The 71317-nt window shown below is 41.5% G+C and overlaps 1 protein-coding gene across 4 annotated transcripts; it reads right to left on the bottom strand.

The window, feature by feature from the left end:
• Positions 1 to 13945: 13945 nt before the first annotated feature.
• Positions 13946 to 54966, bottom strand: Stil (STIL centriolar assembly protein). Of its 4 annotated transcripts, none has more exons than XM_036179437.1 (16): positions 54956 to 54966; positions 52784 to 52891; positions 48262 to 48374; positions 47781 to 47968; positions 46088 to 46335; positions 44194 to 44277; positions 42449 to 42535; positions 38403 to 38553; positions 36113 to 36222; positions 33745 to 33859; positions 30926 to 31846; positions 25632 to 25797; positions 22463 to 22691; positions 18965 to 19157; positions 16873 to 17123; positions 13946 to 14823 (listed from the first exon to the last, which is right to left on the bottom strand). In XM_036179437.1, exons 1-16 carry the CDS (start codon positions 54964 to 54966, stop codon positions 14046 to 14048), a joined length of 3753 nt encoding a protein of 1250 aa, XP_036035330.1. In that variant the 3' UTR covers positions 13946 to 14045. The 4 variants fall into 4 exon arrangements, with proteins under 4 accessions (XP_036035330.1, XP_036035329.1, XP_036035332.1 ...); XM_036179436.1 differs by having other exon boundaries at positions 18965 to 19154; XM_036179439.1 differs by lacking the exon at positions 30926 to 31846.
• Between the last annotated feature and the right edge of the window lie 16351 nt (positions 54967 to 71317).

The following is a 71317-nucleotide window of genomic DNA, read 5'->3' as shown; positions in this document are numbered from 1 at the left end:
GCTGAGCGTGCAGGCTGGGACCTGGCCGGTCCAGCCCCATTTCCCACCCCCGGCCTCTCGGGATTCCCGCTCCCCGCAAACAACCGCACCCGGTTCTCCGCCTTCCAGATGCTCCTTCAGCGGCTTGGCCGCTGCTTTAGCTTAAGACCACCGTGACTCTCGAACCATCACCTCCAACCTTCGCTCCTTCATTCTTTCTCCTGTGTCCTCGAAAGCAAATAGCCACTGTCTGTTTCTCTTATTCCCATACCCCACTCCCAGCTCCGCGATGATGGTCAGCGTTGGCCCCTGACCACTCTAAATTGGGGTTGCTCAAATCCAAGGGGGCTCTATGGGAAACAGAAAAGGTATCAATAGAGATATGAAAATGTCCCTTCCCTTCGGCTTGGTTTCAGGAAGAAAGCAGAACCCACGAAGGCCCTCCCCCTCAACCCCCCTCCGCCCTGTTGCTTAACACACACTTTAATCTTAGTACTGAAGCATTGTTTCGAACACTCTACTGATATTATTTAGTTTTCATTAAACATCCCTAAGGATAGGAGAAACATTGGAGGTTGAGGACTTGCCTATATCCTTTGCAAGACCAAGGATTCGATTCTGAGCGCAGCAAAAATAAAACAACCAAGCACACAAATTAGTGAACTCTAAGTTGGTTTGTTTTTTTTTTTTCTTTTGTTCTTTCAAGACAGGGTTTCTCTGTGTAGCTCTGGCTGTCCTAGACCTCACTCTGTAGATCAGGCTGGCCTCGGATTCAGAGATCCGCCCGGCTCTACCTCCACAGTGCTGGTGTTACGTGCGCCACCACCGCCCGGCTTTTATTTTTAAATTAGCATGCAATTAGATATCATTATGGCACCTTTGAACAAAGCGTGCTTTAGTAATACTCCTTCCCCTTTGTCTAGCTCACCCCCTAAACTGATGCTTTTATTATTTATTCCCAATTTACAAGTGAGAAAATTGAGTGGGGGGGGAGGGGGCAGGGCAGTACCAAAGTAACTCAATGTTACATTTCCAGTGAGTTACAGAAGCCTGATTGGAAGGAAGTTTGGCACTGAAGCGCATAGGCTCAGCTGGTTGTAGAAGCCCAAATGGGCTGAAGAGCATCTGGGCTTATCTTTTCATAGTAGTGGAAACTGGAGGCTGTAATCCTAGTACACAGGAGGTAAAGACAATGAGTCAGAAGTTTAAGTCCATTCAACAACTTATGGAATCGTAGGCCAACTTGGGCTACAAGAGACCCTGTCTCAAAAAATAAGAACGCTGGCTGTGGTGGTGCATATCTTTAACCCAGCAATTGAGATGCAGAGGCAGGTGGGTACCCATGAGTTCAAGGACAGCTTGTTGTACATATAGAGTTCCAGATCAGCCATAGCTACATAATGAGAACCAGCCTTGAGGAGAAGGCAGGGAACAAAGGAAAAGTGTAAGAGCAGTTAGGGAGGACCTAAGTGAAACAGTATCTTCTGGTTGTAATAGGACCCCTGCAGATGAATTCAGCTGTGGTTCCCTGCACAAGTTCAAGTCAGATTCTAGCATGGAGACGGAAGGAGAGCATGAGGCCCCACCCCTAACTGAAGAGCTATTGACAATTGATGACTTCTGGAGGAGGGGAATCATTTTTAAGGATGTGTTCCCTGGTGCATAGACCATCCTCTAGTAGATGGCCCCACACCCATGAGTTAATGGGTCTCTGGATTAACAAAAAATGTATGCGTATGAGTGAATGTCTGTGTACTGTGTCCAGAGACAAGAAAAGGGGGTTGGCTTCTCAGGAACAGGAGTTAAAAGTATTTGTGAGCCAACATGTAAGCACTGGAAATTAAATCCCGGTCCTCTGGAAGAGCAGACAGTGCTCTTAACCACTGAGCCAGCTCTCTTGACTCTCAGTGCAGTTAATAGGCTAACAACAACAAAGACACCAGGATGGGAGGAGGTAGGGGAGTTGGGGTGTGTGTGTGTGTGAATATGACCAAATTATATTTTATGAGATTCTCAAAGAATAAAGGACACATACACACCTTTAACCCCAGCACTCACAGAGGCTGGCATATCTCTGAGTTCTAGGCCAACCTAGTCTACATATGGAATCTCAGGATAGCCAAAACTACATAAAAAGACCTTGTCTCAAATAAACCTAAATAAAGCCAGGGGTAGCAAAGGCCTTAATCCCAGCACTCAGGAGGCAGAGGCAGGCAGATCTCTGTGAGTTCTACTGCCTGTTCTACAGAGAGGTCCCGGGATGCCAAAGCTACACAGAGAAACTCACCGTGTGTGTGTGTGTGTGTGTGTGTGTGTGTGTGTGTGTGTAACTAAATAATAATATTTTTAATTACATATATATCATGACAAAAATAATTTTAAAAGCAGGTGGTTGGGAGCTAATGTGACATCCATATGCATTTATCTGCCTGTCATATAGAAATTAATGACACTAAAGGAAATTAAGAGGCAGAGAGATGTGACTTAACCAAACTTATAGCTAGAGAAAAGCCAGCATCTAAGCTCTGTTGTCCACTTCCCAATCCATAGCCCCACTCAGCATACCAGACTGTGTTGACCTTCCAGTGGCTTTGAATGGAAAAGTCCCTAGTCTAGTCACAGACGGAAGACTCAGTCAAGGGCTGATCCTAGGTGTGGCCCCTGTTCTGTCCCTCCTAGACTTCAGGACCAATACACAAAAGGGAGTGTAGTTCAGTATACCTGTCCGTGCTGCCTGTTCTCGGGTCCTTTGGTGAAAGTCCAGCTGCTATGTATATACAGGCAACTCGCATGGGATCTTTTAGGAAAAGGGCCACCCGTGTCCTGAGAAAAATATTCATTCCTCCCTCACCCCTCCCCACAAAGCCCTTGCCTTTGACTGCTTGGTTTAGAAAGTGGTGGTGGCCGCAAGCCTTTAATCCCAGCACTCGGGAGGCAAGAGGCCTCTGTGAGTTTGAGGCCAGCCTGGAAAGGCGCAAAGCTACACAGAGAAACCCTGTCTCGAAAAAACAAAAACAAACGAACAAACAAATAAAAAAAGAGTAACCAGCATGTGGCTGAGATCGAACCCATTCTGCCTGTACTATAGGACAAGTCACTCAACAGCGCCTAACCTACTGGTTCTCAACCTATGGGTCGAAGGACCGAAGACCATCGGGAAACAGATATGTGCATTGCAATTCACAACAGTAGCAAAATTACAGTTATGAAGTAGCAAAGAACATAATTTTATGGTTGGGGTCACCGCAACATGAGGAACTGTTTTAAAGGGTCGCAGCATTAGGGAGGTTGAGAACCATTGTCCTAATTTCTGCACAACCGGACATCTATTCCTGTACTGCATGTGGGCTTAGATGGGCATGCTTCCCGGAGAAAGCCAGGCCTGGACCAATGGCTAAAACAGGAGAGAGTTCATGTAAGAAACGGAAAACCGGTACAGTATGGGCGGAGGAACTGAAGGTTTTGTTTTTACCATTGTGTTTGTTTAAGTAAGGGCTTGGTGTCCTATGTAAGATCAGATTTGCTTTTTTAGGAAACGCTTGGGTTGAAATGGCGGCGAGGGTTGTGGGGAGGCGGGGAAGTGAAGGCTAGTGTTTGGGGGCCAGTACAGAGACCAGAGGAGGAGTTGGAGCTTGTTCTAATCCTTCTTAGAGGAAGGGGGTGGAAGAGAGGGTGTGAGGGTGGATGTTTTGTTCGTAGTATATAGACTGAGTTTGGAAAAACTGGGGTGGAGAGTAAGGCAAAAATAGGAGAATCCAGGCAACCTTGGGGCAGTTTAGTTACTTCAGGAGAGGGGGCAGGGGCAGGGATGTCTAGAGGCCTAGGGACTTGGAAAGGTTATGTATTTTGTCTTGAACTCGATGACAGCTAGATCCTTTTGCAGGGTGTGAAACAGCCTTCTCCAGTACTTCCAAGGTCGGTTAAGGAAGGAGTAGGGTTGGATGGAAGGTACAGGGAACCGGGAGCGCGGGTGCAGCATCTGCCCATTCCTGGCTTCTAGCACGCGGGCCTCTGGCGTGGAGCTGCTCAGTAGCCTTGCCCCTCCAGGGCCCGGGACCCCCGACTGAGGCTGGGGGCTCGTGACGTGTGCAGGCTCCGCGTTCCCTGTTTCCGACGGTGGAAAAACGGAAATTGAGCTAAGCCGGGCGCCGCCCGAAATAGCATCTGGTGCCTGTCGGTCAGCGCTTTGTCCGAGCGCCCCTGAGCCAGTGACTCGGCAGTCAGGAAATGCCAGCCCTCAGCCTCGGTCGGGCAGGAAACTCAAAGCGCCTCGGTGGGGGTAGCGCGGGTGTGGGGAGGTACAGAAGCAGGGAGTGAGTCTGGAGTCTGGTCCCCCGGAGGCCAAAGTGTAGGTACAGAATTCTCTGATACCAGGGGTCTGGGTTGTCTGCACTCCAAAGCTTAGGGTTTGCAATGTTTACAGGTGTTTCTGCTACCCTATTGCTGGACCATCTCTGAGCTTCCACGCCTGGAGGGATTCGCTGTGCCAGCACTCTGATGGGCAGCTGGGTTTATCTCCAACAAATTTGTATTGTGGGTGATATGTGCCAGGCCTAAAGACTTCATGATATTAATTCTGTGAATTCTGACACAGCTCGAAGAGGTAGAGAGATCCAAGACTTCCATTTGGTAGATGGCACAGACAGTCTGAGCAACTTGCTGAGAATGCCCATCTGGTAAGTGGTGGAGGCAGAAATCCCCCCCAGGACAGTCTGGAGCCTCCAGGCAGAATGCTAGCAGGACTGTTGCACAGTATGCCCGAGCCCTCATTCCTGCTTTCTCATTGGTAGGCTGCATGAGTCTAGGCAAGACAGCCTCTTCCATTTTCCTTCTCTGTAGAGAGGAGGTGGTAACAGTCCAACTCTGACATTGGGTTTTCATAAGGATTATTGGTGAGGGTAAAAATGTCCACTTAAGCCGGGCAGTGGTGGCACACGCCTTTAATCCCAGCACTTGGGAGGCAAAGGCAGGCGGATCTCTGTGAGCCAGCCTGGTCTACAAAGAGAGTTTCAGGACAGCTTCCAAAGCCACAGAGAAACCCTGTCTCGAACCCCCCCCAAAAAAAAGTCCACTTAAAGAGATGTCATAACCAGCCCCCCTTCATTTCCATATAACTGTTTTCTATTTTTGTCTTTGTCCCTTACTGGAGAAGAACCCCTTCCGTGCCAGTTTGCAGCCCAGAAACCCACACGTGAAATCGTTTCCAATCTCATACTCAGTCTCACCATGGACACTTACAGGGATGGAAAGGGCTTTGTCTAATGTATAACTTTCAGAGGAGGGTTTGGTGTCACCTATGCTCAATAGAAAAGTTGGACTCTAGGATCCTCTGGAAGACAGGCCAGGAGTGTTTGAACCAGCCTCCAGGGTGATGTCTGCAGCACACAGCTTAAGAACCAGACCAATCTTCCACCATTTGTAACCAAGTCCAAAACAAAACGAATGAGTGGATGCAGAAGGCAGTGGACTCTCCAGGATTTCTAGCCCCCTAATCCCTGCCCAACCCATGCTTCTTCTAGAAGTATACATAGGACCAAAGGCATGTTCCCCCAGCTTGTGTACCCAATCTTGTCTGCCATCAATGGTTTTCCTTCTCAGGCCATTAGGAGGGATACCGAGCGCACAACCACCAACTCTCTGTAGCAAATGGTTGTTGATGATCACTAAGACAGTGCCCGGGTTCATGATACACATCAAGACAGTAGATATGGGGCTGGAGAGATGGCTCAGTGGTTAAGAGCACTGACTGAGCTTCCAGAGGACCCACGTTCAATTACCAGGACCAATATGGCAGCTCACAATTGTCTGTAATTCCAGTTCCAGGGGACCCGATACCATTGCAAAACAGCAATGCACATAAAATGAAATATATATATATATATATATATATATATATATATATATATATATATATATAATGTATGTATATAGTTTTTTCGAGACAGGGCTTCTCTGTGTAGCTTTGCGCCTTTTCCTGGAACTCACTTGGTAGTCCAGGCTGGCTTCGAACTCACAGAGATCTGCCTGGCTCTGCCTCCCGAGTGCTGGGATCAAAGGCGTGCGCCACCACTGCCCGGCAAAAATAAATAATTGTTAAAAAAGACAGTAGCTATGACTCCAGGCCCTGAGCATGCATGCACTGAACACCTACTGTGTGTACCTGTTTCTGCACATGTCTCCTGTCATCTGATTGTGCATAATGACCCTGTCATGCTGCTGGGGTGATGCGACTGTGGAGGTGAGAAAACAGTCTCGCCATTGGTCACTTAGCTGGTATGTTCTTAGGGCAGCATGGGCCTATTGTTCCCCCCACTCCTGTTGGCTATATGACATCTCTTCCTGTGTGAGAACTACTTTAAAATCTTCAGCTGAACGTTGCATGTGATTGTCATGTGCCCGAGTTTAAATTCCTTGTGAATTTAGAAGACAAAGTTTTCATGGAGAGACGAAAACTTACACCAGAGAAAAAGAAATTAAGGCTGCAAGGAGCTGCATGACACAACCATCAAAATGGCTAAAATGTGAAGGGATGACAACAACTGTTGGTAGGGATGGAGGCCAGCTGGGATTCTTTACTTTAAATACTACACTCTTTTTTAAAGTTTGCATGTTCTATGTGCATTGGTATCTCACCTTCATGGATGTCAGATCCCCTGGAATGGAGTTACAGACAGTTGTGAGCTGCCATGTGGGTGCTGGGAATTGAACCTGGGTCCTCTGAAGGAGCAGCCAGTGCTCTTAACTGCTGAGCCATCTCTCCAGCCCCTCAATTTGTTCTTGTACATTGAGGGAGTGCAAACATCACTCAGCCATCTTGCAGAAGACCTTGGTAGCCCCTTATGAACATATGGTTAATACGTACATACTTACTGAGAGAAGAAGTAAAGCACAGCCACACGAAAGCCTTATCCCACAGCTTTAATCCCAGTGCTTGGGAGGCAGAAGCAGGTGGATCTCTGTGAGTTCAAGGCTGGCTTGGCCTATATTGTGAGTTCCAGGACAGTCAGAGCTACATAGTGAGACCTTGTCTCAAAAAAAAAAAAAAAAAATCAAACCAAAACAAACAAAAACAAAAACAAAAAACAAAACAAACAAACAAACAAAAACCAAGTAGAAATATTTTAAAAGTGTATCAACAGGTGGGCACACAAATTGGTACAGGCATGAAACTGAATACTGCTAAGCAATAAAAACTTCAGACATATGTAAAAGCCTGGAACTCCCTTCCCCATGCATACCCAGTGAAAGAGGCCAGATGGTGTCTATAGTATCTGGCTAGATTTACATAAAACTCCAGAATGAGCAAAATGAATCTGTGATGGCAGAGTTCAGAAGGGTAAGAAGCAATGGTGCAGGGGTACAACTTCAAAGACACACAAAGGAACATTCCATCAAAGACCTGGTCTACATGATGACTGTGGTCATGACTATACACGTGTATGTGTTTGTCAACCCTCAGTCAACTGGATGCTGAAATGGTACACCTTAAAAGCACGTCTTAACACAGCTGTGGACAAACATACTTATGCCCTTCCTCAAGCTTACCTCGTCTGGAAAAACTTCCCTGTCACCCCCGTCTGTGCTGTCTGCTCCTCTCCCTCTTCCTGGTTGACCTGTCCCGGGGCCTTCCACCCAATGTCACTTGTGCCGCTCAGTCCTAGTGCACAAGAACAAGAGGGAAGCTCTGGAGATAAGAGAGGACCTGAACTGATGGTGTTTGGAAGAGTGGCGTGCACATCTGTAGGAAGCAGGGCCACTTCTTCCTCTGACCTTCAGTCCTCCTATCTGTACCAAGGATGCAGGTGGGGAACCCTGGGATCCATTTCTTTCATCTCTTATCTTGTTCACTCGGCTTTTCATCTCTCCAGTCTGTATCTGAGGCTCGGTCAAACTTGAAGCTGCCCCTCTTTCCTGTATAAAGCCCTGGTCTCTACATCTGTCTTTAATCTGTCATCCCTGCTCCTTTCCTCCACAGCCTCTGCTTGGGCTTTCAGTAAAAACTTCTGCAGAGGCACCCGAGAAAGCAGCATCCATATCCCCTCTTCACATTCCTCACAGACTGAGACAGTCATCAGCTGGATGGGGTGGGGAAGAAGACGAAATGAAAAGGTGTGTAGGAGGAATGGCAGGTTTTTTTGTTTTTTTTTTTTCCTTTTTCCCAAGTATCTTTAAGGAGACTCATAGGTGCCTGGCTCTGCTAGGCAGCTTTGGATCACCAGAAGTTGTGGCAGAAGACATCTATCTCCTCTACATAGCTCCGGGTACCTGGCCCTGAACCCATAACCCCTGGATATGACCTCCTAGCATAGTTAAGGGTGAATAAGTGATGATCACCAGGGCACCCTGAGCTAGAGATTCTTCTCAACTACTCTGTGCCTCAGTTTCTTCATCTCTAAAAACACTATGTACAGAGCTGCTGAAAAAACTGATACTTGTGTAAAAAACACCGCGTCTAGGGCATTTAAGGAACAGATCAGTGTTTTGTTTTTTTAAATGAGGCTTACTCTGTTCAGACCCTGTGTTTAGGTGTAGACACTTTCGTGGAGGAAACAGAAGCAGAGGCAAAGAGTAACCATGCAGCCGAATGTGTTCTGCTGGAGAGGGGCATTAAGAAGCACTGAGAACGCAGGAGAGGCTGTGAATCAGGCAGGGCTTTACACTGGGGCCCTTTGCTTTGACTATGTATTGAAGAAATCAATAGAGGATGGAGCCGCAGAGAGAAATAGAGAGGGTAAACACCCAGCAGGAACCTGGGCTTCACTTGGAGGAAGTGGAACTGTCTAGTTGTCTTGGCTCTAAAACCAGCCACAGAGCTATCTGAAAGGGCACCCTGTCTGGCCTGGAAAGACAGAGAAACGATCTTGGATAGTGGTCACACTAACCCTGAGTGGTGCCCCCACCTGGTGCAGTGGGGAAATGCAGGTTTCCATGGAGTCGCATAGACACTCCGCAGTCAGTCTTGTGCCTGTCTGAAATCTTAAGTCACTCATCAGGAGTGACTGACTCAACTGTGGCCCACTCCCAACATCAGCTAAGGCCTGATGCCACTTTATCAACGTAGGACATGAGCTTTAGGGAACTCATGCCTACCTCAGCCCTCTACCCTGAGGGAGGAAGATGTTTTTACTTGTGGCTCTTCTCTGGACAAGGGTCATACAACAGAGTGCTTATAGCCATGGGTACACATGCAAGATGGTTTAAGAGGACAAGAGAATCAGAGAAAGAGCTATGGAGTTTCAACAAAGGGAACAACAGCTCTCCCGTGCGAGGTCTCCAGGTCTCCTGTAGGTTGGAGAGGAGGACGCAAGGGGAGCAGATTAAACTGGATTTTGAAGGGTTCTCTAAAATGTGGTTTGGAAGCAATGGTAGTGATACAAGTCTGGAACTCTGTGTGTGTACTGCCTTTATTCCCTTTCTGGAAAGTCGGGCTTCAGTTGAGGGGCCTGGGTTTGACTGATTGCTAACTTGTTCAGACCCTGAGACAGATGAAGGCATGTGATCCAGACCAAGTCCCTGCTTTCCTCTGGCTGTATCCTCAGGGGGTACTTTTTAGGACCCCACAAACATAACTCCCATGAATGCCTGATGTCATCCTTCCCGTTGTTTTTGATAAGCACCCTTGTCCTGGCCCCAGACCTCCCATGAAGAGGCAGGACACAGCTCTCTACAATCCATCCTTTTCCTGGAGTTCAGCCTCTGGCCAGGAAATGGGAAAGCAGGATTTCCTCTGAGGATGTTCTCCCCTGACCCAGACGGCTCCGGTTAGGAGAGATGGGGGATGTGGGGGTGTCATCCAGGCCCCCACACTCGCAGGCACCTTTTAGGGGGGCTTTCTTTTACTTAGAGGGAAATGTGTAAGTCAGATGTAGAAACAACATAATGGCCTTCTTTCAGCTAGCATTACTCCACAATTTCTTTGTTGAGGGAAACAACTCATCTTTTTCTATTGTGAAGTATACTAAACAATTTTATTATCTATTTATTTATTTATTGGGACAGGGTCTGTCTAGTAGGTAGTTCTGGCTGTCCTGGAATTCCCTATGTAGACCAAGCTGATCTCAAACTTAGAGATCCACCTGCCTCTGCCTCCCAGGTGCTGCGGTTCAAGGTGTGCACTACCATGCCTGGCTCATGTTTTATCATTGTATCAACATTTCATGCACAGTGTGAGACACAGGGTTACCCTGTCATCTCCAAAATCGGGCATCTAAAACCTCTAAGTTACCTACCTAGTGTTGAGTTTGGGGCACAGGAACAAGAACCCAGTGACTGCAGCCTTTCCTACTGTTGGTTCCCTGTCCTAAATCCTTTCCTCCCCACACATTAACCAAAAATATTCTATTTCCCCCTTGTTTTTCTTATGGATACTGCAAGATTCCAGAAAAATGTCACTTTTCAAGAATACTCTGAAAACAGCTTCTCTACTGTGCTGGCATCTTCCTAGTTTTAGTATAAGTGCTTGCCTACCTGACTGCATCAGTCCCTCATCAGACTGAGCTCTGACAAGGCATGGTTGCCTTGTTCATCATTAAGTTCAACATCGTGATCAGTACCTAGCAGGATCCACGTACCTGTTGAGTACTGAGGGGAAAGGTGCTGGTGTAGAGGAACGGTAGAGAGGGTAGATGCCACTGGGTAGAGGCTGTGGATGGACACGAGGCTGCTAACTTTGGCTCAGTTTTAGCTGGTACATTTTATCTTTTGTGAAGAAGTGTTAAATATGCCTGCTGTAAGGCTTTTAATATAGGGGAAATACCCAGGAAAACACTTTGAAAGTAGAAAGCCTGCAAGTTCCAGGCAGTATCCTGAGACTGTGTAGATATAAAGGCCCCTCTATCTGGGAGACTGGTGAAGTCCTGCCCTTGTCAGCAACACCTGGAAAACAGGGATAGTTAGTGCACAGACTCTGCTAATCTGGGGCCCTTGCAACAGGCTCAGTGCTAGCTCAACACTGTGGAACCCTCGACCAAAGCTGGAGGTGCCTCCTTCAGGACACTCAGCCAAGGGAGGTTACTGCTCTTGGCTAAAGGGTAAGAAATCCTCTCAGAAGGAAAGTGGAGTGGGGCAGCTTGGACAGTGCAGTACTAGACAATAGTATTTGAATCCAGCTCTAGTCGGAAGCTAGCTCCTCCTGGATTTCTCTGGCCTCAGGGACACTTTCTTTCTCCATGGCTTCAGAACACCTAGATCTCTGGCAGTAACTCACATGGGTAAGTAAGATTATCTCATTCTTGAAGGTAACAACACAGAGCGCCAGGAAGCATCAAAGAACTACTCCGTGCTAAGCGCTCCATGCAGTGCCATGAGCACACAGCAAGTCCTAAAAAGACAAGCTATCAGCATGCCATGGTGGCACAGGCCTTTAATCCCAGCACTCAGCAAGTGGATCTCTGTGAGTTCAAGGCTAGCTGGTCTACAAAGCAAGTTCAGGACAGCTAGGGCTGTTACACAGAGAAAGCTCTGGAAAAACCAGGAAAAAGCAGTCACAGTGGCTTCTCATCGTCTGCTCTGTTTCTTTAGACTCTTCACAGCTTTGCCAGGAGGTGGTGGTGGTGGTGGTGCACGCCTTTAATCCTAGCCCTTGGGAAGAGAGGCAGGCAGAGCTCTGTGAGTTCAAGGCCAGCCTGATCTACAGAGTGAGTTCCAGGACAGCCAGGCCTACAGAAAAACCCTGTCTTGAAAAAACAAAAGGAATCTTTGCAGCTTTTACAAGACATATTTAACATGTCTACACCTTCTTACATGGGAATGAGCACTGCGTAGGCTGATAAAGACAAGTTAAAAGAACAATTTACAATCAACAAGCAGGCTCTTAAGAGGTTGAGGAAGGACATTTCGAGAGGGACAATGGGCCAATTGGCCAGAACTCAGACTAACTGGTTTATTTCCCAGAAGCCAGGTAATCTAAATTCCACCATTTTCTTATTCCAGTTGAAATAGCACCCATGATCTTATAGATAGTATGCCATGGGACTAGGAGATAGAAATTCTGAGAAACGCCACTCAATGGGCAAACATCTCCAGTCTTTTAATTCAGTTTCCCCTGTACTAATGCTTCTGCCAAATACGCCCAAGGGCAACTAACTTCCCTTGCTTGCTCACAGAAGCAAGCTTCTTACAGAACTTTCTAGTCTAGGCTTTATTGATGGTCCTTCTTAGCAAGCACTAAGTAGAAAGATGTTTTGTTGAATTAATCTGTGGTCTAAACTCAGTTTGAAAATGCTTAAACATCTTACCAGAAGCATTCAATCAGGAGGTGAGATTAAATTCTTCCTAACTCAGGCTGTTTGTACAGTCCTAACAAATAGCTTCTTGTTTGGCATAAAAAAGAGATTCACAGGAAGAGTTGTTGAGGCTGTCGGTTAGTCCGTTAACATTATCTTTTCTTTTTCTTTGTTCTTTTTTTCCCTTGAGACAAAGTCTCTCTTTGTAGCTCTGGCTGTCCTAAGGTTTGCTCTGTAGACCAGGCTGGCTTAGAACCTATAGAGAACCTGCCTTTGCCCCCCTGAATGCTGGGATTAAAGGCATGGGCCACCATACCTGGCTTAGAATTCTGTCTTCAAAGTGTAATACAAATGGCACCCACATTCACTTTTTGCGTGAAACTTGGAGGGCTCAATTTAAAGACAGCATGGACAATCCTACTACTTACTGAATGTAAGGAACATGGAGGGAAACAGCACTGTCACTTGTGTCTGTGACTTGAAACTGCGGCAATGAAAGAGGGAAAGGGATGCCAACCTGTCCCCGGCTCCCTGGTCCTGCTAACCAGCAGGAGTTCTCTGCTAGTACCACCTCAGGGATCCAGAGCTGGGTTAGAAAGACATTCAGAGAACAAGGCTGCTGCTTTGAGTTTATGAGCCAAACTTTAACACGAGACACCACATTATAACCTTAGCAGAGACCTGCATCTTTCAAGTGAATGCAGATAGTTTTATTTTATATTTAGAAATAACAATTTAAAACAACTTGAGGGGAGCGGAAGTAAAGAATTATTGACACACTCAACACTTGGACAGATCTCAGGACATTATTGGGAGAAAGGCAGTAAATTTCAAAAGGCATAATGCTAAATTTTAAAAAAGACATTTTAAAAGTACAGTTCTGTTTATGAAACATTTATTTAATGACAAAAAAACATTCTGCTGATGGTAAGAAGACCATGGACTATCAAGGGTAGGGATTGGAGGGAGGATATGTTTTAGGTTAATGGAAGCTATGTGATATAATTTCATGTCTCTATATACAAACAATGCAAATCAACAGTACACCTCACGGACTTTAGTATGAAGTTCAGTGCTAGAGCACTTGATATGAGGTTCTGGGTTCAAGCACCAGCACTGCCTCTTCCCACCAAATAACCAAAGACAATGAAAAGTTCTGTGGTTTACTCAGTATTGTGCCTAGTGTAATATCTTGGTTTTTAAACTTACTATGATCATGTAAGAAACTGTCTTTGGGAGATACTAGGTAAAGTGCATACCTGAGCCAGATGTGGAAGGCAGAAGGATTCTAAGTCTGAAGCCAGCCTAGGCTACACACTGAGACCCTGTCTCACAAAAACCTACCTAGCTGAGGATGTAGCTCAGAGACAGAGCCCATTAGTACATGAGAGGTCCTGGGGTACAGGGAGTACATTTGAACTTGATTTGCTGTAATACCTGATCTTAGGGTAGTTGTTTTACTTTTGCTTTAGGCTCAGTGACACAGAACAAACCCAGCCTTCCCACTGACCAGGCATTTCACAACTGGGTCACCTGCTGACCAATGTTACTATAATTAGCTGCAAACAGGAAACAGACGCTTACAGTTAGTAGAAATCCCAAAGGTCATGGCCAGGCAATGGTGGTGCAAACCTTTAATCTTATCTAGCACTTGGGGGGGTAGAGGCAGGCAGATCTCTGAGTTCGAGGCCAGCTTGGTCTACAGCGAGTTCCAGGACAGCCAGGACTACAGAGAGAAACCCTGTCTCAAAAACAAACCAAAAAAGAGATCCCAAAAGTCTGTCCTCCTTAAGTGCCGTCAGAACACACCTAGTTCTCACATCACAAAGGAGGAGTAAAGAGTTAAAATAGCTTAGGTAACTGTCTGAGACGCTTCACATCTAAGAAGGTGCCCACTGAATTCATGCTATTCATTTGCTTTAAAGTCTCAGGAGGCTGCAAGGTTCCAGGAAAAATCTCACTTTCATTTTCCTTCTCAGGATGTGGAGTAAACTCTGCTTTTCCAGTCCGGAGGTTCACTGCAGGATCTGGTTTAAGATTCCTTAAAGAAAAAGCAGGGTCTTCATTCACCTGCTCTGATGCTCTAGGCTGCACAGCTTCATTTGTGATATTTCTCAATACTAGCACATCTGTGCGCATGTCCTCGGAGTCACAGTTAGTTAGAGCTTTTTCACAGGTGTTCTGAGAAGGCGCTTTCTGATGACCGAGTCGCAAAGGTCTGCATGCAGGGTTTCTGTTCAACACATGGTCCATCTCACTGTCTGCATGGCTGGAGGACTCTTCATCCTCACTGTTGTCATTGCTTTCCAAGAGACCATATCTCTTCATATATTTTTTGGTTGCAAATGACATGTTGCTTGGTGAAACTAAGCTAAGCCCCACTGTGCTTCGGTCTGAATTAATATGTAGAAGGCCAAAAGATGAGTCACGGTTATTTTGGTTTGATCGAGAGAGAGACAGTTGTGACAGCTGATTTTCATTCAAGTATTTCAGAGCTATAGCATTTGCTTCCATGCTCAAATCCACACCAGTGGGACTTAAGCCGCTCATGCCAACATTAGCAAATGACATGTAGTTTAATCCAGAGACCACTGCTTCTGGGCTGATACATGCCAAAACACTGCAAGACACAAAAAGTAAGGCAGCTTTTAACCTTATTTTAAGTAGTAAGAGTTTCATTCTGTGAAAGTAACAAAGGTTTCAGTTTTAAGCTCACAAGGGCTTTTTAACTACTCCTCAGACTTAAGTCCTCATGGGCAGACACACATTCAGAGTATTCACTATAACCGGGAGGTAGTCTGTATTCAGACTGAATGCAGATTACTGGCTTGCCAGTTTCAATGTTTTACTGGTCATAGATGTCACAGGGTCTCTGTCTTCCAGTTCAGAAATAAATCTGTCAGGGTCTTTGAGATGGCTCCTTGGAAAGGCACTTGCTGCTGACCCTAATGACCCCATGGTGGAAGAAGAGAATGGACTCCAAGCTGTTCCCTGATCACTTACACACCAACACCCACACACCCACACACACAAACACGCAGAGAGAGAGAGAGAGAGAGAGAGAGAGAGAGAGAGAGAGAGAGAGAGAGCGAAACAAGCAAATAAATAAATAATGAGTATAACTATTTGGCAAGCAATAGTAAAACACCTATTATAACTTTAATTTGAACAAGTACTTGTAGAATGACATTTGCTTAATATTGGCTTAAATAGTACATAAGAGATTTGGCCTGAAAGTTCAGTGAGAGAGGATGAGGGTACAACAGAATATTATACAGCTATCAAAAACAAGTGAAAGGGGCTGGGAACATGGCTCCGAAGTTAAGAGCATTTGCTGCTCTTTCAAGGTCCCAGTTCAGTTCCCAGCCCCGACCCGAATAACCTTTTCAGAAGACTATGAAAGAAATGCTTGAAGCAGCCATGAGTGAGACAGACTGAAGAGTTTGAGGGGACAGGAACTTTGTATTTTATCTTATATTGCCTCATACTGTCTGTTTTTAAACTAGGAAATTTTGTTAGCTTTCTAACAACAAAAGCAATTATCAAAGAACTTACTAGCTTAATAATTTCCAGATTTTATCTTCGTTGTGGAATATTACTTTAGGCAAAGATGTGTTACATTTGTTTATGCTACATTTGTTTAACTATGTGAAGATGTGCTGCTGTTTAATCTTGCCTGCCTAAGGCACCTGATTGATCTAATAAAAAGCTGAACGGCAAACAGCTAGGCAGTAGAGGGACAGGTGGGGCTGGAAGGCAAAGAGAATAAGTAGAAGAGAAACCAGAGAGAACAAGGGAGAAAGAAAGGGAGATGCCCGGGGCCAGCCAGCCAGGCAGCCCCCAGCCAGCCAGACTTGGAGTAGGGCATACAGAATGAAAGAAAGGTAAAAGGTACAAGGCAAAATGTAGATGAAAAGAAACAGCTTAATTTAAGTTATAAGAGCTAGTGGGACAAGCATAAGATAAGGCCGAGCATTCATAACTAGTAAGTCTCCGTGTCATGATGGTTGGGGGCCCAAGAGAAAACCCGCTGCACATCCTCTTTTTAACAGGTGTATATATGCTGAGGTCATCTTTGGCATAGAGGAATCTAAACAGAAGGGATCTAATAGCTGGCTGCACACTGCCAAAAGGAATGCCCATGCTTTCTAACAGCAGTGATGTGTGACTGAACACGGGAACTGGTGCATCTCAACTACCTCCAGAGACACTTCCAGACACTGCCAAAAAAAACTCATTTCTCTTTTTCAGTGTTTTGTTGGCAACTTTTATCTAGGAAAGATACCAATAAAAGAATAAATCAATAGAGCAACCATCCTCTGGTGACTTTTTTATGTAGCTTCATCCCACTAGAAGACTGAAAATGTAAACATGATATTTGCTTCCATATACAGCAGGCTCTCAATTAATGACAAGCCAGGGGCCCTGAGGTGCAGACACACTCCTTCAGGAGTGCTGAAACACACCTACCATCTATTCATCCCCCCCCCCCCCCCCCCCCCCACACACAGGGTTTCTCTGCAGCTTTGGAGCCTGTCCTGGACTAGCTCTGTAGCCCAGGCTGGCCTCGAACTCACAGAGATCCACCTGCCTCTGCCTCCTGAGTACCGGGATTACAGGCGTGCGCCACCACCGCCCAGCACTATTCATCTTTTAAAACCAAAGTTACCTGGCATGATCCACTTTGTGTGCATTTTTCTTCACTTTAGTGGGAGAATCAATTTTCACTCCCAAGCTCCTTAGCTGTTTAATAGTTGCACTGAGTACACAGTCTTTGTCTACCAGTCCTGAATTGTGCTTTTTTTTCCTTATATGGTGAATATTTTGGGTTTTGGCGCATTCATGGTTGATAACTACTGCTTTGGTAGGTGGTTGATCAGTTTCTTGGGAGGAGTTATTTAGTAGGTGGTTCACTTTACCCTATGAAAAGAAAAAGAAGGCATTTAAAAATCACTGAAAATCTTAAGGTTTTGTTTTTGTTTTTGTTTTGTTTTTTAGATTTACTCATTGTTCATTTACGTGTATGTCTGTGTGCATGCGGGTGCCTTTGAAGGTGGAGTGTAAGTGGTTGTGAGCCACCTGACCTGGGTGCTGGGAATCAACCTCCAGTCCTCTTAGAGAGTAAGCTTTCTGAATGGCTGAGCTCCCTTTCTAGTCCTCAACCTTAAGATTTTAGGAGAATGCCACAAGGAAGGCTAAATATTATCTTGTCAAATTCTATAAAGTATTTAGTATACTTGCAATTATACAGCTTGCTTGCTTTCTCTGCTGACTTTTGTTTTTAAGACAAAATTTCAAGGCCTACCTTGAGCTCACAGAGACCCACCCCCTCTGCCCACTGAGTGCTGAGATTAGAGGAATGAGCTACCACAGCAGCTGGATTATGTTTACTTTTAAATAGGAGCCCATCCTAATGATTTCATCAGACCCTACAGGAAAGAGTTGTCACTTACAAAGCCAACAAGTGAAAAAGGGAATGAAGGATGAACATGAACCTATATGAAATTCTTATCTATCTATCTATCTATCTATCTATCTATCTATCTATCTATCTATCTATCTAAGACAACTATGTAACTCTGGCTGTCCTGGAACTCACTATATAGACCAAGCTGGCCTCAAACTCACAGAGATCCACCTGACTCTGCCTCCCAAGTGCTGGGATTAAAGGTGTGTGCCACCACATTTGGTTTGTATGAAATTCTTGAAGAATAAAATAAAAGTATTATTATTAACAGATAACAGGTCTAGGCATACACATCTATAATCTCAGCCCTCAGGAGGCTGAGATAGGAGTCACAAGTTCAAGAACAGCTTGCAGTACATTAGTAAAACCCTGTCCTCACCTCAAACCTTACAATAAAACAAAAAACAAAATTAAAAAAATTACTAATATATTTAAATCATGCATTTGCAAGTTGGCAATGTGCTTCTTCAGATTATAAAACAAACTTGGTTATTTTTGCAATTAGGCTCTTTTTCACATTTTATAAAACACTAATGACTTAAGGTACTCTGAATTCATGACATTTAGCAATATTTCACTTTCTGAGCATACAAGCTAGCACTAGTCTACTAGGAACTATCAGGCAAATAACAAATTCTATTTGCTGATGAATACACAGAACTCCACTCATGTATGTTTAACTAATCACCAGCTGCAAACAGGAAACAGGCATTCCAAATCTTCCCGTTGATGGGAGTGAACCTTAAGCACCCACTCACATTCTCCGCCAGCCAAGAAGAGCTGTTCTGTCCATGCTGGGCTTTACTGCCCTTCTCAGCCTGTCCTGTCTGTCCCTGGTGCCCCGTTCTCAAAGGCACAGACAAGCTCAGTCATTGCTAGATTATCTACTTAGCCTTGTCTCCTTTCTTAAACTAAGCTAAATCTTTATTAATTATCTGCCTACCTGAACTGAAATCAGTTAATAATATCATAAATATTCCACTATTTTCAAATTCCTCACAAACTCAAGTTGCTCATCTTTTCCCACTAGTTCTAACTATAGAATGAATTTGTCAGAATAGTAACATTTATATTTTTAAAAGAAATACTGTTTGTTCTGGCTAAGTATCTGATGACTAGAAAGCTTACATTTTAGGTTATGATAATTTATGAAAAGCTAAAAAATTATATATTGTTAAATAGTCGAAAGTGATTCTGTTTCAAGATCTCAATCAGTTTAAACCTAGGGAAAGTTTAACTAGCATTTGCTATATTAAATAACCACCTCACAAAAGATGAAATGGTCTATACTTACCAACAAGTCCTGGTAAATTTTCTGGTCATCTGCTGGCCAATTAGGCTCAACTTTTGGTCCCCCTGGTGATTCAATACTGTTACTGGCTCCCTCTGATGGCTCAGTCTGTAAGCACATGCTCACACTCTCAGCCAGCAAAGCATTTGGGAAGAATACAGGCACATCAGGTTCTTTTCTCTGTTCTGAAGAGCTGCTTGAAAGAACATGCAAGGTTAGCATTAGCTATCAAGACACTTTTAACAGATACTTGAAGTGTAGTAATTTTGGAAGAAAGTAGTAAGACCCTAGCAGCACTTGGTTTGTATATTCAACTTTTTTTTTTGTTTGTTTGTTTTGTTGTTTTTTGTTTTTGATTTTTGAAACAGGACTTCTCTGTGTAGCCCTGGATGTCCTGGAACTCTCTCTGTAGACCTGGCCTCAAACTTAAGAGATCTGCCTGCCTCTGCCTCCTGAGTGCTGGGATCAAAGGTGTGCGCCACCAACCACTCCTACCTCTGCCCGGCTGTACATTGAACTCTTTACAAGGTAAATAAATACCATCTTGACAGGCTGCTCATAAACCAGACTATAGTACTGTTTTATTAAGCTATCTGTTGTTAATTTATTAAGTTATCTGTTGTCCCATTTAAGACAACTTTCACTGAAGGCTAGAAAAAAGGTGATATCGTCTACATTTGACACAGCAAAATCTTTTAGGATATCTAAACATTTTAAATATATAATTTGCTCACTTCAAGTTTTAAAATAGAATTGATCTTTGCCAATTCAAGGTTCACAAGCCACAATTATTAATCACATTATTTAGTTGATGGCATTTCTTCTTTATGCTTTTATTTTTTCAACTTTATTTAGAGCACTTATCGCTTTCAAATAAAAAAAAAATAAAATGACTGGGAGAAGTAGCATTATAAGCTCATTTCTTGTTAGAACACTAACCTATGGCTCTTACAAAAAATAGAGGAAAGTGGCTAGATATGGTGGCACAGGACTGGAGTCTTTTAGTTGTTTATGTTTGTATGCCTGTGCAAGTTTATATGCACCATGTGCATGCAGGGGGCCAGTGAGGCCAAAGGAAGTCAGGCTCCCTGGAACTGGAATTCTAGGTTGTTTATTAGATGTCTCAGCTAGGAAAAGAACCAGGGTCCTCTGCAAGAAGAGTTAGTGCTCTTTACTGCTGAGCTACCAAATTATTTTTACATTATGTGTATATATGTGTGTTGGTATGTGCATGTGCGTGTGCGGGGGTGGGGGGGTGGGTGGGGGGGGTGGTCCGCAGCACCTGCAGAGGTCAGAGCCATTGGGTTCTCCTGGGGCTGGAGTTACAGGCTGTTGTGAACTGCCTGACCTGGGTGCTGGGAACCAAATTCAGATCCTCTAGAAAGCAGTAAGCATTCTTAACTGCTTAGCCATCTCTCCAACCCCACTGGCTGTAGTAGTCTTGCCACTTAGGAGGCAGAAACAGGAGAATCTTGAGTTCTAGGCTGGTAACAACCATCCCAAGATAAAAAATCAGAGTTGTTTCTGGCAGTGTTTGTCCATATTGCATCATGTGACTTCACTAAAGCCTTTGTTCTGAACACAGCACACACACACACTGCATTGTGCATGCTCATCACACCTTGAAACTTCAAGGGAAGCTGTTGAAAATGTTGTGACTCAGATTCAAGATTACTGTACACTATGAACTACAGTGTTTCTTTGTATACACAAAGTTTTCTGTTCTTATAGAAACATAATGGTTTAAACAAAAACTTTTAATACTTTCTTATTATCCTTCTTCAATGTGTAAGTATTAAATTAGTTTATTTTTGGATTGTATTGTGTTAGAAGGTTTGATTTTGAAATGACCCTAAATACTTGTCATTTTGTATTATATGTTTATGTGCAGTGGTGTTCTCAGCATTGACCATTAAAAATCAAAACACTTGGGCTGGAGAGATGGCTCAGCGGTTAAGAGCACTGGCTGCTCTTCCTAAGGTTCTGAGTTCAATTCCCAGCAACCACATGGTGGCTCACAACCATCTATAATGTGGTCTGGTGCCCTCTTCTGGCCTGCAAGCAAACATTGTATACATAATTAATAAATAAATCTTTAAAAAAAAATCAAAACACTCAACTCTTAAAAATGTTGAGGATAAGGCTGGGCATGGTGGTGCACACCTTTAATCCCAGTGGATCTCTGAGTTTGAGGCCAGTCTGGTCTATAAATTGAGTTCCAGGACAGCCAGGGCTACACAGAGAAAACCTGCCTCAAAAAACCAAACCAAACACCAAAGCCCAAAAACCATTGTCATCTAAAAGCTAGGCATGTTGGCTCACACTTGACACAAGTTGAAGGATGGTCTGGCTCATACTGTACTTTCAGGGGAGTCCAGGACCACATTGTTTTTATTCCGATACTCACATGAACATTTAATTGAATCTGTGATCAAAACAGTATTATAAAATAAGACATGTTTCTCTTAGTTTTTTAGAGGTACATATTCATTGTTTTAACTACTATATAATCAAATAATTTAAAATATCAGTATCACAAGGCTTTTAATCTGAAAAAAAAAAAAAAATCTACTGCTTGTCCCATGCTATTTTAAAGAACACTTGCTAAATTTTGCCAGTCAGATTTCCTGAGGATCTAAATTACTTTGGGATCATTAATAGAAAATTTCATAATGGAAAAACTTCAAATGTAAGTGTAAAGTGTTTAACAAAACACCATATACAATGTTTCAAAATTTACCATTTTGTCAATTTTGTTTTGTTTCTATATTTAGTCAGTTCATTTATTATTTTGAAGCAAACATATAAAATGGTATTTTAAAGTAAGTAGTTGTCTCTTTCAAATATAATTGCATGGTCCCTTGGAACTCTGAACTATCAGAATCTCGAAGGTGAGGTCTGAGCAAGAGAATGCTGAAGCTTTATTTAGATGTTGGGATTCATTCAGATTAATACATCCAACAGTTGACTTAGAGAATAGCTGAAGAAAGTGGAGAACTCTCCATTATACTGACACTTACTTTGTAAAGACATCAATGAAAATGTAGTAAGTATATCAATGTCTCAAAGAGGAAGAAAATGTACACATTGGTGACTGTAATAAATAATAGTGCATGCTATACTTCAGAATTACAGAGATTTTAAATGTTTTCACCACAAAAAGTATATGAGGTCATAATTTTGATAGCCAGATTTAATTATTCTGTACTATGTATATAAATGTAAAAATCACATTCTAAGCTGGGCAAAGGGCATGCACCTTTAATTCCAAGAGGCAGAGGAAGGTAGATCTTTGTGAGTTCAAGGCCAGTCTATATAAAGTGAGGTCCAGGACTGCCAAAACTACATAGAGCTCAATCTCAAACAAACAACCCCCCCCGAAAAAACAAAATAAAACACAGCCCCCAAATATAAAATACATTCAATCGTTAGCACAGCAAAGGAAGAAAACGTTTAAAAAAAAAAAAAAGGTAGGTGAAACAATGAATGGAAGGCTCTTACTTGGATTCAGGAAGTGGATGATTAAATTCTTCCACAGCAAGGGTGCTTTCTTCAAAACTGGGAATGTCAACTGCTTTTAATGAAGATGCGCTACCTGGAGGACTTGTCACTTCGTTATTAATATCAACAGAAAAATTCATGTCTTCACTGGAAATCTTAGTGACATCTTGCTTTAGCTGTGAGTCAGGCTCTTGGTCATCACCCGCTGCATTCCAAAACAAGCTAGCACCTAGAGGTTAAATGAGTTCAGACACTACAACAGTCAACTAGAGAAAGGACAGTGTAAAAGCTTGTAAAGACCATCTCCATCATCTTATCAAAATCACACTGTTTCAAATGACCTTAAGATAATACTACAAAGAGAAACAGATGAAAGGCAGAAAGAGAGGAAACCAGTAGTAAAGGAAAGGGGACATCCTGTGTCCTGCTTGCTCAAGAGCAGTCTCTGCTCCTCCAATTAAGGTACAGTGGCATGCCTGTAATTCAGCACTCAAGAAGCTGAGAGGATATGTATTGAGTTCAAGGCCAATCTGGGTTACATTAGTGGGAGTCTGTCTCAAAATAAAATGGAAATACCCCAGGAGAAAAAATATACATGCAAAAAAAAAAATCAAAGATCTGTAAATTCATAGGTCCTCTGGTTTTGATCTTTAAGTAGAGTGTTCTAGGAAACTGTCTACAAGGTACACACACTGTCAGGTGGGTATTTAAAAATTCAAGTGCTCTGGGGATAAGGAGACAGCTCAGTGTGTGAACTGCTTGCACAAGGACCTGAATTTGAATCCCTAGCACCCATTTAAATACCACCTGCTGGCCAGCAGCCTAGCTGAAACAGCAAGTTCCAGGTTTAAGAAAGACTCTGTCTCAAAAAATAAAGCAGAGATGCAAATGAGAAGGCAGACTGATGTCAACTTCTGGCATCTATTCATAACTACAAGGTTCAGCACACCTGAACACACATGTGCACACATGCATATAAAAGACATACACACTTAAAAAAAGTTGGAGATTTAGCTCAGTGGTAGAGCGCTTGCCTAGCAAGCGCAAGGCCCTGGGTTCGGTCCTCAGCTCTGGCCAAAAAAAAAAAAAAAAAAGAAGAGCCAGCAAAAGAGGCCTGTGAAGGTCCATCCATACACAGATGTATGGTAGGACCCAGGCGGTGATCAGTTCGTGACTCACATTGTTGAATCTGAGGCTTATGGTAGACTGATGAGTCTCTAGACACAAGAAAGAAAAAAAAAAAAAAAGACATACACACTTAAAAAAAAACCAAACAAAAATCCAATGCTTCTCTAATGTCATGAGCCATTTGTACATGCTTTCAGAGCCAATCTATGTCCTATTTATTTATACTTTCTGTTACAAAAACTCACTTTATTTTCACCACGTCTGTGAAGTCACCAGTTTGATATGCTAGTCAGACCTTTTCCATTACACATAAGATAAATCAATTGGGCTGGAAAGAAGGCTCACTGGTTAAGAGCAATTGTTCTTGCAGAAGACCTGGGATTGGCTCCCAACACTCATGGTTACTCACAACCATCCTTAACTCCAGTTCCACAGGATCTAACACCTCTTCTGACCTCTGCTAGCATCAAACATACAGCTGGTAGACACACATACATATATGCAGGTAAAAAATTCATACACATAAAGCTAAAAGAAAAACAGATTAACAAAAACAAGACACTCATCTGTACACTACCTCAAATAATCTCTTGTATCACAACCTATGTATATTTTCCACCCTGGGCAACACTGTTAATGCAATGGTTTGAAGAAGCAAAGAATATAAGTTGAAATGGTTTCTTTTCTTCCTTCCCTTTCCTATTTATTTATTTATTTATTTATTTATCTATCTATCTATCTATTATCTATCTATCTCTTCCTTCCTTCCTTCCTCCCTCCCTCCCTCCCTCCCTCCCTCCCTCTCTCTCTCTCTCTCTCTCTCTCTCTTTCTTTGGTGTTTTTCGGGACAGGGTTTCTCTGTGCAGTTTTGGTGCCTGTCCTGGGAGTTGAAATGGTTTCTTTTCTTCCTTTCCTATTTATTTATTTATTTGTTTGTTTATTTATTTGGTGTTTTTCGAGGCAGGGTTTCTCTGTGCAGTTTTGGTGCCTGTCCTGGGTCTCATTCTATAGACCAGGCTGGCCTCAAACTTATAGAGATGCACCTCCCTCTGCCTCCCAGTGCTGGGTTTAAAGGCGTGTACCACCACCGCCCAGCTTTTTTTTGTTCTTGTTTTTGAGACAAGGTATAGAGCCTAACCTGGCCACAAACTCAAGATGCTCCAGAGCACCGGGACTACAGACATGCACCACATGAAAAAAATTTCTATTTTGAATGATTTTATGATAATATATCAATAACATCAAGGTTTAACTTTGCTTTCACATATTTTTAGGAAAAAAATGAATTTTAAAAAGTTGCAACAGGTCCTGCCTACTCTATCTACCTTTAGAGAAAGTTAAGTATATATAAAATAAATACGCTTCTAAAAGTTTCTTAGTTCAAATGACTATTAATACTTTGCTTTAGAACTAGGTAGTAGTGGCGCACGCCTTTAATCCCAGCACTTGGGAGACAGAAGCAGGCAGCTCTCTGTGAGTTCAAGGCCAAAGTGGTCTACTGAGTGTTCCAGGATAGCTAGGGATAGGATACACAAAGAAATCCTGTCTTGAAAGAAACCAAAACCAAACCAACCAACCAATCAACCAAACACAACTACAATATAGTAAATATAGAATTTTATAAGACAGAAAAACACTATACTTCCCTTCACTTTGGTGTGTGTTCTGTATGAGGGTGTATATGTGTGCATGCTGGTGTGAACACACATGTACATATACATATGGATAGCAGAGGTCACTGTCAGGTGTCTTTCTCTACTACTCTCCACCCTATATTCTGAGAACTGAACGCACATCTCACTGGCTGGACAAGACTTGCTAGCCAGATTGTCTCAGTCTTCCCAGGACTAGGATTATATATAGATGCTTATTACTGCACCTGGCTTTTGACATGGGTGCTGCAGATCTGAACTTGGATCCTTAAGTTGTGTGGCAGGCACTGTACTAAACCAGCTCCTCACCTTCTCATCCATTCCTTGCTTTTAAAAGGCAAATGTGAGAAGCATTAAAAACTAATTTCTTACAGGTGAAATCAAGTTACCTGTGCTCACAGCAATGCTTACACTTTTTCTCATGTGCAAGCCAGGTGAAGGCTGTGCTTCCATGGAAACCAGCTCCACTTGTCTTGCTGCTTTCCCAGTGTCTTCCACAGTGCTTGTCTTAGGGGAGCCAGGATTTAGAGACTGTGCTTCCAATAAGCGCTGAATCTGTATCAATTAAAAACATGCATTAAACAGACAAAGGCAATCAACAAGACTGGTAGCGGAGTTTAGGAACAATCACAAATACTCTAGTTATTAGAGATGACTTTTAACTTGTGTTTTTCACAATACAATTAAAGCATACCATGAGACTTAGTGCAGATAGCCATTATCCTTAGTTACTAAGACCACTTTCATTAAGTATAAATCTAAGATTAGGATTGACACTTATGCAGAAAAGCCTGAACGGCTTCAAATCATACTTTTAATTCAAATACTTCAAATCAATGCCTTTTATTCCTCTTCACTTATAAATCAAATACCAATGGAGATGGAAGCATACCCTGAGCTTCATTTACCAAATATTGAGCATTTTACACAAGATTCTTTTTATAAAGGTTAGTCAAAATTGCTCATGTTTGGCCACATTGAAATAAAATAATAAACAACAGCTAACACTGCAAGACACTTGTACCACAAGTTATTTATTTTAGGTGTATGAGTGTTTTGTCTGCATGTATGTCTGAACACCTACATGCCTGGTGTCCATGGAGGCCAGAATAGAGCATTGGATTTCCTGAGGCTTGAGTTACAAGCAGTTAACATGGTTGTGAGCCACCATGTGGATACTGGGAACTGAACCTGGGTCCTTTAGAAGAATAGCCAGTGCTCTTAACCACTGAGCCACCTCTCCAGCCCTATGCCATAGATTTTATGTGTGACAATTCCATGAAGAGTATACTAATAAAATTCATTTTACAGGTTAGAAACTCGAAGCATTACAGTTACCTGTTGAGACTGTATGACAAGTAGCAACACTGAGGTCTCAACACTAAGAGCCTTCCCTCCCCCTTTCCAATCAGAGATGTAATTTATGTACATTAGAATTCACCAATTCTGAAGTTTATAGTTTAGTCACAAAATGTGAAACAATAGTCACTATTAATTTAAGATCATTTTTCCAATTATCAAAACCTCAGTATCATCCATGGCCATTCCTTACCACTCCTCTCTCCTGCCCTTTGTACCCACTAACACACCTAGCTCTGTGTTTGCTGATTCTGGATATTTCATGTAGACAGAACTAAGCCTTGTGTCTGGCTTCTTTCTCTTTAGAAGAAGCTTTTAACTGCAGCATTTATCAATGCTTTTGACTGTTGAATATTCTACTGTGGATATGCTCACTGAGTTGATCCATCTATCAAGCTCAAGGACAACCCGGCTGTTTATAATTTGGCCTATTGTGAATGATGATGCTATCTATGGACATTTATTCACAGGGTTTTTTGTTTTATTTTGATTTTTGTCCTGTTGTTTTAAGATGGGGTCTTGCTAAATAATCCCAGTGACCTAAGCCTCACTCTATTGCTCAGTCTGGTTCCAGCTTGATTCCTCTCTCCCTGCATCTCTTGGCTGTCCTATCACAGCAGTGTATGCACAGGATTTTAATTTTTCCTGAATATATATGGAGTAAGGGACATCCCCCTTTATTTGTTGTGTTGCTGATTATTTTTGTTATTTTTTTCCCTAAAAAATGGTATTATGTGGTGATAATTTTAGGATTCATGCAACAGTACTATTAAGATTAACTAGTCTATTTAATTTTAGTGAACTAATATAATTTCAATAAGGTTGCTTTTCCATGGCTACATAACCTATATTGGCTGGAAATTGAATTATAACCGAAGAAATCTGTCTGTTCAATTCATTTGCCCACTCCATTAAGTATCATGCCAAAAACTACTGTGAATACTAGAGGAGGAGCAAGTTTGGGTATCCTTTTGTAAACTGGGCAAGTGCCCCACCTCTGAGCTACAGCCCTAGCTACCCAAGGCTGGGTATCTCTGAACTTTTTAGATAAACATTTCCTTTGACTTCAGTTTACTTCTGGAGGGCCAGTGAGATGGCTCTGTGGGTTAAGGCACTTGCTGCCAAGCCCCAATACCTGAGTTTGTTCTCCGGACCCCACATGGTGAAGGAGAGAACTGGCTTCTGTAAACTCTGGACTTCCACATGCATACCATGGTCAACATGAACACACACACACACACACACACACACACACACACACACACACAAAGTAATAAAAATTTTTACGTTTACTTCTAGAGATCTACGGCACATTGATATTAGCATCTATGCAGCTGAAAATGTGAATGAAAGATGCAAGTAAGTGGGCTGGAAAGACAGTTCAGCTGTTAGTATACAACTGAAAGGTACAAAAATGTAAAAAAATACATAAAATTAAATGCACTGGGGAAAAAAACCAAAATAAAACCCTACAAGTACAGGGATGTCCACTGATTGCAAGAGAAGAAAATTCAAAGTATTGACAGAATAGAACAAAACAACCAGAAAGCTCATGTGTATATACTCTTAGAAAATGACCCAAAGCTGGCCGGTGGTGGCGCATGCCTTCAATCCCAGCACTCGGGAGGCAGAGGCAGGAAGATCTCTGTGAGTTCAAGGCCAGCCTGGGCTACAGACCGAGATCCAGGACAGGCTTCAAGGCTACACAGAGAAGCTCTGTCTCGAAAAGCAACAACAGCAGCAACAACAACAACAACAACAACAACAACAACAACGAAAATGACCCAATATAATAAAGTTCTAGTGGGAATGTCTGAAAAAATTACCTGGGGCTGGGGAAGCAGCTTAGCTAGAGAAGTGCTAGCCATGCAAACACAGGGACCTGAGCCTGGTCCCGAGCACAGAGAGCCAGGTGTGATGTGCGCCTGTGGTGAGAGCACTGGGAAGTGGGGACAGGTCGATCCCTCAGGCTCATGACCAGCTAAGTTCCAGGTCCCACTGAGAGACTGTCTCCAAAACAGTTTTAAACACACAACTGGGTTGTACCCTTTAAACAGGTAAATTGTGGTATATGTAAATTACACGTCAATAACATCAAGATTTGCCGTCTCATTATCCTGAGATAGCTCAAATCCTCTTCTAGAACTACCATCAGTAGTTCCACGATTCTTCTCTATGTGTCCTGTTCTTTCAGCGCATTTGTTGATATCTGTAGAGCCAATCCATTCAAATATTTATTTCTCTGAAATCGCTATCATCTACAAAATATTTCTTGTTCTTCTTCGTCAATAATAAGAATCATAGTAATAATTAATAATAATGATAAACATAAGGCAAACAGCTCCTGAGGAACAACACGTAAGGCTGACCCTAGGCCCTCGGATGCATGCACACACATGTGAACCCATGCCTCGAGTTCCTTAAAAAAAGGTAAAAAACTATGAGGAAAATATTGTGTGTTTACAGAAAAAAATTTCTATGTCATGTTTTATGTAATGCTACTCTAGATGAGAACTCACAGTCTATAAATACACATTATAAGCAGCTAATATTTTTAAATAGCGTAACAAATCTCTTTAGGTTGATTAGTCTTTTTTCAAACAAGACAGAAAATAAATAATTCTTTTCAATGTAAATAGTTAATTACTTAACTATATTAACATTTTTGGTTTAAGTATTTAATGATTTATTAAAATCCAAATCTATGTAAATCTCAAAGACCATACCTCTATTTAAAAACAGAAAAGCTGGGGCTGGAGAGATGGCTCCCAGCACCTGCATCAGGTGGCACGCAACCACCTCTAACTCTAGTTCCAGGGGACACAATGCCCTCTGCCGCCTCTGGCACAGGCATGCCTATGGTGCACATAAACTCATGCAGGTATACACACATACATTTACAAAGTCCTTTAAAAACGAAATAAAGTAGAACTTTCTCAGGTGTTCCTACCCATAGAATTTAAAGCAGAATACGAAAACCTTTGTCTTTTTTTGTAAAATGCAATTCTATTGAAGATTTTAAAAATGTTATTTATTTTTACTTTAACCACTGAGATATCTCTCCATCCACCCTCTTTTTTTTAAAAGATACTCAATTTTTTTTAAAGGTTTATTTATTATTATTATATATACAGCATGTATGACTACAGGCCAGAAGAGGGCACCAGATCTCATTACAGATGGCTGTGAGCCACCATGTAGTTGCTGGGAATTGAACTCAGGACCTCTGGAAGAGCAGTCGGTGCTCTTAACCTCTGAGCCATCTCTCCAGCCCCACCCTCTTTTTTTTTTTTTTTTTTTTTTTTTTAAAGCTAGAGTATTATAGAGCTTGGGATGGCCTCAAAAAACTTTAAAACAAAGATTTTCTAAATAACACATTACGTGGAGTAGTCACATATTTGTATAGTTATAGGGCCAAGAAAAAACACGAAGCCCACATTCCAAGTTATTCTCACTAGCATTGGTTCCAAAGAGAAGAACTGGTTTGGTGTATGTATGTGGAAGAAGGATGCTGATGAGGAATGAGGGAAAGGCAAACCCGGACTAAACTTTGAATAAGGCCACATTGAAAGATTGAGAACCCTGCAGTACAAGTCCTGAGGAAGGCAACACTGCAGAATGAAAGGAGCAGGACCAGTCACACAGACACAGAGGCAGCTACATACAGTGATGCACATCTGTAATCCCAGTCACACAGACACAGAGGCAGCTACATACAGTGATGCACATCTGTAATCCCAGTCACACAGACACAGAGACAGCTACATACAGTGATGCACATCTGTAATCCCAGTCACACAGACACAGAGACAGCTACATACAGTGATGCACATCTGTAATCCCAGTCTAGGCCCCATGAGACCATGTCTCAAAAACCAACACAAATAAAAATAAGCAGATACAGAGGTTCTTAACTGGTCTCTTATATAGTAACTGGTCTCAAGTACAGTAGCAATAAAGACTCACTGGCTAAGGTGAGTATACATAAAGACTGACAAACTAGAGACATGCCAGCCTTTGTATTCAGCTGTAGCAAAAGGCTTTAGACAATGGAAAGAAAATGCAATTATGTTATAGGTTAGGAGTCACAGACAGAAGGCTTGCTCTCTTGTCTTAGCCCTACTAACCAGCAAAATGGAGCAGGGTTAAATTATTCTCTCTAATCCTCACTTTATCTGTAAAACAAGAGGGACTAGAATCCAGCTTCTAAGGCCTTTCTGGTTCTAGTATTCTATAGTGCTATAAAGCGTAATCACTGTAGAGTTGCCAGATATTAAGGAAATGCATTAAGAATTTAATAGTATCAAGAAAGTTTCACCCAAACCTGTGCCTGAAGTAGTCTCAGCTGCCTGTCCTGCTCCGTGACAAAGCGATATGCATCAGGAGATAGTCCCATCATGCCATTGTCTGGCACCTTGCTGGGTGTGTGCATGCACATGGCACAAGTCTGTGGTACACATGAGTCCATATGTGAAGGTCCTGCTACAGGGGACGGCTCTGCATTGTTGTGGGGAGAATAGCCACCCATGCCTCCCTGGCTACTCGAAGAGTAGATGGCATTATGACACAGAGATGGACATCCACTTGAATGAAATAATGCATGTTTTGGAAGGGCTTCATTTCGGAGGTCTTGAATGGACCCTACTGTATTTCCCTGCCAAGAATGTATTGTATTACACTGAATATGGCCATGATGCTGACAGCAGTTGCAGATGTTTGTGGGATAGTAAGATGGGAGTGAAGGAGTAGGTACTTGAAGCTCCATTGGTCTTGCTGAATTATGAGGTGAAAAAACAAAATTGTGTGGCTGGGCTTGTGCAGCAAGTGAGGGCTGCCTAGAATTCACTGTGGAAGGTCTCATCGGACAGTCTTCCTTCTGCAAGCTCCCAGCAGAAACTGCTTCAAGTTTCTCAGATACAGCAGGAGAAGGTGCATTAAGAAATGGTTTAGCACTAGTGTTCCTGAAATGGGGCCATTCTTTCTTACAGGTAGGTGACCGCTTCCCTCTGTACTGTCTCAAAGCGGTGTCCTGGCTTAACTGATTAGGTGTTCCCTTCAGGGACGGCTCCCCAGCATCAGCCTCTGAGCTGTGCTTGTCATCACAAAGCTCAGGCTGCAACGGCTTCATCAACAAAGGATTCTCCATTGTCATCATTTCCAATGGGTCAGACTGATGATGTGAGTCTACGAAGTTGCTGTCTAACACAAGAGAAAGTTCAGGGACAGACGGCTGGATCTGAGAAATCTACAAATGGAAGCAAAGAGGAAATTCTTAGGAAACTTACTTGCTCTATTTTCCTTAGACAAGTATTTCCCAAGTAACGTCCAGTTATATATTAAGATTCGTTCATTATTTAGACTATCAATAAATATTTTCTGGGTACATGGCAGGAGGTACAAATACAACTGTAACACAGTAAATGAGGTTGCTGCCCTCAACTATAGGTAAATACTCGCCCAACTTATTTAGTTTTTGGAGACTAGGTGTTGTAGTTTGAAGGTATTTGGCCCCCAAAATCTCATAGGGTGTGTCACTATTAGGAGGTGTAACTTTGTTAGAGTAGGTGTGGCCTTGTTGGAGGAAGTGTGTCACTGTGGAGGCAGGCTTTGAGGCTATCACCCAGTATCAGTCAACTTCCTGTTCCCTGAAAGCCAAGATACAGCCAGCACAAAGTCAGCCTGCACGCCACCATGCTCCCTGCCATGATGATAATGGACTGAACCTCTGAAACTGCAAGTGAGCACCCCAACTAAATGTTTTCCTTTTAAGAGTTGCCATAGTCATGGTATCTCTTCACAGCAATAAAAACCCTGATTAAGACACATAGCCTTGGCTGTCCTCAAACTCACTGTGTAGACCAGGCTGGCCTCTAACTGAGAGATCCACCTGCCTCTGCCTCCCTCTGGGATTTAAGGCGTATGCCACCTCCCCCCCTCTATCCCAGGCTCCCTGATTTATTTAAAATGGAAATCCTTTTATTATGACATTGATTAACATTGCCTAGATTACAGAACAAAAAAATGGGAAAGTGTATTATACTATAGTTTCTTACCCTCACTCTGCCAAAAAATTTACCAGGTAGAATGCTTCAACAAGTGCAAATGCCCATGTTAATGTTCCTTTAAGAATTAACACTCTGCTGGTAGTGGCATATGCCAGTAATTCCAGCACTTGGGAGGCAAAGGCTGGGGGACCTCTCAGTTAGAGGCCAGCCTAGTCTACAGAGTGAGTTCCAGGATAGCCAAGGCTACACAGAGAAACCCTATCTTGAAAAACTAAACCAAAAAAACAAAAAAAAACACCACTCCAATAAATACTTCAGGATATTTTCCCACTAACATCACCCAGCTATTTCTTTTTACTTATATTAAATAAAAGAGATGGGGTGAACATAAAATCCATTGTACTATACTACACTCCATACTATAGTACTGTACTATACTATACTATACTCCAGTTCCAGGGGATCTGGCACCCTCACACAGAATATATACAGGCAAAACACCAGTGTACATTAAATAAATAAATCTTGAGAGCGAGAGAGAGAGAGAGAGAGAGAGAGAGAGAGAGAGAGACGCTCGGGAAGAAATTTAAAATACCCTACAGTGTCAGTGTGGACTTTTCAAGGGAGAGTCACCAACCATATTAATTTTTAAAAGTCTTTTGTTGGTTTTCCTTTCAATTAAGTCCAATTAAGGTAAACATTTCTAAAATTGCTCAGTAGTTGGTAGCAACTGGCAACTAACCTCTAATGCAAGCAGGATGTCTTCTGAGTACAGAACCAAAGCTAATGTCAGGCGCGGTGACGGAATACTGAGTCCATGTGAGTGCTGGAAGCACCAAATTGTGAAGGCAAGCCCAGGACTGGAGACCCAGTGTACTGTTTACTAGTTGTGTGGCCATGAGCAGCTAACCAACTGAAACCTCAGTTCCCTGTTCTTCTGTATACATTCCCACCTAGATGTGAACGTACGCATACACTCTTACTTCATTATATGCACCTGTGAGACATATACATCTATTCCTACATAGAGATATAATCTATAATAGCTAAATGATCCTTATCTAAGTATGAGGTGGTAATTAAGTGCTTTACTATATAAGATTTCTAGCTGAAGGTGAATTCATTTTTAGAGCACTACCTTCTCACTCACTGGGTGAGGACTGGGCATCGGTCTTGGAGAAAAATCTTCATCTTCAAAGTCAGCTTCAGGTTTATTTATTGATATTTTCCCAGAAGATACTTTTTGGGGAGATCTAAAGAGTAAAAGAAGAGACAAGAAAAACCTTCAGTAAACCAGGCTTTTTTCCTATTTGAAATGTGCTGATGTCATTTAGTAATATGCTGAATATGCTGATGTCATTTAGTAACTACTGAAACATATAATTTAGTACCTGGCAGCTACAGATGATTTTCTTAGGTCAGTTTAGTTTACTACTCAGGTTTAGTTAATAAACTGCTCCATTTACCCAATCACTCAAAGTTTAACCCTACTTTATGAAATGCTACAGTCCATCAATAGCAACTGAATGCCTACTGGTTGACCATACTGAACAATGTAGAAAGAAAGCTTAGACTTACTGGAAACATGTTATAGTGTGACAGATACGCACTCTGCAATGGATGGAATCTGAAATGTGCTCCATAGGCTCAGGTTCTGAAAACTCAAAACCTGACCCCAGCTTGTAACAGTCTTTTGAAGGTCATGGAACCTTCAGGAGGTAGGGCCTGGCTGCTGGAAGTAGGTCAGTTAGGGTAGATCTTTAAATGTTACATTTGCTCCTGATTCCATCCTTCTGTATGTGTCCTGGCCCCCACATGTGAAGAGACTACCATCACTCAAATCCCATCACTGCTGGGTGGAACAGCTTCTGTCACCATGCCTTCTCACCAAGAGCTGCAATCACTCTGAAACAGTGAGCCAAGCTAGCCTTTTCTTAGGATGTTCTGTCTGCTATTTTATCTGTTACAGCAATAACAGATATAACTAAGGCACATTCCAACAATACTCAATATACCATACTAAATACCTGTATACTAAAAATAAACCTTAAAAAATATATCTGTGGTTGGTATGTAAAATGAATAGAAAACTTCTTAATAATAAAAAATATATAGTGACAATTAAAAAAACATACTTAAAAAAAACTTACATCAACCTGTCAAAGATTAGATACAAATGGACACATCTCAGCAAACAGCAGCACAGATAGATGAGAATTCTGCTGCCTTTTATTACCAGTAATGATACACCATTAATCTCCTCTACATAAAATCTCAGAGGAAAGGAAATAAAAAGATAGTGAATTAATCATACTCTGAACAGAATAAAAGAACAAGTAGGGGCTTAAGGTGGACAGTAAGTTCAATTATGGAAGAAAATGGTACATAACTTTGCACACTTGATTTACTCTGTGGAATACTGGCTATTGCTACATTTCTTTCCTCTCTCTCTCTCTCTCTCTCTCTCTCTCTCTCTCTCTCTCTCTTGGTTTTTTGAGACAGGGTTTTACTGTGGAGCCCTGGCTGTCCTGGAACTTACTCTGTAGACCAGGCTGGCCTCAAACTCAGAGATCTGCCTGCCTAAATCTGATGTCCTCTGACCTCTGAAGGCACTGCATGCACATGGTGCACATAAATACATGCACACAAAACACTACACATACAATAAATAAATCTTTAAATTAAAAAAAAAAAGCTTAGGGAATGTAGCTCAATAGTAGACTAGCCTAGCATCCAAGAGGCCCAGGGTTTGACCTCTGGCACTGCATCATCACCATCATCATCATCATAATAATAAAAACCAAAACTATTGTAGCACTATTAACAACAGTCAAGATATGATGCAACCTAAATGTCCATCAACAGAATGAATAAAGAAAATTACTCAGCCACAAAGAGTGGAGTAATGACATTTTCAGGAAAATGGATAGAACAGAGCATAATTTAACTGAAATAAACCAGATTCAAAATGATTAATGTTATATGTGTGTGCCTGAAAACCAAGTGGGAACCACTTAAGGGGAAGAGGGAAGGGAGGAAGAAAGTGAAGTGTAAATACGAGCAAAGCACACTTTGTATTTGTGAAAATACCAGAGCAAATCTCACTATTTTGTATTCCTTCTAAACAAATGAATAAAAACCCCGAGAAACAGACAAGACAGCGCTAGGATGATTTAAAATAAAACAAACAACAAACAAAAAACCCCAGCATTCAAAGGCAGCTTTGAACTGTGTTTATCAAATAAGTTTACCAAAAATAATTGGAGGTCTTAAAAAAACACTATGCTTCTTTATTTTGGGGTGGGAGGGATGCAGGCCTCCACATGTAGAGGTCAGAGAACAACTCTGGGGTTGCTTCTCTCCTTCCACCTACACTTGGGATCCAGGGATCAAACTCAGGTCAACAGCAAGAGACTTTACCCAATGAGTAAATAATATTTTAATCACTCAATAAAAACTAATAAGGAGTAAAGAAGATATACATGGTACTAAAGATTATCTTTTACCTCTTAACGGAAAGATTCTTGGAAATCTTGCTGAAAAACTCTGCTTCTGCATCTTGACTTTCAGCACTCAGTTCGAAATGGATTAGACTTTTGTCAGAAGGTTCAATGTTCTGAAATGAAGTAGGCCATAGTTGAGATCTGACTTCCAATACCAAAGAATTCTATTTATCTGAACACTGATACTGGATCACACCAGAAGGAGCAGTTCTGACTTCTGTAACCTGCTTCTGTAGAATGCCTAGCTCCCTGCTTTGTATGTGAAAATGAACACCTGACTCCCGTATTAAGAAACTCATTCAGTAACCAGGGATTCAGTGAACATAACAATTATGTAAAAACATTAAAAAAAAAAAACAAACAACATACTCATGAAATGATACAATCCATAAATGAATTAAAAAAAAAAGTTGAGCTGAGTGGAAACTCACAGTTATTTGCAGCTATTCAGTACTCTAATGAAATAATGAATTTTTACTTTTATTACTTATCTTGAGACCTAGGATAAATGGTAATTAATAAAAAAAAAAAGTAGTGCTTAAAGCAGAAACAATGGTAGACACATGTAGTCCTAGGTACTCAAGGAGGTTGAGATAGGAGGATTATTTGAGCCAAGGACTTTGAAGCCAGCCTCGGCAAAAAGGAGGTGTCCTTTACTTTCTATTTAATTTATTTATTTGTTTGTTTGTTTAGTTAGTTTGTTAGTTTTCATTTTGTTTTGTTTTGTTTTGTTTTTAAGACAGGAACCCTCTACATAGTCCTGGCTACCCTAGAACTCACTATGTAGACCAGGCTGGCCTATAACTCATAGAGATCCTTCTGACTCTGCCTCCCAAGTGCTAGGATTAAAGGCATGTGTCACACACCTGGCTTATCCTTAAAATTTAGTTTACATATGACAGTTTCTGTGGTGGTATTATGTTCCCCACAATATTGTGCACCCTAATACACTTCTCTGGGGTCAGAGAACAGACAGCCACTAGATACAGAGCCACAAATGGTGGCTAGAAAATGGGAAGAGCTAGCCTGATCTCTGAGTTCAAGGCCACTTTAGAAACAGCTAAGTATGGTGACCCACGCCTTTAATCCCAGAAACCCAACCTTTAATCCCAGGGAGTGGGGGCAGAAAGAGAAAGGTATATAAGCCCCGAGGACCAGGAACTAAGTGAGTAAAGCATGTAGTTAGTTAAGCATTTGGTTGGTGAAGTGTTCAGGCTTTGGAGCAACACAGTTCAGCTCAGATTCATGTGGAGGAGGACTCAGAAGCTTTCAGCCTGAGCAAAAAGGATCACCTGAGGAACTAGCAAGGTGAGATAGTTGTGGCTTGTTCTGTGTCTCTGATCTTCCAGCATTCACCCCAATAACTGGCCTCAGGTTTGATTTTATTAATAAGAACTTTTAAGTTTCCAAGACCTACTTTCTTTGTAATGACCATCTAGATGCATCATTTATTTTCAGAAACAAGGTCTTAAAATGCAGGCCTGGCTCTTCTGGAACTCACTATGTAGACCAGGCTAGCTTCTGAACTCACAGATAACCACCTACTTCTGTCTACTGAGTACTGGGATCAAAAGCCTGTGACACCAGGCTTGGCTCCTAGATGCATTTTTATGTACTTCGCTAGATCTCCTAGGACTGGAGTTACAGATGGTTGAGTCACCATGGGGATGCTGGGAACTGAACCCAGGTCCTCTGGAAAAGCAGCCAGTGCTCTTAACCACTAAGTCACGTCTCCAGCTCCCATGAAAATCTTTTATATAATATTAATTATAGCCACATATCTTAAAAATAAGTGGTAACAAGGAAGACATTAACAAAAATTAATCCTCAACACTATAGAATAATACAATGTATAAGCTACTGACAAGATGACTAGAAAAACAGGAAATGATGGCTAATCTTCACTATCAACTTGACTAGACTTACATTCACCTACATGGTTGAGGCATGTCTACATATTATTGGTGAAGGTGTTTTGGGAGAGGGCTAACTGATGAAGACACACCCAGAATGTGGGTGGTACCATCCATGGGCTGAGCCCTGACTGAAGCAAGGGTGTAAAAAGACACAGTGGAGTGTCTGTATCCTGTTGCCCTGTTTCCAGGTTAGAAGAGAAGCTCTCTTCTACCAGTCCTACCTCCAGGATGGTCTGCTCTAGCACATGAGGACAACCTATCATAGCCCAAACTCTGAAACTGCCAGCCCTACCTAATCTCTCATTCCCTGCTTATCTCAGACACTTTGGTCAGAGTGATGAACAAAATAACACACACAGGCAAGTCTAAGCACTTACATTGAAAAGATGTAAAGTCTCCTTGTTGGTTAGTAACTGAAACTGAAGGCCAGGTGTCTCACTGTCACATGGAAGACACTCATAAAATTCAGGTTCCTTATGCGTCAAGGAATAAAGAACTACGATGAAATTTCCAGATTCTGAAAAAACCCTGAACAAAAAAAACGACACTGAATTAAAATTTAGTGCTAGTAAGATTATATTGCCCTGGGCGGTCGTGGCACATGCCTTTAATCCCAGCACTCAGGAGGCAGAGGCAGGCGGATCTCTGTGAGTTCAAGGCCAGCCTGGGCTACAGAGCAAGTTCCAGGACAGGCTTCAAAGCTACACAGAGAAACCCTGCCTTGAAAACAACAAAAAACAAAACAAAACAAAACAAAAAGATTATATGGAAAGATCTTCCAGGTAAGTTTTTCAATCTAGTCAATATACCATTTAAAGTATGCATGTTTACTTTGTTATTTTTTAAAATTTGTTTATTTCTACTTTTAAAATAATTTATTTAATTTTATGTTCAATGGTATGAAGGTCTCAGGTCCTCTAGAACTGGAGTTATAGACAGTTGTGAGCTACCATGTGGGTGCTGGGAACTGAACCCGGGTCCTCAGGAAGAACAGCCAGTGCTCCTAACTGCTAAGCCATCTCTCCAGCCTCCAAAGATTTATTTTTGTTTTATGTGTATAAGTGTTTGTGTGCATGTATGTATCCGTACAATGTGCGTGTCTGGTGCCCTTGGAGGCACAGAGCCAGTCTGTGAATCCTGGGAATCAAACCCGGGTCCCCTGCAAGTGCACTCAGTGCTCTTAACCCCGAGCCATCTCTCCAGTCCCCAAAGTTCTTAACTTCCAATTAGAATGTACTGAGTGCACTTGCAGGGGACCCGGATTTGATTCCCAGGACTCACATACTGGCTTAACCAATTAAGAAATACATTCTAGCCAGGCAGTGGTGGCGCATGCCTGTAATCCCAGCACTCGGGAGGCAGAGGCGGGCCTCTGTGAGTTCAAGGCCAGCCTGGTCTCCAAATCGAGTTCCAGGAAAGGCTTAAAGCTACACAGAGAAACCCTGTCTCGAAAAACCAAAGAAAGAAAGAAATACATTCTAGGGGCTGGAGAGATGGCTCAGAGGTTAAGAGCACCGACTGCTCTTCCAGAGGTCCTGAGTTCAATTCCCAGCAACCACATGGTGGCTCACAACCATCTGTAATGAGATCTGGCGCCCTCTTCTGTGTACATAATAAATTAATAAATCTTAAAAATATGGAAAATGAAAATTTCCATTTCAAAAATGAATACACACACACACACACACACACACACACACACACAGACTATGCACACAGTGGTATTATACACCTGTAGCTACGTGGAAGAGTCAAAAAGGATCACTTGAGTTCTGGAGTTCAATACCCACCTGAGCTTTTACTGGACATTCACTGTCTATAGAAACTTAAAACAAGGTGAGTAATTGACAGCCGGGTCATGGTGGTGCACACCTTTAATCCTAGCACTAGGGAGGCAGAGGCTAGATCTTGAGGCCAGCCTGGTCTACAGAGCTAGTCCAAGTTAGCCAGGACTACACAGAGAAACCCTGTCTTGAAAACCTGGAGGGGGAAAAAAAAAGGCGAGTAACTGATAAAGCTTAACTACACTAAACCACAGAAATGAACAACAATGAACATTCAGCACCCTGCGACTAAAGGGATGGATGGCTCAGCAGTTAAACTGCCCTCCCTCCTCTTCCAGAAGACCAGGTTCAATTCCCAGCATCCACATGGTGCCTCACAGCCATCTGTAACTCCAGTTCCATGGGACATGTCCTCTTTTAGCCTCCATGAACATCGGGAATACATGTGATGCATAGACATACATGTAGATGAAACACCCATACACATAAAATTAGTAATAATACAAATTTTTTAAAAGATTTATTTATTTATTATATATACAGCATGTATGCCTGCACACCAGAAGAGGGCGCCAGATCTCATTACAGATGGTTGTGAGCCACCATGTGGTTGCTGAAATTGAACTCAGGACCTCTGGAAGAGCAGACAGTGCTCCTAACCTCTGAGCCATCTCTCCAGCCCATAATACAAATTTTCAAAAGAAAAAAAACACTTAGCACCCTTCCTCTCTTTTTGTTTGTCTGTGACAAGAACTCACATAATGTAGGCTGGCTTGGAACTTGCTCTGTAAGTCCAGGTTGGCCTCAACAAACTTGTCTTCCTGCCTTAGCCTCCCAGTGCTAGGATTATAGGTAAGGTAGGCCTTATTATGTCTGGCTTGTTCACTTGGAAAGGTGAATAAATCTAAAGAGTATAACTATAAGAGCATCTAAAAATACAGGGATGCTTTTATTTTAGTAATACTCCCAGAATGGGAAAAGCCTAAGCAAGAAAGAAAAATGATAAATTAGACTTAAAATATCTTGGGTTGGAGCTAGAAAGATGGCTCAGTCATTAAGAGCACCTGCTGATCTTCTAGAGGACCTGGGGCTTGATTCCCAGCATCCACTTGGTAGTTCACAAGCTCTTGGAATTCCAGTTCTGCTATGGGATGTCTTTCTGTAAGCTGTGAGTGTGTGTTGCTCTGATTGGTTAATAAATAAAGCCGTTTGGCCTATGGCAGGGCAGGATGGAGCCAGGCAGGAAAATCCAAGGGAAATAATAAAGGAGAAAGGAAAGGAGAAGGAGAGGGAGGAGACGCCATCCCGCTGTCCAGGGAGCAGCATGTAATGACACACAGGTGAAGCCATGGAACACATGGTGACATATGGATTAATAGAAATGGGCTAAGTTTAGTTATAAGAGCTAGCTAGCAAGAAAATTGAGCCATAGGCTGTGGCCATGCCATTTGTTGTTGATACAAGCCTCTGTGTGTTTACTTGGGTCTGAGCTGCTGCAGGACTGAGCGGGACACAGGAAAACTTCCAGCTACACAGTTCCCAGACTACAGTGCTTTCTTCTGGCCTCTCTGGGCACCAAGTATGCAAATAGTACACAGATGTACATGCAGGCAAAACACACGTAGAACAAAATAAACAACACAACACAACTACATAATATATTTTTTTTCTTTAAAGCTTGGAGTATAGGTCAGAGATGTACAAAGCTTTGGCTTGGAGACCCAGCACCATCAGGAAATAGAATACAGTCTAGGAAAAATATTATAACTAAAATTAAATGAAGTAACAATCCTGGGGAAGAAAGTTTTGTTCTAAGTATGTGTTGTATGGGCAAAGAGAAATAGGGAAAGAGAAAAAGGAGGGAAGTGCATGGCCTTACAAATTAATACGAGAAAGATGCACAATCCAAGAGAAAATGGCCAAATATAGCACCCAGAAGAGGTCATAGATGCTGCAAAAGACCATGCTGCTTCTATTAGATTAGCAAAGATTATCAAAGGCATTTGTAACCCAAAACAGCAGCTCATGCCTGTAGTTCAAACACTCAGAGGCTAGGGTAGCAAGATTGCCCGAGTTCAAATTCAATCTGGGCTACACAGTGAGTTCAAGGCCATTTTGGCGAGAGATTAAGACCCTGTCTCAAAAGACTGAAGAAAAAGCAAACAAAGGCTTTCCACTCACCAGTTTTGAGCTCATATCCTTCTTCTCTGCCTTTCTGTCTAGCCACATACTAGCACCTTACTGTATGATCTTTCACTCAGAGCCTGTGCCACCCATGATAGCTGCTACACAGCTCACTTCTTAAAGATTCTTTTTCTTTTAAAGATCTATTTAATGATTATGTATACAGTGTTGTGTCTGCATGTTTGCCTGTATGCCAGAAGAAGACATCAGATCTTATTACAGATGGTTGTGAGCCACCATGTGGTTGCTGGGAATTGAACTCAGGACCTCTGGAAGAACAGTTAATGCTCTTAACCTCTGAGCCATCTCTCCAGTCCAAGGATTATTTTTCTTAAAGTATGCATTTATCAAGTATTGTAAGATATTAAAACAGTGTATGTATTATACAATTCACTATAATATAAACCAATACAATACAATCAAACTAAAATACTATAGAGTGAAATATCACTTGCCTTTCCTGAATAGAAGAACTGAACACGTATCTCAAGCAGCAAGCCCATACCTGAGGGCTATAGATATGTATAATTCCAGAGAGCCAACTAAAAGAAAAAGACAGAAAGTATATAATCAGCCAAGTATGGTGGCACATCTGTGGTTCCAACACCTGGAGGCTGAGACAAATTCTAGGGTAACATGGGCTATATAGGGAGATTTTACCTCAAAATAAAAGGAAAAACCCCTACAGTTAATAAGAAATCACATTGATAATTCAGAGGCAGATTACATCAATATCTATGGTAACATAAATATATCACATCTACATACAGAAAGATAAGTGCGTGCCTTTTGTTCTCTTTCACTTAGATACAGGAGAGAAAAATGGTTTGTAGAGATAAAAGTAGGATGTCCGAATAAATTAGCCCGGACTGGAAACGAGCTGAATTAGAGGAAACTAAAGTTTGTGGCTTGAAGCTAGAATTGTGAAAAGAATGCTGTACTATATACGTATAGGTAGCCCAAAATATAGAGAGGCTTCATAGGAAAATCCTGCAATTGCCAGACGGCGGTGGCACACACCTCTAGTCTCAGCACTCGGGAGGCAGAGTCAGGATCTGAGTTCAAGACCAACATGGTCTACAGAGCAAGTTCCAAGGAAAGTTAAAAATCCAGAGAAGGCCTGTCTTGAAAAACAAACAAATGCCACCATTACTTCTTTCTTTCTTTCTTTCTTTCTTTCTTTCTTTCTTTCTTTCTTTCTTTCTTTCTTCTTTCCTTCCTTCCTTCCTTCCTTCCTTCCTTCCTTCCTTCCTTCCTTCCTTCCTTCCTTCCTTCCTTCTTTCTTTTTTAAAGACAGGATTTCTCTGTGTAACCTTGGCTGTACTGGAACTCTATAGACCAGGCTGGCCTTGAATTCACAGAGATTCGCCTGCCTCTGTCCCCCAAGTGCTGGGATTAAAGGCATGTGCCACCATCACCCAGCCACAATTACTTCTTTTACACTGTGTTTATTTTTTTATAGTGCTCATTTCACAGATAAGTCATATACTTCATTATTGTCTATTTTTTCTACTTATAAATATCATAGCACTTCAGTTTGAGTATAAATTCCTTGAGAAGGGATTTTAAGCCCTAACACAGAACTAAACATGTTATACATATAGAAAGCATGTGATAGAAATACTGAGTTTCTGAATTATCATCTCAATGTCATTAACCACTAACTGTAAAGAAAAAGCGATCAACACTAAAGGGAACGTCTGTACAAGTGCATGTCAAGAGACTTTAATTCTATTACGTTGAGCCCTAGATTGGAGATACCATAAAGACAAAGGTAATGAGAGGGCTGGAGACCTTCAACTTCAAGCTCAATCCTTCAATAAGGATTCAGAAATACCGTATTTTAGCTGATTCTAATAGTAAAACACAGAAGCTTAAGAATCACCAGCTTTTGTGGCTTTATAAAATGAGCTAAGCCAGGCACGGTGGCATACTGCTTTAGGCCCAGAACTCTGGAAGCAGAGGCAGGAGGATCTTTATGAATTCCAGGACAGCCTGGGCTACATAGGAAGGTCCTGCCTCAAAAAGAAAAACAAACAAACACACACACACACACACACACACACACACACACACACACAAACACACACAAAAACAACAACAACAAAAGATGAGCTCAGTACTCATAATACATCTAATTTTCTTGATTATCTAGATACACACTAGGCTGAAAGAATTTTTTAAGTAGAATAATACTTACATTCCCACTAATGGTAGAGAATAAACTTTGGGATCAGATTCCAGCAAAAGTAACAATTTTCGTGTTTCATCCATGGTAATATATCTAAATAGAAGAAACTTACATAAGAATATTTTTAAGTATGTGCTTTTAACCCAAAAAAGGCAAACTGAGTCTTGAAACAGATTTTAGTAGATGCAAAGGAGACCACAGAGACAATATCATCTATTAAAAGTCTTTTATGATTACATACTTAAAATATTTTACTCCTCAACTTTACTTACATGCTACTTTTAAACAATGTTAACATTAAAGAGGAGAATTTCAGAACCAATTAAATTACTGGAAAAAGTGAATTTCCTGTTACTGGAAGTGTTCAAATATCCAGCAACTTGGTAAGACAAAAGTGACTTAGAGACAGCATTAAGGGCGGTATAATTAATCTTCCATACACACTCCTCCAACCTCCACCAAAGTATATAACAAAACCCCAAAACCGCTTTCTCTAAAAGGACATTTTAAAACCTTGGGCTGGATATGACACTAAGCGAGGGACTGATGAGAAGGATCAATGATTAAGAGCCGATTTTGCTCTCCCAGAGAGCCCAAGTTTGGTTCCCAGCACCCATGTTGGGCAGCTCCCAACCACCTGGAACTTCAGAGGATCCAACATCTCTGGCTTCTTCAAGCACCCCCACTGACTTGTACAAACCTATTCTTAGATACACATACATACACAATTAAAAAAACAAAACCAAAAATGAACAAACTAAAACCAAATATCCCCATGTCTTGCTTACTACCAGAACAGCAAGGGATCACAGACAGATAAGACAATCTATTCTGTGTGAGCAAATGGGCATGGGCACAAATAAATCATTTGTTGGTTAATTTTAAAAGAAAAAAAAAAAAATCTCATGTCCCAGTTAAGGAACACTTTATTATTCCAAAAGATATAAATGCTTCAATCAAATAGTTTTTGGTCATGTGGCTTTTGATCTTTTGTAATATAATAAATACATTCCTTCTTTGCCATTTCAAGCAGCAGGCATCACTCTGGTCAGAGTATGAAATTCAAACTGGGGCTTCCTTGCTACCCCAATGAAAAAGTCCTTTTTTGCTTCTCTTTCTGCTGGAGTACGGCATACCATGGCAAATGTTTTTGGCTCAGAGACCTAACAGGAACTAGGGTGGAGTCGGTGGGATATGAAGCCTAAAGTGTAATGCTTACAGCCCCTTCTGCTGAAACTTTCAAGATGGGTACTTCCACTGTTAAACCCTGCTCAGTAGATGTAAAGTAAGTGACAATCCAGGGAAGCAGTCTGCGGAGGATCAGAAAGCACGAATCTGACCTGAGAAACTCAGGGAAGGTGAGCCGGAGATGAGCCTGCTCCTGCTACCTAAAGGAACTCCACCCTTAAGCAGTTGACCATGTGGTGAGCAAGAGCATTGTGAATCTTTAATTGGGGTCACTATGTAGCCCCGGTTATTTCTGGAGCTCACTATGTAGAACAGGTTGGCCTCAAACTCATAAAACTCTGCCTGCCACTGCCTGCTAAGTGCTGATATTAAAGGTGTCTGACATCATGCCCTGAAGTCTGTTTTAATATAATTTTCTACCACAAACTTTTTTGCAGCATGAAGCACAACTTTGCAACAAAAATTAATAGGCTGTGTTATACTGCAACAGCTGAGTGTATGCTTAGCATGTGCAAGACCATGGGTTCAATCCCCAGCAACAAATATTTAGAATTTTAAAATTTAAAATATTAGTAATTTTATCTCCCCATTACTGATCAAATGGCCAGATAGACATGAAAATGACTATACAGTATTTGGTACTATGAGGGTATCCTGAAAAATATATTAATTCAACCAATATTTATGAGCTTAGACTAATGGATCTTTTACTTACCCGTGTTTATAGGTTCCTTGAACTTGAGAAATATTCAGATTACTACTTAAGTTTCTTGCCAGAGCTGTAGGAATAATGGGAATAGGCTTCACAGGTACACATTTGAAAGAATTTGCTAGAGTTATTGCTGCCCAGTGCAAGTCAAAATCTACGCCATCCAAACTCTCCCTGGGAGTGATTTGAGCTCGTAGGGAAAGCAGCTTTCCACAATCCAAGAACTCTTTGCTACACACATGGCACTGTAAAGCCTGAGGAACCAATATTATATAATTATAACTTTGAAATGCACCCATAGCTTTAAAGTTAATTTAACATTGTTAAAGACACTTCTATAATATCTTACAATGACAACATTAAATTAGTTCTAATTCACAATATTTCAGTTCTTATTTGTTTCACATGATCAAAAGATTATGTGAATAATTTAATCAACAGTCCTAAGCTCCATCATAAGTTTCCAACATGGATGTCCTAGCAGTTCTTCAAAATCTTTTTCATTTTTTTGTTTTTGAGACAGGGTTTCTCTGTGTAGCCCTGGCTGTCCTGGAACTCATTCTGTAGATCAGGCTGTCCTCAAGCACAGAGATCTGGCTACCTCTGCCTCTCAAGTGCTGGGATGAAAGGCATGTGTCAACACTGCCCAGCTACTCTTCAAATTCTTGCTGGGCAATTATCATCCCTAATGAGTTTTACTATACTGGAGTTGGGTGGTGGTAGAGCATGTAAATCAATTATGACTAAGCCTTAGAGAATCTCAATCATTCCTTTTTGGTTCCTTTCTCATTATCTAAATTGTTGGGGTAACTCTTCTTCCAGATTTACCCATATCTACTGTGCCTTTTCTATTCTTAGTGAAACCACTGTGTGCATGTGAGATATATGTGTATTATGTATGCATACGCACATACACACACACATACACACACACACACACACACACACACACACACACACACACACACACACATACACACACACACACACACACACATCCCTAATACACAACCAATCTAGTGGACCATTCTCTCTGACTTCAGTCAGTCTGCTTGATCAGATTTGACAGAATTGTTTCTTTTCAGAAATCTCTAAAAACTAAACACACAAAAGAAATTTCTTTATCTAATAAAGCTCTCTGTAATCTGACTAAACTAATATTCCAGTCTAATAGCCCTTAGCAAAAGTTTATATACTACTAGCAACCTTGAACACTTCCTGAACTTTCCTGTCTTGGTCACACCGATTCTTCTGGAATATTACCCATATCCCCGACCTATAATCTCTGGCCTCAGAAACGACATCACCTTGGATTTTTACGACCACAATAATCCAATTACAGATTATTACAAATAATTCTCAAATACAGGCTTACTAAAATACTACAAACTATACACAGTATGACCAATTTATTTATTTATTTATTTGTTTGTTTGTTTGTTTATTTATTTTTGGTTTTTCGAGACAGGGTTTCTCTGTGTAGTTTTGGTGCCTGTCCTGGAACTTACTCTGTAGCCCAGGCTGGTCTCGAACTCACAGAGATCTGCCTACCTCTGCCTCCCTAGTGCTGGGATCAAAGGCGTGTGCCAACACTGCCCGGCGCACACCGTATGACTTTTGTATGTAATTAAAAATGTCATTTGCATTTCAGACACAAGACTCAGATGATCTGAGTTGGATCTGACCAAAGACTCCTCACCTTTAAAGTTGAACTGAAATCATCTGCATTATGAACTATCATATCTCTTGAACCAAGTCCTTGAATATTAACTTTGCAGGGGATCAAAAAATCTCCAGGAAGAGAAGCAGAAGGAGTTCTTTCTAAGCATTCGGATACTTCTCGACCAGGATCAAAGCGATCCACTGTCAATGTCACACCTTCTTCATCTGCAGAACAAAAATATCAACTATTATGTAACATGCTAATTAAAAACATAAAAACACCACACAAAACTACTTTATAGCAAAGTATTTTGATCATAATGGTAGTATACTAAAATCTTACATTAGAAAATGACTTGTTTATAAAGATGACTACACCATGAATTCTGTAATGGGTAGTTTTACTCATATTCATATCCATGGTGTAGAGCAAAGAAATTAGCAAAAGCATAGACAGTGGCTGGCTGAAACAAATGTACACTCAACAACAGCCATGCAACATTTTCACAACATACTACCTTCATCCACTGTGAGAGAACCAAGTAAGAAGCACGGCACATTTCTCCTATTCTGCTTAGCATGACGGTAAGCAAGTCGGATGGCCTTTTCAGTTACCACAAGCTTTGGCTTTCTGAAAAACAAGAAAGTCTTTTATGAATGTGGTATCCTGATGTCCTAAAAAGAAAGGCCTTCTATAGAAGGACTAAGATATAACACAGAATTTAAAAAATGGACACAAAGATTACTATCAGGATATCCCTAGTTATTGCAAAGTAACTCCATAAAAGACAAGGCCACCTGGAAACCATACTGGCCATAAGCTGACAAGAAAGGTACAAATATCCTCCAGAGTCTGGCCTAACCTGGACCAGAGCACAAACAAACTAGGAGGCCAACATGATCCTGTAAATAAAGTTTGATAGAAATAGTCACATGCACTTGTTTACATATCACTTATGTCCAATAACAGCATTCCTGAATACAAAACATAAATAAATATATTTAAAATAAAAGATCTGGTCATGGTGGCATGCACTCAATCTCAGAGTTCAGGAGGCACAGGCAGATCTCTGTGAGTTTGAGGCCAACCTGGTCTACATAGTGAGTTCAGGCCAGCTAGAGGTATATAGTGAATCCCCAGTTTTAAAAAGAGGTGGGGTGGGATAATGGCTCAGCAGTTAAGAGCTCATACTGCTCTTCCAGAGGTCCTGCATTCAATCCCAGCACAGTCAGGTGGCTAACAATCACCTGTAATTCCAGATCTAGGGGATCTGGATTCTTTTGGCAACTGCACCAACATGATTAAAAATAAACACTAACATGATTAAAAATAAAATAAATCTCCAGGCGGTAATGATGCACACCTTTGATCACAGCACTAGGGAGATAGGCAGGCAGAGGCAGGCAGATCTCTGAATTCCAGGCTAGCCTGGTCTAAAGAGGGAGTTCTAGGACAGATAGGGCTACACAGAAAAACTCTATCTCAAACAAACAAATTCTAGAGTTTAGTTTACTTTCTCCCTCTCACTTTTCAATTTTTTTGAGACAGGGTATCTACACCCCCGGCTGGCCTCAAACTCCCTGTGTAGCCAAGCGTGACCTTACATTTCTGGTCCTGCCTCCACCTCCTGAGATTAAGGCACGAACCAGCGGGGGGGTTATGTGGTGCTACAGAATGACCACAGAGCTTGATGTAGCAAGGAAAGCACCCTACCAATGAGCAACACCCCAACCAAGGTTAGACCTGCTTGAAAAAGAATCATTCAGAACTTACAGGAATAGCAGATTAAATCGATTAAAAATTCAATAGATTACATACATAATCAACTGGAAATGAGCATACATTATTATGTTTATTATCTAATAAACTATACATATACATCATAAACATTCTTTCATCTATCTGGTATATCTATTTCCGTATTTAAAAAAGCAACCTAAATGGATGGTATAACTCAATGGTGGAACACTTGCTTAGCCTGTGCAGACTCTGGGTTGGATACTCAAGATGCCAAGAAAAACAAAACAAAAAAAACCCTGAATATGTAAGCACAGCTAAGGAGAAAAATCAGGAGAACTAAAAAACAAATTATTCGAAATACATTAGCACAGAAAGCTGACAAAAGAAAGGTTAAGAAATGTGGGAAGCTGGGCCGGGCGGTGGTGGCACATGCCTCTAATCCCAGCACTGAGGGACAGAGGCAAGTGAATCTCTGTGATTTCAAGGCCAGAGTGAGTGGTCTACAGAGTGAGTTCCAAGATATCCAGAGCTACACAGAGAAATCCTGTCTTGAAAAGACAAAAAGAAACAGAAATAGGGGAAAATGAACAAGCATAACATACTTGAACTTCTACAGGTCTTTTTTCATGTATGTGTGGGAGTGTCTATGTGTATGTGAGCCATGTGTGCCTGGTACCCATGGCTGCCGGAATAAGGTGACAGATGCCCCGTTACTGAAGTTACAGATGGCTATGAATTGCTGATATGGGTACTAGGGATCAAACAGGGTCCTCTGTAAGATCAGCAAGTACTCTTCATCACTGAGCTATCTTCCTAGCCCCAAGACTCTCCTTAAATTTTTTATTACACTTACTTAGTTGTGGAGTTGGAGAAGGGGTGGTCCTGCACATCTAACATAATGTGTGAGGAGGGGAAAAAAGACAGTTTGCAGGAACTGGCTCTCTCCCATCACCATGCAGGTCCAAGGGATCTAGATTAGGTCATCAGGCTTGGTGGCAAAAGCCCTCATACTGAGCCATCCCACGGATCAAAACCCTTCTTTTCTTGACAATGGTAGCATTCTTCTCTGCAAACTACTTTAGAATTTGAATATTTTGACTTGTATATCTTCTTCCATTCTCTATATAATCCATCACCAAATGCCATAAAATGTTTTCAAAATACATTGTGTTAGCCAGGTATGGTGATATGTGCCTGTCCCAGCATTTGGTAGACAGACAGGAGACTCATAAGTTCAAAGCCATCCTACCTACATAGAAAATTTGAGGGCAACCTGGGCTGCACAAGACCCTGTCTCAGAAAACAAACAATAACAATAACAACAAACCCAATAAAACCTTTGTTTTGTTCTTTCTTCTGATCTGAATACTTCTGATTATTCTTATTACACATAATAAACATTATTTAGTAAATAATTTATAATCCAGGTCCTATGCCAACTATTTTACAAAGCCTTTCTCATTTAATCCTTTAAAAAGTCTATGAGGCCAAGAATGGTGGTGTACATTGTAATACTATCATTCAAGAAACCAAGGCAAGAGGATCAGAAAGTTTAAATAAAGTCAGCTTGGACTACACAGTAAGTTCAACTCTAGCTTAATAGTAAGACCCTGTCTCATAAAAACAAACAAAAAGACCAGGATGGCAGCACATACCCAGGCACAGCAGACCTCTGTGACTTTAATTAACAATTAAGGCCAGCCTGGTCTACATAGTAAGTTCCAGGCCACCCGGAGCTATGTAGAAAGATCTTGTCTGGAAAAACTTTAAAAGTACCAGGAAAAGACCATGTGTTGAGCCTATAGTGAAGTGTTTACTTAGCATGCTTAAGTGTATGAAACACTCCAGAGGCTACATATGATCCTCCCATGGTACTTTTAAATTTATTTTATAATTAAACTGATCTTTGACTACTTTATTGAAGTAGTTTAATAATAATTGGGTAGGATCAACCCTGTCTTGGAAAACAAAAAAAGAAAAGAAAAAAAAAAAGAATTGCTAGGATCAGGAATTGAGGGTCTAGACAACCTGATTCCAGTTAAGAGTACCTTGAATCACCAAGGCAAAAATCTAAGTTGGTGGAAGTGGCACACAACTTTAATCCCAGCACTCTGGAGGCAGAGGCCAGCCTGGTCTATATATTGAGCTCCAGGACAGCCAGGATGCAGAGAAACCCTGTCCCAAAAAAACAAAATAAAACAAATCCATGATTACTGACAAGTACCTACAAACAGACTGACTTGGCTCTCTACACTATAACCTAGCCTCTGTAGAACACTTCTTTGCAAGTAAGTCCTTAGACACAACAGCACAAATGATTGCCATTACTTTAATCTAAACTTCCTTCAAAAGGTCCTATAGAGAACTACATTATAGGCCTTCTAACTTGATCAATTCCCTCTCAGCTCTATCTTCTTAGGGTTCCACACAGACACCATGCCGAAGTACAAGAGACATTCCTACAATATTCAGAACCTCAGATTTGCAAAATATTTTAACTATGAAACTGGGGTTATTTCCCAAAAGCATATGGAAGATTAAAATAAACAAACAGATGAAATTTTTATCTGATAGACACTTTTAGTGAAAAAGTAAAGGAAAATGAATACAGCTCGAGAGTAGCTTACCTGAAATACTAGAGACCACAAGTACTTCAGGTTTGAGACTATTTGCACAAAATCTTAGAGATGGAACTCAAATCTAAATATGAAATTCATTTATGTTTATAAATTACCTATAGTCTGAAGGTAATTTTTATATAACTGTATTTTGTATGTGGGTAAGATGTAGAATGTAGCTCTTTATACTATCTTGTTGACAGTCAACAAGTTTCAGATTTTGAGGGCAGGTGCCTTTGCCTGCTCAGTCATCTTATCAGTGCGAGCTTCAGATTTTAGAGTCTGGGAAAATGGCTCCTACCAGGCAAGCACAAGGACCTGAGTTTGAATCTTCAATATCCATATAAAAGATGGGAACAGTGGCACCATCTGTATCACCCCAGAGTTTGGTGGAGTGGGGTTGGGGGGAAGCTGGCCAGCAGTCTGGCTGAAAAGACAAGCTCCAGATTCAGGGAGATCCTGTTTCAAGAGATAAAGTAGAGAGCAATAGGGGAGACAATAGACACTAACCTCTGGCTTTCACAAGTGGACATACATACACACACAAATCAAAAGGAAAAAAAAAATGGACTTTGGGGTTTAGGCAGCCCAGCTTGTAATTAGTAATAACAATTAAGTCTGTCTTACATATTCTTTTATGATTCATGTTTATACTGGTTTGATTTCAAAAGAGAAACCTACCTGTAGTAACTGAGATGCAAGCAGATGACATCTCCAATTGGCATCGGGTTCCAAAGTGCCAATTTTGATGGGGGGAAGTGGAAAGGTACCATCTTGCTTGAAGAAAACCTTTAAAAAAATTATAGTATGAGGAAAAGCAAACAGTATAAATTTTATAAGAAATAGTTAATTCTCTTTGTCAGGCATTCCAAGTCCTTAGCAGGCCAAGACTAGGAATTCTAGGCCTGCCTAAAATAGTTGAGGGGAGCCATAGGAAGGACTTGAATAAGACAAGCTAAGGCACCATAAAGAAAGGGTCATGTCAGCTGAAATCTTAACTATAACACTAACTACATGACAATAGATCAATACCTCTTTGTTGTACTTTATAAATTAAAAAATACTGCATGGGGCCAGGCATGGTGGCACACACCTTTAGTCCTAGCACTTGGGAGGCAGAAGCAAGCAGGTCTCTGAGTTTGAGGCCAACCAACCTTGTCTACATAGTGAGTTCCAGGAAAGTCATGGCTATGAGGGAGACTTTGTCTATAGGTAAATAGATAGGTAGGTAGGTAGGTAGATAGATAGATAGACAGACAGGCAGAAAGAAAGAAAATAGTGCAGTAGTATGATATAACAGAAGGCTCAAGATTAAAGTAAAAGAAATATGATCACCTCCCTGATCATGTTTCCTATTGTCTTTATCAAGAACATCTGGCACAAAGGAAGCAGCAGAGAATATAAAAGCTCCCCATGGGCATAACTGCAGTTTAGAAGAGAAACAAAATCCATATGGCAGCATTAATTGTTCCTCTCTAGGGGCAATAAAATAGTCCAGAGAACTAAATCACCCAAGCCAGTTTGCCAGGTCCTCCATGGAATAACAGACTAAGAAAAGCAGGGACAGGTGGCCAGCTCCTCCTTCCTACTCTTGAGGAAACATGGAGAAACTTGGGATGACCAATGTGAGATGACTGCTGGCAAGGACTCAGTGCTTAGAAAAAGGGGGCCCCATCACTTTTCCATTCCTCTAGGATGGAAGTAAGTAATCTTCTAATTTACAACCTTAGTTTAGGTAATTTCTCATCAATGAAACATCTGTCATTAAGTGAGAGAGAAAAGGGAGCTACAAAATACCTACTATGTGCCTGTTCCTTTAGTTCAATAAGCATATTTAATACCTTCCCAGTAATCGATTAGAAAGCGATCACCAGCCAGGCAGTGGTGGCACATGCCTTTAATCCTAGCACTTGGGGGGCAGAGGCAGGTGAATCTCTGTGAGTTTGAGGCCAGCCTGGTCTACAGAGCGAGTCCCAGGACAGGCTCCAAAGCTACACAGAGAAACCCTGTCGGGGTTGGGGATTTAGCTCAGTGGTAGAGTGCTTGCCTAGCAAGCACAAGGCCCTGGGTTTGGTCCTCAGCTCCGGCAAAATAAATAAATTAAAAAAAAATGAGAAACCCTTTCTCAAAAAAAACAAAAAAACAAAAAAACAACAACAACAAAAAAAGAAAGTGATCACCATCCTCATCTTATAGCAAATGAACTAGGTCAAGGAACCCACCTAATTAAATGTGGAGCCAGATATTCCTGATTCCAAAGACTGTTTTTTCTCTTCCAGTATGCTGTCTCAAGTTAATATGGGTAGCTGCAATAAAACACTGTGTGAAAAAATATTTTGAAGCCAGGCATAGTAGCAGGTGCTTGAGGTACCAAAGCTTGAAAGGCTGAGGAGAGAGTTTTTAAATGAGTCCCATATTTCAAGATCAGCCTCAGCAACACAGCAAGACACCCCATCTCAAATAACTAAACAGCCAGGCACAGTGGAACATGCATATAATCCTAGCATATGGGAGGATGAGGGAGAAGAATTGGGTGAGTGTGAGGCCAGCAGGGCTACATAACAAGACCTTGACTCAAAAAAATAAAATAAAATAAAATAGGACCTGGGAGAGATAGCTTAGGGATTAAGAGTAGTTGCTCCTCTAGCAGAGGACCCAGATTTATCCTAGGCACATGCATGGCAGCTCAAAATCATCTGTAGCTCCAATTCCAAGGGATCAGATACTTTCTTCTGGTCTCCTTGGGCACCAGGAATATATATGGTGTAAATACATACATACAAGAAAAACACTCATACACATAAGTAAAAAGAAATATTTAAATATATAATCAATAAAATAAAGTTTCTGTACCTGGTATTCATCTGGGACTTTTTCTAGAGGAACTACAGGCTCTGTATTTGATGAGTGATTTATTCAATTTCTGGTCCTCAGTACCCTATAGAAATAAAAGAATATTGTTAAACATAGAAGAAGAAATATTACTTAACCACATAACAAAATTAAGCAGCTTATTTGAAAAGTAACTGCAGATTAGTAAAATTAAATACTGTAAACCTCGGGATGCAGCGTATTTGCCTACAAGTGCAAGGTCCTATGTTCAATGTCCAATATACAGAAAAATAAAAAAGTTAAAAGTAATAGGTTTTGATTACTTTAATACTTAAGTCATTCAACTCATAAACTAACTTCAATATTGAATTTAGTATACCTATTCATTAAAGGATGCACATATTTTGCCCCAAAATATTTTTTTTTTCTTTTTTTAAGACAAGGTCTCATGGCATAGGACTTTAATCCCAGTGTTCGGGAGGCAGAAATAGATGGTTCTCTGTGAGTCTGAGACCCGCTTGGTCTACATAATGAGTTCCAGGACAGTCAACGTTATGTCAAAAGACCCTGCTCAAAAACAAAATAGTAAATGCTGACCTATAGAGAAAGGACTATGTGGTCTGTATTTTGTATCATTAGTAATGAATAAAATTAGATACACAGATTTGAAACTCAAGAGAGGTGGCGACTAAAGGTTTGCTGTGTGGATGAGTGAGCACAAAATATTAGTGAGAATACCCAGCAAATGTGTATTTGTATTCAATCCATGAACACAGATTATTTCACAAGTCAGTTTGTGGAGACAAAGAATTTCCTGTTTATTGCCACAAGAGTAGTTTGTTGGTGAGTTCATTATAGTTGTTTATAAAATTTCTTCATAGATGTTCCTGTTTGATATTTGCGTGTGGTTTTCTGAGGATTATGAGGCTTGCCTCTCAAGTTCTGGGACACAGGTATACACCACCAAGCTAGGCAGTCTTAAGTTTTAAATTTTTGTGCACTGTTTCAGTGTTAGCAAAAGATATTGTCTGAGGCAGCTGAGGCAGCTGAGGCAGCTGAGGCAGCTGAGCACTAGTGTACAAGGCTAGTGACCTGAGTTCAGGTCCCAGAATGCACATGGAAACAAAGAACAGATTCTGGGAAATTGTACTCTGACCCCCACACATGCTCAGTGGGACACAGATTCCTGCGTTCATTCACATACACATCACACATACACATCACACACACACACACACACACACACACACACACACACACAGCACAATAACAGTAATAATATAAGAGATTAAAATCTAGGGCCAATAAGATGGCTCAGGGGATAGAGGGGCTTACTGCCAAAACAACTAGCAACCTGAGTTTGATTCCTAGGACCTACAGTGGATGGAGAGAACCAACTCCTGAAAATCATCCTCAGATCTACACACACACACACACACACACACACACACACACACACACACAAACCACACAGAGAAAAATTTAAACTCTAACAGAATGTTTAAAAGGAATTATCTGACTCAAGATAATTTCTAAGGGATTACTAACACAGGTGTAAGTCACTTAGAAGAGACCTTTTCCATAATGTCCAAGACTGAAAATATTTGCACGAACAAAAATCTGCAGTATATGACTTTTAAAGATCAAACTAAAAGTCCCCCATAGAAATATCCAACCTTCTTGAAATATAGGCTTAAAAAAAAAAAAAAAAGGCTTTCTTTAGCATTTGTTGTCATGGTAACAGTAATCACACTGGTAACTACCTCCACAAAGTATATAAAGAGCCACTTTCCTTCACTAACAGGAGTGTTTTAAATGCCTTGTTTGTCTCTTCTTTCATGCATTAAGCCTTTCTCATTTGAAAACAATCAAATGAGATTTGATAAACTAGTTTACCCTGACAGTATTACGTAAAACTAATGACCGAAACTGTACAAAACGTATACCTAGTAAAAATACTCTCCCCAGGTAATGTTATCATCGCGTAGCAAACGGGAACCATTAAGTCAACCTCACTTCTCCTCTTACCCATAAAAAGTTCCTTCCATCCTCCCACCGTAGCTGACCACATTGGCCTCCTCCAGTGCAGACACAAATGTGTCTATGAACAAGTTTTTCTCCTGCTTAGAAAGTCAATGGCTTTTCTTCATATACAGAATGTTAAGTCTCTCGTGGTGACATCACTGACTCTGTGTCCTGACACGGTATTTCACACCTCGCTTTTGACATAGGTCTACTCCCTGTAGACCACCGACTATAAACACTAACTGGTCCCAACCCAGTCTGGGCCAGATCGCGTAAAGAACGCAAGGGCGAGGATCAGAGTTTCAGTCCCCAAGAAAATTTTACAGTAAAAGCAATCTGAGGCGCGTCACAAACGTAAACCTCTTTTGCGTTCTTTAGCAGACAGCAGGCAAGGTTCTGAGGTCTGCTTTCTTTCTCCCCTGGCTGCTCTGTCGTCACCCGTCCCAGCGCGCTAACTCGGACCCTCCTAGGCCGCTTGTTGCTCACCGCGCTTCCCGGGCCCGGAGGGCGCCTCGGGGAACCAGGAGCACGAAGATCCACGGTCGCTTCGTCACGGCCGCCGCCAAGCTGGGATTTGTTTGTTGGGCACCCAAAGGCCGGCTCCAAGAAGCGACCCAGATGACTACGGCCCCGCCTCTGGGACGTTGGGGTCGCGGGAACCCAGGCGGCAAACTCCGGCTAGAGGAAACTGAAGGGCGCGCCACGCCTGCTGATTGGCCAGAAGCCCGGCCAGTCCCGCGACGGGGGCGGTACTAATAGCGTCACGCAACGTCTCCGCGATGCACTGTTGTGACAGCCAATCGGATCCCGGTCTTGGATTAGTTTGCCCAATCCCAAGGTTCTTTGGAGAACCCAGGGCATCACGAAACCTCCGGATCACAACTCCGAGGTTTTAAACCTTCCTTTCATCAACGGTTAAGTTCCGGGATGGTTTGGCCAAACGCATGCGCAATTTAAAAAAAAAAAAAAAAAAAAAATATCCCAGCTGACTAGCCAGAAGTGCTCACTGCACTTATTGCGCTCTAAGGTCTAGGGCTCTCTCCGCCGAGCTTAGTGGTTCTCTCCTGTAATCCTTGCACTCTACGAAGCAAGTGCTGAGACAGGAAGATGCTGTGAGTTCCAGACAAGCTGGGGTTGTTTAGAGACCCTGTCTCAAAAAGACTAGAGTCGGGTGTAGTAGTGCACCGCCGTAATCTTGGCCTTCAAGAGGAGGGAGGCAGAAGGATCTGCAGTTCAAGGCATCTGCTTACCGAGCAAATCCAGGAACAACCTGGTTTACATGAGACCCTGTCTCAGGATTAAAAAAAAAAGTTTTCAACCCCTTTACTTTAATGGACAGAGATAAAGAAGGTTGCTTGTTCCTAAGTAGGATCTTACCAATTTGGGGAAATTCTTTTTCATTTAACAAGAAAACCTCTTTCATTTATACTTATTTCCAGTGCTAATAATATTGGGGACAGTTGTGGTGTGTGATTTGTGTGCGTGTACCTTTGCATTCGCACGTGGAAACCAGAGGTGTCCATGTTAGGTATCTTTAAGAGGTGATCAGGCATTGTACTAAAAAACCTTAAAAATCAAAAAGACTAAAAGTACATCTATAATGTTAGGGGAAGGTAGCAAACGTGTACTTAACGATTAGTTCATGTAACATTAAACTTTAGATTTGTGTATTTTTAAAAAGGCAGGTGGGGGATGGGGATTTAGCTCTGGTAGAGTGCCTGGGTTCGATCTTCAGCTCCAAAAAAAAAAAAAAAAAAAAAAGGCAGGTGAAAACTAATCTAAATGCATTGAAGACTGTAGGTAATAATGTATCAATACTGGATTAACTGAAACAAATGTACATACTAATATAGGATGCTAAAAATAAGGGAAAGTGGGTGGGAGGCGCTGTTCCCTCATTTTTTTTTTTTTTTTTCTGTGAATCTGAGGCTGTTCTGGGAGGCAGACTGGCTAGGTTGCAGCTTAGTGGTAGAGCACCTGCTCAACATATGCAGGGTCTTTTGTTGAGGCACTAGCACCACACAATAAGTAAATACTTTAAAAAGTAAAATCTGGGGCTGCAGAGATAGCTCAGTGGTTAAGAGCACTTGCTGCTCTTGCAGAGGACCTGAGCTTGGCTGGGTGGATCACGGTTGCCTTTAGCTCCAGGGGACCCAATACCCTCTTCTGGTCTCCTTGGGCACCCCCACCCCTGGCTGCCACAAACACACATAAACACACATAATAAATCTTTAAAAAAGAAAAGCCCGGCGGTGGTGGCGCACGCCTTTAATCCCAGCACTCAGGAGGCAGAGGCAGGTGGATCGAGGCCAGCCTGGTCTACAGAGCTTCTTCTAGACAAGGCCACATAAAGAAATCCTGTCTCGAAAACACAAAAACCAAAATGAAAAGGGGGGGGGGCAACAAAGGAAGAGCTGAAGCATATATTATCTTTTTGAACAACTAAAACAGCATGACATATCAAATGTCAGCAAGTTATGAATTAAACATTTTATTGACACTGGATTTCTAAGAAGAATGTGTATTTAATGCTATGTATAAATAATTGTTTTTGAGACAGGGTCCCATATAGCCCAAGTTGAACTTGAACTCACTATGTAGTCAAGGATGACCCAGCCTCCTGCCTCTACCTCTCAAGTGTCGGGATTATAGGCATGGGCCCCCATGCCTGGTTTATGCCATTCTGCGGCACAATGTACATACTATTGTGTATGTTATGTAAGCATTCTCAGCTGCTGAGCTACATCCCCAGCCTCACTGCACAAATAATTTGACCAAGATAAAGAATGATCTTCCTTGGCAAACAAGAAGACTGCCCTGAAGACAGCCTGGCTGTTCATTTTTATTTACTTATTTTTCTTTGAAGCACTGGGGATGGACCTCAGAACCCTTTACATGTTTAAGTAAGTGCTCTGTGACTGAGCTATGTCCTCAGCCCTTTTTGCTTTTTTCTTTTGAGACAAGGTCTTGGTAAATTACTTAGGCTGGCCAGGAACTTGCAATCTCCACCCAGTCTCCTGAGTAGCTGGGGTTATAGGCATATCCATTATGCCCAACAGGCCCACTTCTTTTAGGTTCTTTACAGCCACTCTGTTTTTTGTTTGTTTGTTTGTTTGTTTGTTTTTTGTTTTTTTGGGGGGGGGTGTTGTTTGTTTGCTTTTGGTTTTTCGAGACAGGGTTTCTCTGTGTAGTTTTGGTGCCTGTCCTGGATCTTGCTCTGTAGACCAGGCTGGCCTTGAACTCACAGAGATCTGCCTGCCGAGTGCTGGGATTAAAAGTGTGCACCACCACTGCCCAGCTCTTTACAGCCACTCTGAACAACACTTCACAGAGAGCTTTTCTCCAGCATGACCTCACCAGAGAAACTGCACCAGCCCTGGAAGACACCATGTAAGACAAACCTCAGGGAATATCAGAGGACCTGGCTCACCTATGTCAGTCATATGGGGAGGCGTTTCCCCTATGGTGCAGCAGAAAGTTTATATTTGGTGCAAAATGAGGCCTGTGATTGGTAGAACTTGAAATACTGCTGTTACTGGTACAAATACAATTCTTCATTTGCATGTCACATCTGCACCCTCCTCCTTGCTATATAACCAGGCTATTCCCTCACTTTTTGAATCAGCTGGGAAGGCACTCTTCTGTGCTGCCCCCTTGTGTTGCAACATGAAGCCCTATAAAAGGCTTCTGAAAAATGAAAATTTTAATGGCTTTATTTTAGAAGTGGACTGACTTGGCTTATGTTTAGGAAAGCTTTAATTCCAGGTATTTTAAACATTTTATTTGAGTAATGATATAGTGCAATGAGCCCCAACTGTGCCATTTAGTCTTTCCGAAGTTCATTCTCTTTATCTACATATCGTACACTATTATGAAAGAGTGCGTGTGTATATGTCGTTAAACAGCTGTCAAACATTATTACTCCAGGTATACTGTAGTTACATTACTAATAAGGGAGCAGCACCATCCTATATTTGAAGAGATTAAGGGAACTGATTTGTTAAGTTAGAAAAGGCAGAAGTTTAATGAAATCAGAGTTACAAATGCTGCCAAGGACCTGTTCTGCACTAAGCCCTGTGTTAAATGATAGGGGGAAGTTTAAATGATGTGGCAAGAATAAAACAAGGAAAGTACTGTTTACAGGCTCGGTGATAAGGGGTAATTATCCAAAACCAATATGAATTATTGGTAGATTCCCTGCCAGGTCAAATAGACTGACTTCATACTGTGCTGTCCTTTGATCCTTGTTTATATATATTGTACATCAAGGCACTGAAATTCCTATGGTTACTGACCTTTACACAGAAAGACTGCTATTAGGCTTTAATTTGCTTCATAGAGAACCATTTCAAGTGTATCACACTTTAAAAAATGTGTTAATTTGGTATGTGGGCATAGTTTAGCAGTACAGTGCTTGCTTAGCATGCATGAGGCCAGAAACGCTGAAGCACTGGATAAAAACAAAATGCAACAAAATTATGAGTTTTCAATTACATACATAATGTATCACAATGTACAAGGCTAATTATAAAGGGGAAAAATTCGTCCACAGTTCTATATCCCAACTGCTGCAGAGTAACAGTGTCTCACCCAAAATTCATATGTTGACAAAAATTTTTGAGCCGTGTTTCTGTATGTAGTTATGGCTGGCCTGAAATGCATATATTTTGCCTGCTACTGCATCCTAAGTGCTGGAATGGAAGGCTGGTGAAATCTTAACCTCCTGTGTGGTGGCAGGAAGCAGGCGACTAGATGACTAGGCCATGAATGACAGTACTTGTGAGGAGTCCTGCTCTTATAAAAGATCCTCGGAGTACTTCCTTTCTCCTCTCTATCCTTCATCTCAGGATCCATCACCTCCATAACTATGAGAAATGTTTGTTATTTAAAAGCTACCTAGTCTGTGGTATTCTGTTATAATGGCCCAAATGGACAAAGACACTAACATCAATTAGTTTTGGTTTTGGAGAATGGCTTTTTCTCAGGCTGTCCTCAAATAGATGTATGTAAGGGTGACCTCAAACACCTGATCCTTCTGCCTCCTTATGGGCATGTAGTATATATCCAGTTTGGGAATTCTTTTTTCTTTTTTGAGACAGAGTCTGTATGTAGCCCTAGCTGTCTTGAAACTCACTGTGTAGACCAGGCTGACTCCCAACTCACAGAGAACCTCCTGGGGGCTGGAATTAAAAGCACGAATCACCATGCCTAGCTAGAAATTTTTTCTTATTCTCTTTTCATCCTGCCATAGTTAGTTTCAGCTGTTAACTTGACACAAAACTATGGAAAGAAGGAAACTCAAATAATTGCTCAGATCAGTTTGGCCAGAAGCCATGTCTGTGAGGAATGTTATTAATTTCTAATTGATGTAGGAGGTCCCAGCCTACAAAGGGTGGTGTGCCATCCCTATGCAGGCTGACCTGGTCTGGAAGAAAGGGAGCTGAGCAAGCCAATAAGCAGCATCCCACAAGGAGCATTCTGCCATGGTCTCTGCTTTAGTTCCTGCCGAGTTCTTCCTCTGGCTTCACTTGATCATGGTTGTATCCTGTAAGCCTTGAAATCCATTTATTTATTTATTTGGTTTTTTGAGACAGAGTTGCCTTGTGTTGCCCTGACTGTCCTGGAACTCACTCTGTAGACCAGGCTGGCCTCAAACTCACAGAGATCTGCCTGCTCTGCCATCACTGTCTGGTTTATTTATTTATTTTAAAAGCAGAGTCATACTATGTATTCCTGGCTGGCTTGGAATGCAGATATCCATCTGCCTCTGCCTTCTGGGGTGGATTTTGAAGGCATGTGCCACCACACCTAACCCTTTCCTCCCCAGGTTGCTTTTGGCCCTGGTGTTTATCACAGCAACAGAGAAGCAAACGAGAACTGGTACCAGTTCCAAGTGGTCAGCCCTAAACATATACATATATCTGTAACATGGTCTCCGTGATTAGACCAGGGAAGTCTTGAAAGTTCTGTCTGGTGGTATCTGTTAACAATCTCACCAGGAGAATTAAAGACTACTGCTATCAGAAACAAGAAGTTGGAATCAGTTGTTTTTATTCTTCCGTGTTCTCTTATGCACTGTTCTAAAACCTCCAACACCCAACTTTCCCCTTTCAGTTTTGACTTCTAAGTTTAACTACTGCTTTTTGAAAACAACTACTTGTGCTTTGGAGATGGCTCAGTGGGCAGACACTTGCAATTGAGCCTAACAACTTGATTGTGATCCCCGGGCTGCAGATGTTGGGGGGAGAGGAGAAATGACTCCTGAAAGTTGTCCTGTGACCATACCTGCACCCATGCGTACACACATACACTAATAAAATAAGAGGCAGTGGGGGTGAACACCTTTAATCCCAGTACTCAAGAGGCAGAGACAGGTGGATCTCGGAGTTTGAGGCCTGGTCTACAGAATGAGTTTTAGGACAGCCAGAGCTACACAGAGAAACCATGTCTTGAAAAACAACAAACAAAAATAAATAAATAAAAGCAACTGCTATATTGCTCTTTAAAGTGTTATTTTATGTGACAGTCTTCCTGGCTTGGCCTGCTCTCTTCATCCTCCTGCCTCCACCTCCCTCCCAGAATCTCTGATAAAACCTTTCAATAGGAGGTTCTCCTTTCCTGAACCAATATACTTTCTAACTGCATTCTAAATACTTTTTATTATATCCATATGTGAGTGTAGACCTCACCCCTTATTCCAAGAAGCTTTTCTCAGCAGATGAAGACCTTTACAGGAATCCCTAACGGGTCAGCATACAGAGAAAACTTACTGGGATGCCCAACACTCACCAACATACCTACACTACAGCCCTTACACAAGACTCAGTGCACCAGGGAAGCAAGGCAGGGAGGCAGACTGTAAAAGCCAGAAGATGGTCTGCTGGGGGACAGTGTCTTGTATATTACAGGGAAGGTGCACTCAAATCTCAAAATATACGGTCATTCTAAACAAGAGCTGCACAATGATGATGCCAGTTGATAAGCCAACAGAAGAAATCTCCCAGGGCCCACCTGAGATGAAGAGTGTGGTGGACAGAATGAAAATTAATCCCTCCCCACAGGCTCGTATGGTTGAATGCTTAGTCATCAGGGAGTGCACTACATGGGAGGGTTGGGATTCCATGTGGCCTTAGAGGACGTGTGTCACCAGGGGTGGGCTTTGAGGTTTCAGAAGCCCAAGTCAGGCCTGCAGGCCTGATCTTTTCTTGTTGCCTGAGGATCCAGATGTAGAACCCATAGCTACTTCTGCAACACCATGTCTGCCCACATGCTGCCATGCTCCCTGCCATTATGACAATGGACTAAGCCTCTGGAAATGCAAGCAAACCCCAATTAAATGCTTTCCTTTATAAGAGTTGCTGTGGTCATGGTGTCTCTTCACAGCAATAGAACACTGACTAAGACAAAGAGCTACAGGCAATTAATGGCTGCTGAGAAGGGGAGAATCAGTCTTCTTCAGGGACAAGCCCTGATAGGTTATTCAGTCCAAGTGGCAAGTCCTAAACATACATATAAAAGCAACAACGGTAAGTGAACTCAGCAGGCTGTTTACATAGACATATATGTATGTGTATGTGTGTATGTAGCAATAAGCAGGGGTCATGTATTTGAGAAGTGAGGGCAAGGGAAGAACTGGAGTGTGAAGGAGGGGTGAAAATTATGTAAATATAATATGTATGAAATTAATTTTTAAAATATTTTTAAAATGTCTATTTTATCTTTTATGTATGGGTACTCGTCTGTGACTCACATGAGTGCCTGCCAGAAGAGGGTGTCAAAACTCCTGGAATTGGAATCACAGATGGTTGTGAGCCATCATGCAGGTGCTGGGGATTGAACCTGGGTCCTCTGCAAGAACAGCAAGTGCTCTTAATCCTTGAGCCATTTCTCCAGCCCCATGAAACTCTAAAAAAATGTTAAAATTTAATTTAAAAGAAACATTTCAGCAATGGCCAACAACTGCAAGGAGTAGGAAACTTGAAACAGGTTATAGGACCTCACCAGACACCACATCTGCCAGGGCTTTCACTGCCTCCTCCAGAGTTTTGAGTTCTTTATGCAGTGGATCAATCACCCCTCCTGTGCAATATAACATACCCTTCATTCTGAGGGATGGAGCTGGCCTGCTGAGGATGGAAGCACCTGGGATATTAGCACTGAGTTGCTCTCCCCAAGAAAACACAGATGAAGCTGTTTCACAGCTAATTCATCCTACTCCCTGGCTTTCATATCGTGGTTCTATAAATTGCAAGTTTGCCACAGGAATGGTGGAGAGAAAGTAGCAATTTTTCTGGCCCCAATTCCACCCACAGCGCTAATAAACCCAATTTCCTTTATAAATTTTTGGTCTCCCAGTTTTTTCTTTTAGAATGTGGTAAGCAAGAAACCTGAGAGACCAGTTATACCTACAACAGAAATTCATTCAGCAACACCTCCAGGAAATAGCTTACAGTATATTAGATGGCTATGTAAGCCTGTTTACAAAGCATGAAACCTTCATTTGTAACCATGTAATGACATGTTCTAGTAACATGTTATCACATGACTGGTTCAATTCTGTCATCTTTCAAGGAGCTTTTGGGTCTAGAGTGGAGATACCCAATGCAGAACAGAAGTAACATGGGATTTGGTTGGAGAGCGGAGAAACACAAAGAAGGTATAGCTAACTTAGTCTTGAGAACTCAGAGGAAAGCTTCCTAACAGTGGTAAAACTTGGGCTGCATCATGAAAAATTAATAGAACACAGGCTGCTAAGTGGAGGAAAATAATGGGAATAATCATTTTCCTCTAAAGGACAATTCTTACAAGGATTGACAAATGGTGACAAACCAGTTTCTTAAGCCCTGAAAGAGTATACTAGAAATAGATACACCCTGAGAATGTCTGTACACTGAGTATGTACCCCCAAAACAGGCTGAAGAGATGGCTCAGCTATTAAAGAGTGCTTTCTGTGTTTCCAAAGGACCTACATCAGGCTGATCACAACCAGCCCTTACTCCAGCTCAAGGGGGTCTGTTGCCCTTTACCTGCTTTCGGCCTTAATGGGCACCAGCAAATAGTGCGCACATGCAGACAGACAGACAGACAGACACATACACACAAAGATAATAAATCTTCAAAAAAAAGAACCCAATGTATTTAAATAAGCAAGCACATATGGATATGGAATTTTGCTTGCTTTTTGTTTGGTTGGTTTGGGTTTTTTTGTTTTGTTTTGTTTTTGTTTTTGTTTTTGTTTTTTGAGACAGGACCTCTTGTATCCCAGGCAGTCCATGAATTCACTACTCACCTTGAACTTCTGATCTTCCTGAATCCATTTCCTAGAGTGCTCAGATTATAAGCATTCACCAATATAGGTTTGGGGCTGTTTTTTTTTTTTTTTGTTGTTGTTGTTGTTTGTTTGTTTTGGTTTTTCGAGACAGGGTTTCTCTGTGTAGCTTTGTGCCTTTCCTGGGACTTACTTGGTAGGCCAGGCTGGCCTCAAACTCACAGAGATCCACCTGCCTCTGCCTCCCGAGTGCTGGGATTAAAGGCGTGTGCCACCACCACCGGGCTTGGAGCTGTTTTTAAGGATAGGAATTGCTACACATTTTCCTGAGACTGGCATTCTTATCTGTAACTTAATTACTCTGAAGGGATTTTGTTGAGTATGGATTTTATTATAGAGTTATCATTGTACAGGAATGCAGAGTTTAAGCCATGTATATTAGTTTGAATTTGATTTTTTTCCTTATATCTTGTAATTCTTAATGAAGTACTTCTATTTCCTGGATTTATTCATCTATGAAATGACAATGCTAAATTCACAGCATGGTAAGATTTTATAAAGCAAGGCTGATGTTAAATCAATATACAACTGTCAAGACTGAATTGGCTGTGAAAATACAGACACGGTGCACACCTTTAATCTCAGCACTTGGGAGGCAGAGGCAAGCAGATCTCCGAGTTCAAGACCTGCCTGGTCTACATATTAAGTTTCAGGACAGCCAGAGCTACACAGAAACCCTGTCTTGAAAACAAAATAAACAATTAAAATAGAGACATATTTATACATGGATTCATATACACACAGCTCTTCACAGAACATTGCCAACACCACTACACTCTGTGCACTCTGCCCCTCCCTGGGACTCAGCAGTTAAAGGTTATCTGGTAGAGAAAAATCCTGTCCCGATTGTCTTAGTATTTTGTTTTAATATTATCCAAAAATAGCTAATATAAGTAGCTGGTACATAATAGGCATTCAAAAAATATCCAAGTGTATCTTTGTCAACTTAGGAATTACTCTATGGGTTTTGATAGGGAATGGCCCTATATGGAGTGACAGTCATCTGTTCTGTATGTGCTAATGTTATTGCACATCTAATTGTTTGCACTTAGGTGAAACTCGGTGCTTTACCTCTAAGACACTGAGAAAGAAGGGATTTGTGACTAAGAGAATATGGATTCCTTGGGGACAAAATAAGACTAAGATGCTGAAGTTGACCTTTCACTGTGGGTAGAAGGAGGCTTAAATGCTAAGCACCAGTGTATCCCAGTGTCTCATGAATTTTGTTTCATGGAAGGAAGGTTCTCTGAGTCTGCTTTGATCATACAAAGGATCTAAGCACTGCATGATCCAGCATAGCTTACCAAAGCTAGGGCACCACACAGGAGTTTTGGAACCTGTAGCACCTTTAATAAGCATGGCTCAGGACTGGGGAGATGGCCCAGTCAGTAAAGTGCTGCTATGCTAGTGAGGACCTGAGTCCAACTGCCAGCACCCATTTAAAAAAAAAAAAAAAAAAAAAAAAAAAAAGCCAGGTGCCTGTAATCCCAGCACTGGGGAGAATCCTTGGGGCTAAATGGCCAGCCAATCTAGCTGATTTGGTGAGCTCATGGTTTAGTGAGAGACTCTGCCTCAAAAAATATGGTAGCACTGGCTGTAATGGCATACACCATTAGTTCCAGCAGAAGTGAATCTCGGTGAGTTTGAGGCCTGCCTGGTCTACATAAGAGTTCCAAGATATCTAGGACTTGGTGCCTGATGTCAACTTCTGGCCTCCACATTGCACACACACATTCACTCACATAGAGAATAAGAACAAGCATAGCCTAAGAATCTCTGATACTTCTTTATCAACAAGAAAGATCTATATGCCCTCTCTGCGAGGCTTCTGTGCCTGGTTCACTGGATATGGTAGAAATATTACTGTGATAGTTTCTGAGTCCAGGTTTCAGACTCCTGTAGTTTTCACTCTCCACCACTTAGAATGTTTACTATCAGAACCAGCCATCATGTGGTAGGAAGAAATTCAAGCAACTCTTGGTGAAACTCAGTTCTAGCAGAGCAACTGGACAGAAGCCAATACAAAATTATCAGTCATGTGAATGAGTCTTTTTGGAAGAAATTAGCTGATACCATATGGAACAAAGATGAGCTACAACCCAAATTGTAGGTCCTAAGTAAGATTTTTCTTATAGTTTAACCCATTAACTTTTGGTAAATAGCAATAGATAATAACATGCTCAAAGAGCCAACTAGAAATGAAGTATTTTTGTCCAGATTGACCCTTCCTACAAATGACTCCTTGTAAAACCCTTGTCAGAGATATGCATCTGAGTTTCCTTTTTATGTCTTTCAACATAAAATATTATTTTCCTTTGTTGCTTGGAACACTTGGGAGATGATAGGCAGGATGCAAAACATTACTCAATTTACTGTGGCCAGTTGTCTAGGGAGAAACAGAAAAATCACTATATTTTGATATATGTAAGTATTCAAGGAAGTTTTGGACCCAAACCTTTGAGTGGAATTCTTTGTTCTGGTACTCTCTACTATGAAAGCAACAAAGAGTGACTTTTTGTGTTTGACCCAAGGACTTCCTTAGAAGTTAGCCAATGGTGGCCTAGACTCTTCTCACAGACCTCACACCCTTAAGACCTTATAGCTAGCTCCAGTTGCCAGAGATGTAGTAGTCACCTAGGGGAATATGCACAAAAGAGAATAAGGCACATTTACTTTGATATGATCTTTTTATTTCTATTTTTAAATATTCTTAAAATGTTTCTTAATTGTGTCTTTCCACCATGTGGGCTCCACAGATTCAACTCAGGTCACCAGGTTTGGCAGCAAGTAGCTTAACTTGCTTTTAGAAAAGGCAACCCAGAACCAGAGCCAGGCAGATCTCTGTGAATTGGAGGTCAGCCTAATCTACCAGTTCTAGGCCAGCCAGGGCTATAACCAATTATTGTGTTTAGTATGTGTTTGTATATGCAAGCCATAGCATACAAGTGGAGATCAGAGGACAACCTTCAAAACCTTTTCTCCTTCCATTGTGGGTTCTACAGTGGGACCTTTATCCATCAGGCCATTTTGCAAGCAAGCCTTTCAGAGTCACATGTAGCTCAGGCTGGCTCAAACTCATTATTTAGCTGGTAATGGCTTTGAACTTCTGATCCTTCTGTCTCTACCTCCTGAGTAGTGGGATTACAGGCAGGGCTCACCACACTCAGCTCAATATGGCCTATTTTATACTCCTGCTACTCTTTCTAATATGACTGGTTGTCCTTATTCTTAGAAGCCTGTTTTAGCTGGATGGTTAGAACCTTCTGAGCTTGGAATGGACTTCACAGATTGTCAGTAAATTATAACCTATAGGCTAAGAATTGTTTTTACTTACAAACTTGGAGATCTGCCTACTTTTGCCTCCTGAGTGCTGGGATTAAAGGTATGCACCACCACTGCCTGGCTCCTTTTCTAATAAAAAAACATTTTCTTTTTTTGTTTTGTTTTATTTTTCGAGACAGGGTTTCTATGTGCAGCTTTGCGCCTTTCCTGGAACTCACTTGGTAGCCCAGGTTGGCCTCGAACTCATAAAGATCAGCCTGGCTCTGCCTCCCGAGTGCAGGGATTAAAGGCGTGCGCCACCACCGCCCGGCAGTTTTGTTTCTTTCAAGGTTCATGTGCTCTGCTTTTTCACAGGCCAAGACACAAACTCAGAAGCTCCTAGCTTCTTATTGCTAAATAGCCTTGTGCTGATTTTGGCTTTGGATTCTTTTTTTCTCCCCAAAACAAGAGTTTCTCTGTATAGTCCTGGCTGTCCTGGAACTCACTCTGTAGACCAGGCTGGCTTTGAACTCAGAGATCCACCTGCCTCTGCCTCCTGAGAGCTGGGATTAAAGGTGTGTGTTACCACTGCCTGTTGGGATTTTCTTTCTTTCTTTTTTTAAAAAGCAGGGTCTCATGTAGCCCAAGCTGACTTGGAACTTGCAATATACAGTTGAAAGTAGCCTTGAAGGACTGCTTTTCTTACCTCGACCTCCCAGCCGTTACAATTACAATTCTGTATCAAGCTGTCTGGTTTTTGTTGTTGTTTTTAGAGATGGGGGTCTCACTATGTAACTCTGGCTGGTCTGGAACTTAAGAATGTAGACCAGACCACAGTGGTCTTGAATTTACAGAGATTCACCTGCCTCTGCCTCTTGAGTCCTGGGAATAAAGGGTCTGGCTTCAAACTTACCATCTTCCTGCTTCAGTCTTTGACTTCGGGTTTCTTCTGTAAAATAAGTTTACTGAACAATAATTATGTTGCTATACAGGAGACTTTAGCTATGATATGGTTCAATAAACAAACAATATATGAAGTATGTTGGAAAAATGTTAATAAATTATTAATTAGATTTTTTTCTCTGGCAGTAATTGGAAATATCCTTTCTTCCTTGCTGGAAGGAGGAAACAGACATTGTGGAAGTGGAGGAGGAGGAACTTGAGAGAAGCACAAAGGAGAGCAGAGGTGGGAAGAGGGAGCACAGAGGGCATCTGCGGGAGGATGTCAGGACTCCTAACTACCTCAGCACTGCTCTCTTCAGCTAAATAATGCTGAGGATTCCAGTCTCTCTGCAAATCCCACAAATTTTGCCTGTTGAAAAACATTCTTTTTGAGAAAGCTGGAAGTTTAATTAGCTTTCGAACCAACCAAATTCCTGTCATATTTAAACGTTCCTGTGTCATCAAAAAAAAGCTATTGATTCTGTAATAATTTTTGATTGAGTTGACTTTTTAAAAACTGCTTGAATTTTAATTGTAATGTGGAAGTTATAGTAACAAAGATTTGGGTTTCTACAGACATATTTCCATTCTGGTGGATAAGCTAAATAATGGTCATATCCTGTTTCCCTTCCTCCCTACAAAAAGGCAAAGAGATAACAGGGTGAAATGCCAGAATGGAAAAGAGAAGCTGACGGGGAGAATGTAAGGAAGCGACAAATGGGAACAGAAGGAGAGGGAAGGGGATAATTTAGGGAAAACAAAACACAAAGAACAGACCAGGGAGGAACGGACAGATGTGGAGGCGAGCCGGGAATATCGGGTGAAGG

This window comes from Onychomys torridus, chromosome 2 (genome assembly GCF_903995425.1).
Source record: "Onychomys torridus chromosome 2, mOncTor1.1, whole genome shotgun sequence".
Taxonomy (NCBI): domain Eukaryota; kingdom Metazoa; phylum Chordata; class Mammalia; order Rodentia; family Cricetidae; genus Onychomys; species Onychomys torridus.
Note: the sequence above shows the minus strand (reverse complement) of the source record. Positions and strands in the feature narration are given on the sequence as shown.

Excerpts from the sequence above, each read along its gene's own strand:
- Stil (XM_036179437.1), bottom strand. Across the intron at positions 47,969-48,261 it reads TTCTCTCACAGTGGATGAAG|ATGAAGAAGGTGTGACATTG; the intron begins GTAGTATGTTGT and ends TTTGTTCTGCAG. Across the intron at positions 22,692-25,631 it reads AAGCATTGCTGTGAGCACAG|GTGCTAGCTTGTTTTGGAAT; the intron begins GTAACTTGATTT and ends TTTAACCTCTAG.